Here is a 72089-nt window from a genome sequence, read left to right on the forward strand (position 1 = left end):
ATGCATTTGCATGGTTATAAACTTTGCACCCCGGATAGAAGAAGCGAATGTGCTGACATTCAATAGTTATGTTTGATTTATATTCAGAGTAGTGACAATCCAGTGTGATGTTATTATATTTGGCCCTCCTATGAGTGTATTATATGGACTATCTGCCATCTGTAATACAGCAACACAGCATGCTCTCCCCTCGTTATCTTTCGACAGGCAGAATTTTATACCTTCAAACACACACGCGCACACACACACACACACTCACACACACACACACACACACACACACACACACACACACACACACACACACACACACACACACACACACAATAATGGATCTTGCCCTACCAAGACTAACAGTATTGATGTGTTAACAGGGGAAATGTGAAGCAGGACATATAGACTGCACTCTACTGCGTGTGTATTAGCAGAGACCAATATAAATGAGTATTTTATACAGTTTATTGTAGAACCGTGCATAACAAGTACATTATTGATTTGACTTGCAGATTAGAATTGATTTTTGCATTCATATTTGCACTCAGTCCAGCTTTGCAGCTTTATGATGAGCTGTTTTGAATGTTAATAGATATTGGCAGCATTCAGATGTGTTTTAGTTTAGGTAGCTTGGATATATTTTATCAAGCTCTGCTGTACTCTGGCATGTTTTGATGTGAGAAGATGATTTAGCTCGCTTACTTGTTCACTGTTCTAAGTGGTATTGTCTTGTGTTTTTCTTGATTGCATCAATATTTATGGTATGTCTTCTATGGTTTGCATAAAGGAAGCAAAGACCATTTTCTTTAACATGACTCATGAAGATCGTTCAATGCATCCATCAATCAATGTCTTGGCATCTATTGCTGTGTTCTGCTGCATGCTAATTGGATCTCATCTGATTGTGTCTTCCCCAGAGACCACCCCATCCCCGGCCCCTCCCTCAGCAGAGCCCCAGTATGCCGTGTCTGGCAACGGCTGCTCGCCCCTGCTCTGGTCCTCCCACCTGCTCCTAGGGGCTCTGCTGCTGGTCATCATGTGGTGAGTAGCTACAGTCACAACCATATTAAACTACAGTCACTACCATAAGTTGCTATTATACAACAGATAGATCCGGTCCATTGTCTCTGTTGGTCAGTTTGCATTCCAGCCGTGCCAATATCGATGATATACGCACGGCTAAATGGAATGTTGACACATCTTTTCATATTAATCCGCGTTTGTATATATTACCGTTAACGAAGTTACATTCTTACCGTTGCTTAGCAACCAATAAACAACTGTTCAGAGGAAGAATAGACTTACAATAAAACATAGTTCCATTAAAATACATTAATTAAAAGTTTGTCTTGTCTTTCTTTTGTGAAATATTGATAGATAGGGGGTTTAAAGGCACGACGCCTCCACGATATACCATGGCTTCTCGTTCCATAACGCTTAATTGGTCACCACCATAACGAGTTACAGTCACAACTGTAAAACAAGCTAGGGTCACTACTGTAACAAGCTAGAGTCACCACCATAATAAGCTACACTCACACCCGAAGCGAGATACAGCTTTGGACTGTGCATCAAAGATAACCTCTCATTACAGCAAGTTTTTTTAACCTTTATTCAAAACAAGAAGCCCCACTGAGGTCTAAGATCTATTTTTTCAAGGGAGATTTAGCCAAGAAAGTAGCTCCAGTACAAACACAACAACACATACAGAGCCGGAGGAGGAGGAGAGAGGAGACTCCAGCGTTGGACAAACCGCACGATTCCACAGAGACTGAGCAGAGTTGATTGGCTGATCTATAGGAGACTATATAATCAAAGATCTTGCCTTAAGGCAATTTCATGCTTCTAAAGAAGAAACATATATCTTCTCCCTCATGCATATATACATATACTGTCTTGTTTATTTTCAGTTGAAAAATCTGTCGTTCCGTCTTAAAGCTTGAGTTTCTGCAGGCTTTACCATACTTACCTGACTGGATTTCAGGAGCTGCACATTGAAAGGCTGGATTGGATATCAGGGAACCTTTTTTCACTACTTGCCTCTCTTATCTGGTTCCACCAGATTTGACACTGCTAGTGTTAGACCAGCAGTTTGTGAGATAATTCTTTTTTTTTTATGCCCAGTGCCTCAGTACTGCCAGTCATTTTCATTCAACGGCTCATTGACTCACTCATTTCTAAGGCATTCAGATCATCCCAACATGACCATATTTGTGCATATAACATAACAGCCTTTTCCTTCATTATGAAAAAATGCCTCTGCAGAAACATCATCAAATTGTCCCATTTTAGAAACAGGATGGAATGCAATATCAGATATTGCAATTATGTGTTTGTCAATTACAGGAACATCAACTGTGTATCCCCATCTGTCTCCCTATGGAACATTGAAATGTCAGGTTGTTAACGATGTCTCGCTGCATCATAACACACTGGTGTCTGTCTGGCCTGCTTCATACTGGTGGTAGCATCACCACTTAGTTTGAAACCAGCCAGGAGCGGGTTGCTTAAAAGCTTTCAACATATCACCCCCCACAGAAGCAAGAGAGTAACAGTTGTGAGGCTTTTTTTTTTTCGGTTGATCTTTCTTGCATGAAAGAGCAACATTTACTAAATGAAGCTTTTTGCTGTTCTATGAGTGGTCTGGGCTTGCGTTGTCAAGGAAAATAAAGTACCTTGTTAGCTGCAACGTTTGGAGAAACGTACCCAAATGTGTTAAGAAACATTGTTTCCTATTGTTGTTTCTGCCATTAACCAGTTTGATCTCTCTCTCTTTCTCTTGCAGATGTATATGTTTCATTCCTGTGGAAGAAATTGAGGAGTCTTCTATTTCTATTTTGCACATGTTAATTGATATTGTGCATTGATAATTTAATTCAAGTTTCTCTCAAGTAAAGTAGACAAAAAGAGGAGTCAAAGTTTTAAAAATAAAATTCTTCAAAAGAAAAAAGAAAATATCAACAACTCCCAGCAAGAGGAACTACATGCCTACGCAGAGGCAGGAGATTGACTCCAGGGAAGCTAAAGGATTGGGGACACGAGACTGATAAGACATTTTGCGAGGCAGCACAAGGAAGAATTTCATTTCTCATCTTTTATTTTGTTTAATTGACTTTTCTTTTTTAAGAAACCCCCTTTTTATCCATCCAGTGATTTTTTCAGACACTTGTACAATATCCCCATTGTCATTATTTGCAGTGACATACAGCTAACTCATCATGCCAAAGACTTGTCTTGGAAAAATGTTCCCACAATCCTTTGTTTCCTGCCTGTGCTTGTGCAGAAGGGATGGAACCCAAAACTCTAGGAACCTACACCCGACATCAATACAAAAACCTGAGGACTAACACTTTGGAGAAATCAATTATAGTTCTGACCCATCCTTTTTGGTTTGCTTGTTTGTTTGTTTTTTTACGTTCTGCATTCAGTGATCACAATGAGGGTTGAGCTGTAAAAACACAGTGGATTTGAGAGCAATTCTTTTCCATCATCTTGGTTGGACCTTCTATTGCTGAAATAGAGCTTTGTCAGGCAGTCTCCCATGAATAAGCTCTGTGCTGAAACATGAGTTTGCTTTCCAATTCCATTGCCTTTGAAAATGTGTTTTTGCAGTTTGCGTTTTTAATAGCCAATATCACAAGTTAATATTATGTTATTCAAGGAATATTGTTGTGCTTTATGTATTTGTTTATTATTGAAGAAAAATACACATATAGGATCTTAGTTTTTTTTTTCAGACATTCATAATTGCTTAATTTTCCTTGATCATATTTTGTAAACTATGATATGTATCTTTAACATGAACAAAGTTTATTATTTAATAATGTATGTATTAGCTTTAGATTCTCGTAACCTGTATCTGGGTTCTTTTTATAGATGTATATACAATAAGAGGTTGTTCATTAAATGTGACCATTTCACAATGATTAGGAGCTTTTAGTCATTTATTTCTGTTTGACCCTTTCATTTATTAATTAATTCAGCACATCAGACAATTCCAACAAGTTGATAGTATTAGTTCACATACACTGTATATCACATGCATATCATATCCATCCCAAATGGTGGTCTACAGGTTTGACTGTCTACTATGTTTATAATAACTACCAAGCACCCCTCTAATCCATAATAGCATAATTCACTCAGTGTGTAATTGATTCCTATGCAAATCAGAGACCCCATAAAAACAAAGAAATTAATTCCAAAATCACATGAACTATTATCCTTGCACTCAGATGGACTCAATTCAACTTATTGAGTAACTTGTTACATATATATTTTTTAAATCCGCTATTAAATATATATTAAAGTCCAGTTGTAACACAGTAATGTACAATCACAGTTCAGTAATACTTACTGAAGGCACTGTTTAGATTACCTGGAGGCACACACCCACAACACACACACACACACACACACACACACACACACACACACACACCAAGTCACCCACAGCGCAATGAATCCACAACATTCTGGCTGGTCTCTTGGGTGCGTCACTGCCCACCTCCAAGCTCTCCACACACAGACACAATAATTGGGCAGAACTCACCGATTGGCCAGGAGCAGGCTGCCACATTGGGCCCTGTCCCCTGTGAGTGTGGTGTTTCGCCATGTGGAGGTATAGGCTGCAACGGGTCGTCGGCTCAGCATGGACCGTCTCGTTGGCCTGACATCTCGTACTGAGCCTGTTGTGTTGGTGTTATAGTTGTCTGTCACCGTTCAAGCCTGGGCGGCTGCATGTGTTGTTGAGGTGAAGAACGCATCTCCTGGTTGGATGGTTCTGGCTATAGGGAGTGAAGGGAACTCTGGCTGGTTCCTCCTGGTTGGGCTGGTGAGAGGGACTGCTCTAGCTTTTGGATCCCCTTTTAAATGAGATGCCTCTTGGCCAATGAGTTCTATCACACCAGTATATCCTATTAGTCAATCAGCTATGCATCTATGCTTGCTCACACATAATTAATTGACAAAAGGGGGGGGTTAACACTGCACATAAACAGAATACTCTATGTTCCCCCTATGACAGTCCTCGTAATACTGTATTGTCATTCCGGTATCTACATTGTATCTCACTGTTAACGACAACAGTGCAGGTAACAGGTAACAGTGATGTTTGATATTTGCTATGTTCATATCAAAAGTTCCTCCTCTGTTATTTCCACTCACAAAGATAGTGGAAGGTGTTTCTGGAGTGAAGAGTTGAAATCCATTGTGTAGCCGTCTGCTCTCTCTCTCTCTCTCTCTCTCTCTCTCTCTCTCTCTCTCTCTCTCTCTCTCTCTCTCTCTCTCTCTCTCTCTCTCTAGCAATGCTGTCTTTTCCTCTCCAACTGTCCGTTACAGTATAGCCAGGAGACCTGGCCCTTATTAGACCAGAAAAGCGAAGTCTGTAAAAGATCAATGCTTCAGGACACACAGACACACTCTCAGGACACACAGACACACTCTCAGGTCTCACACAGACACACTCTCAGGTCTCACACAGGACACACAGACACACTCTCAGGTCTCACACAGACACACTCTCAGGTCTCACACAGACACACTCTCAGGTCTCACACAGATCAATGCTTCAGGACACACAGACACACTCTCAGGACACACAGACACACTCTCAGGTCTCACACAGAATCACCTACAGGAGTATTGGAATGGCACATTTACCCAGCAGAGTCACAAGAGGGGAGGAGAGGAGGAGAAGAGGGCAGGAATTGTTAGTTACAGTTCAGATACATTTTCATTTGGCTGAGGTGGCTGATGGATTGGTCTGTCATGATTTTGGATGATGCGGTGTGTCTGCCATTTTGCAAAGGTACATTAGAATGTACGACTTCAGTGCTGTGAGAACCCAATGCTGTCCTGACTGTTAGGCCAATAACACTTTTGGGTAAATCTTGAGCAGTAAGTAAGAAACAGTATATACTGATATAAGATAAGATATATACAGAATTATCTGGCAAGAGGGTTGAAAAGAGGTTCAGTTCTAACGAGGTTGTTGAAGTATAGTGTGTAGGCTATATGCTGTAGCATAGTAGACATGGGAAGAAAACATAAACAGGTCTAAAAGTAAAGCTACAAATAAGATCAATTTTGTGTGTGCACATCTTAAGCACTAATTGAGTAATGTGTCTGACATTATAAAGCTATCTCATCTCTTTTCTATCTCTTGACTATTCTCCTTTCAGGTGTTAGTACATGTTAGTCTTTTCTCAACTATAATAGTGATCTGTAAGCCAGATTTACTAACATGTTAGTCAATACTTATTTGTAATGCACAGTACTATAACACCTTATGTGTGATTAAACCATGGGTGTAGTGTTTTGTGCTGTTGTGCTCCTCTCAAAGAAATGTTGTTATCATATATATATATATATATATATATATATATATCCTTTATTTAACCAGGAAGATTCTCATTGAGATTAAAAATCTCTTTTACAAGAGCGTCCTGGCCAAGACAGACAGCAGCACAATTAACAGGGTTGCATGAAAAAAAACATCTAACTATTTACAATGAAAATAAAGAATAAATTACAGAATCAAAAATATCAAAAAATATTCATCAATGTTCGTCTCAAGTCATCAACATCAGGGATCAAACAGGGGCAATATGAGTCAGCCAAAACAGGCAGATGTGCCTGCCTCCAAGTTTAAATGCATCTAGTGAGACCAGCTCCTGAAGATTCAGGTCATTTTGCAACTGATTCCAAGCAGAGGGAGCAGCATACTTGAACACCCTTTTTTCCAAATCAGACTTTAGGGACAGATAGTAGGAGTATGTCCTGGGAGTGAAGACAGTATCTTCCTATACTTTTCTGAAGGAAGTAGATCCGTAGGTACAGTAAGATGGAAGCAGACCAAGAACAGCCTTATAAATAAAAAAAATAGGCCAATGGTTAAGTCTACAGGTGGACAAGGCAGACCAAGAACAGCCTTATAAATAAAAAATAGGCCAATGGTTAAGTCTACAGGTGGACAAGGCAGACCATCCAACACAAGCATACAAAGAGCAATGGTGAGTAAGGGCTTTAAAATGTGTATAAACCTCAGTGCTCCATGGTAGATAGTATCCAGCGAGTGTACGCATTACGAAGATGCATGCATGTATATAACATCGCCATAGTCCAGCACAGACATAAAGGTGGCAGCAACAAGTCTCCTTTTGGTCGAAGGAAAAGCAAGTCTTGTTTCTAAAATAAAAACCCAATTTTCACACCCAGTTTTTTCACCAATTGCTGAATGTGAGGCTTAAAAGAGAGAGAATCATCAATTCCAATTCCTAGATATTTGTATTAAGATACAGACTCTATCTCAGAGCCCCGACAAGTGGTGATAGACAGAAGGTTTAATGGCTTTGATTTTGTATTTGAAAACATCATATAAGTTTTGTTTTCTCAGCATTCAAAACAAGTTATAAATCAAAGGTATGTTGTACAGTATAAAAGCAAGTTGTAGCTGACAAAGAGCTTGGTTTGGTGTAGACACAGAGCAGTATATCACAGTATCATCGGCATGAAGGTGGAAATGTGCTTATTGTTCTAAGAGCATACCTCCTGCACCCAGTAGCATTGTTTCAGCTATGGCAGAATCATTGACCAAAAATTCAGAACAAAAGACTGAGGGTCTGGAAAATATGGAAAATATTTTCTGTACACGCATTTCCTGCAATCGGCATAGTTTTCAGCAATATTTCTAATCAGTAATTCGCTGGCTCCAGAGCCACAACACTGGAGAAAACCTGTTGTCCTGGGTCTATTTAGTGCCATGTATCAAGGGCACTATTTCACTTTGAGATAGAGTTCAGAGTCTGTGTCTTTGCACAAACAAGATTCACATTGAGCAAGTGTTTCAATGTATCTGTATCTACTCAGTATCTCAGGAATCAACATACCATATGTAGGCCTAACCAAAAACTGGCAGGCCTTATCAAATACACCAAAGGATATTATTTCTTTAAGAAGTGGAACATCCCTTTAGCTGTAGTACCCTGTGTTCATAATTCCTCTTCCGAACGCCCTTCCTCATAGAAAACTGTTGTGTGAACCAGAGCTAAACTGGTCTGGCGTTTTGACACTCTTTGGCAGTCAGGGTTTGAACTCAAAACAGTGGATTCAGAAAAATCAATACGTTGTGGCGTGGCTGTCAGCTCAGGCCCATGCCTAATGACAAGCATGACCTTTCAGCCAAACTAACTGGATGAGTGGCACCTCATAACGGCCGGGAGGATCCATCTCAACGCTCTCTCCACCACAGTGTGAGGAAAAGAGAAGGAATGATAGAAGTGTCATCCAAACATTGAGAATAATCTGATAATAATCTGATTCAAGATGGCGGCAGCGCGTGTATAGCCTTGCGCCTGACTAGAATCCGCAAGTATCACTATCAGGTATTGCACTATATCATTATTTGCACTTCTGGTTTGGATGCTGAACTGCATTTTGTTGTCTGGTACTTGAACTCTGCAATGACAATAAAGTTGAATCAAATCACCAGATCAAAATATAATAATTTGATCTGGTCCATTGTAACATAACCAGCAAGTCAAGTCCCCTCTTCCTCTAGAACAAACACACCCTGGTTTGCTAAATAAATCACAAAATGTCTTGCATGTACTCAATGAAGATGGTTTTCCTAATCCATGTCTTACCAACAAAATAGATATCTAGTATTCTAAATGAGAGAGGTTTTGATTTTTTTCTTTCTTTCTTTAAAAATAAATTCATAATATAAGCATACTCAGGACTAAAGAATGCAAACCCAAATGAGGTGTTGACTAATGGGACATACTGTAGTACAAACAAATACAATAAAAGTTTAACACTCTTCTCTATTGCTGTGACTTGAAATACCTTCAATGTTTCGACAGTAGGTCCTTTTTAATACTTTCAAGGAATAAGAAGGCATCACTGCGAAAGTGACACTTTTGTTTGTGGTACAGACCAGTGAATACTGAGCGATCTGTATTGTTGGGAGTAGAAAGTGAATGTGTAATGGCAAACTTTAAACTTTGTTGCCATTACTGTATTTCCACTGAATAGCATTCTAAAATGGCTTGTGTTTCAGAATCTGATTGAAAAATAGTATTAAACAGCTGGGATGTGAGGCATATGCTGATCTCTGAACCCATGCCAAACTTCATCAGCTCTTACTGTAGTTCTCTCAGAAAAGATTTCACCTGACTGGTTCATATGAAGGGCTTACCCACCTAGAGACAAACAAACCAGTCTATACTACTGTAAATGTATTATATTTCCCATCATTTCAACTCTCATACACCCTTCGGTTTCTTGCCAAACATCTCTAGAGAGCACGTAACACATTAGACAGTGGGTTTTCCACTACTTTCATGTGCAAATATGACACATCGTGCTCAGCAGGCACGGCGAAAAATCAGTTTGTCTAGCTCCAAACTTCTTCAAAGTACAACTCTCGTTGGAAATTGAAAAATTTGTTTTTCCAGTGCAAGGTCAAACCCATCTGAGGTAAATTATGTGTGCAGAATGGTTACTAATCAGGACCAGAGTGTTGCAGAGCCGCCAGAGTCTGGTCTGGGTCTGGCCGGGCCTGTGTTCAGTCCCATGCCTCCTCCTCCTATCTGTCCTTCATCGGTGTCTGTCTTCTGTCTGTTCCACGTCTGTGTGTGTGCATCTGTCTCTGTCCACCTGACATATGATCCCAGACGCCTGCAGACAGCTAGGGGAGCGGTGGTGCTCATCCCTCAGAACTGCTATGTGAGTGTGATAGATTGGTCCATTTCCCTTTCCTTTCCCTTGGTACTGGGGGGGGGGGGGGGGGTGATGAAGGGCAAGGAGGGGAGGAGAGGAGGGGTCACAGGTGGGGTGAGGGGAGAGGAGGGGTGATGGGTGCAAGCGGGGCAGAGAGGCAAAAAGAGGAGGGGAGAGGAGAGGACAGAAAGGGAATGGAAGGGAAGGGAGAGTGATCACTTTCACTCTTGCCCGGGTGACGCACTACGGCGTACGTCTGATCCTAACGGGGCCAACGGCGGTGTGTGAGAGCTAAGGAAGGGTGAGGGGGGCGGGATCAAAAGGTGGAGTTGAGAAATGACAGATACAATGGGGGGCTTTTTGAACGGTGGGGGACGATGAAGCGAGGGTTGGAGAAGTGGTCCCAGGCAATAGAGCGGTGGATGAATTCTGGGGTGGAGGGTAGGGGTCTGTGGAGGGTTTAGGGTGTAATGGAGGGGGGTGTACTGGAGACGGGGAGGGGGGTTGAGGTGAAAGTGCTTCCTCCCTCCATCCGGGAGGGCCCTTAACGTGGACAGATTTACGGCGAGACCCATCTGTCTGAACTGCACTTGGCATCCGTCCGGCCTTGCCAGACCAACCCCACGGCTCGGGGGTGCTTCGGGGGGGGGTGCTGTGATGTCTGTATCTAGGGGATGGGTGTACAGACAGGCTGGGGGAGGCTCTGAATCCCGACACCCGGTCGGCAGGCAAGCAGGGAGGCAGGGGTATCCCGTAACACGGCCGGGGGGCTTCAAAGTGGGCCATCGACTCTTCACCCCCGGGATGACTGACACTTTTATGACTGGGAAAAAGTCCTGCCGTCGAGGGGGAGGATATAGCCCTCATGTCTTGCGTTTAAGGTGTGTCTGATTCACTGCTTCTGTCAAGGCCGAGATACAAATACCAGAGCAGAGCAGGAGATGGTTCCTTAGCCCTTATCTGGTTGGTCTGGGGCAAGAGCTTCCCGAAACCCATGCATTTGGTCCCAAATTACATCTGGGAGACAATTGATGCTGCCATTGATCTGGTGGCTTTCCAGCTGGTGCTGATTATGTGATGTGCGCCCCCTGCTGCTGGGTGTGTCAAACACCTGCGAGCGAAACATCATTGGTTTTCCTGAGAAAAGACAATTGAGAGAGTATGTGCCGTATCAATTGAGTTGAAGTGGAGTGTCCACACTCACCCTGTTAACTTGAACAGATGACACTTTACAGAGGTAACGATCAACAAACCCTTAAATTATCAGATTTCACTATAAGTCACAACAATCAGTGTCTTTAACTAAACACGCAATAGCAGCTTTGATAATGACATGGCACACAAACACACGCACGCACACGCCACGCACGCATGCACGAACGCACATACACGTGCACGCACACACACACAAACACACACAATCAACTCTTACTGTCACTCTTTTAATGTATCAAACTCACTGGCTGTATATTTCTCATCCCAGATGTAATTTTACAGTCAGGCAGTGTGTCATCCTGGTCATTCAGCCTGTCCACTCATACCTGCTATGGCTACTAAATAGTATGGAGGCTCTCTCTCAGAGTCTCATAAAAAAAAGAAAATACAGTGGTAGCATGCTGACACCTGTTGGATGACTAGAAAACGGCACTCTATGGTTATGGACACAATGCTTCAGAGACACACAATAAATGAGTACCGGTATCTCAGTGATATAGTGTTCTGTACTATCAAATTGGTTTACAGTACAGTTGCTTGATGGTTTGCTAATACTTTATTAAAGAGCATGTATGATATGTTTTGTATTCAAAATGAAACAAAACTAAATCAATGGAGAAAAAAAAAAGAATATAAGATAAATACGATTTAAAAAATGAAGAATCCCCAACAATTTCACTCTTTTAATTAAGTTTATCAAGTGTAGTACAAACTGGTACTAACAGTTAGAAAGGGACTGAAGCTAAAAACTATGTAGCATCGGTAGTAGTCAAAAAGACTATGAAATCTAGCCCCAAAATGTACAAATAATTTAAAAAAACAATAACTTTGGACATAAACCCAGTATTTTCATTTACAGTTGCCTCTCCTTTCTCTGACAATGGTACATAGATGGTACCTCAAACCCCACCTCAAAGGAACAAATCATATCAGTTGTATTTTTGTATGAGGAGGTGGAATATAATCAAGGTGAAATCAGCCAGCATAGTGCCTCTTTATAAAACATGTATGTCAGAAGCTAAAATCAGATGCATTTACCAGATATCTCAACAGATCTAATCTCCAGTCCCACAGTTCTATACAAGTGTACTGCAGGGACGTGCGGTCCAGGGAGGCAGAGCCTCAACTGTCATACTCCAATGAAAATCGCTGTTAAAAAGAAATTATTTATATATAGATATATATGTGTGTGTATTACAGTTTTTCTCAATCGCTTTCAAACTAACATTGAAACCTGAGATACAATGACTAAAACCTGAAACTCGTGTACCTTATCTCACACCAATTCTGAGTAAATACAAAAACATTTCCTGTTTATCAATCATTTTGCAGTTCTAAACCACACTTTTTACAGAACACTACACACAATCCTCTACATTTGGCACAATCTTTTCTGCAAAAATACAAACACATTTCCTGCTTTTCACTCATTTTGCAGTTCTAAACCACACTTTTTACAAAACACTAAACACAATTCTTTACATCGGCACAATCTTCATTGCTAAAATCTCTTGTGTTCACATGGAAAACACTACCATTCAGAACCACCAATCATACAATCACACTCCTCATATGGGCAAATACCTATTGATTTTGAATTAGCAATCATAGCTTTAGCGATAAAAGGGCCAAATGTGAGCTCTCCTGTGTTGGAGAACAATGGATGCAAACTTTGCAAAAAGAGGTAGAGCAAGAGGTGTGAGTCAGAGGAGGAGGAGGAGGACGAGCAAGAGCAAGAGGACAAGACAACGACCTAATAGAGAAATTGCCTCTGATGAGATTTGGGCCACTTTGGTTGACCACGTTGATGGTCAACGTGGGTTCCACCCTCGCAAAAAGGACGGCAACGGGGAAGGAACGTCATCGGCCAGTGTGACATTGTTGAGGTTCCTGGCCAGCAAGGGGGGAACATCACCATGTGCTCAGCTATAAATTACTAAGGTGTCCTCCATCACCATTCAACCCTTGGCCCCTACAATAGTGCCCATCTCATCACTTTCCTGGACACACGACACAATATCCTCACCCTAGCCGAGCAGATGGATAGCCAAGAGCAGCCCAGGTATGTAGGCATCTCGGACAACATACAGTACGTTTCCACCGGGCTGCTCTGGTCCGCAACTGGTTCAATCTGCCACCATATTCTCCATTTCTCAACCCTATTGAGGAGTTTTTTTGAGGAGCTGTTAACGGGCCTCATACAGGATCGTTACAATACATTGTATTATTCATCAGCAAGCGTTGTGCAAGTCAGTGCTAAAACGTTGTCATGTGGTTGATGTTGTTACTACAACAGTTAATTTCATCAGAACGCGAGCATTAAATCACAGGCAGTTTGTTTCACTATTGGAGGAGCAAGAGAGCGAACATGGTGATGTCAGGTACCACACAGCTGTCAGATGGCTCAGCCTGGGCAAAGTGCTAAAAAGGTTTTGGGTTCTGAAATCAGAGATAAAGGAGTTTTGTGAGATGAAAGGCAAAACCATCCCAGAGCTGTCTGATGAGGACTGGATGGCAGATTTATCATTTGCTGTTGATGTGACTGCAATGATGAATGAACTGAACACACAACTGCAGGGCAAGGGCCTTTTTGTTCATGAAATGCATAGCATGTGAAAGCCTTCATGACAAAGTTGCAATTCATTTCAAGGCAACTAGGCAGCAACAATCTCGAACACATGAAAACCCTGAAAGAAGTCAAACCATCAGCTGATCACCGGCACAGGTACTCATCAATGTTAGGAGCACTGCATGATGAATTTTCAAGGCGTTTTCAAGATTTCAAAAAGGTTGAGGATGAAATGCAGCTGGTTTCCTCTCCCTTTACCTGCAGTGTTGATAGTGCACCCACTGATGTTCAGCTTGAACTCATTGACCTGCAGTCTGATTCACTACTGAAAGAGCACTTCAAGTCAGCATCACTGCTAGAGTTCTACTCTGCTCTCAAGGAGGAGAACTTTCCAAACATGAGGAGACATGCTCAGAAGATATTGGTTCTCTTTGGATCCACCTACATATGTGAACAGACATTCTCAGTCATGAAGTTTACCAAATCCAGGTACAGATCCTCTCTCACTGATGAACATCTGTCAGCTGTGCTTCGCATCTCCACCTCAGACATTCAACCTGACTTTGATGGACTTGTTAAAGCTCAACAGAGACTGGATTTCTCACACTGAATGAAAAAAAAAGAACTGAAGAACACTAAAATGTGGGAATATAACAAGTGAAATGGGACACTTGATCCTTTTCTTTTTTTCTGCACAGTAAAAAAAAAGAACTGAAGAACACTAAAATGTGGAAATATAACAAGTGAAATGGGACACTTTTTTTGTGCACAGTTCTGAAAACATTAAATGTTTAATATAGGCATGTAAAGTCAAAAAGGCTACAAAACTGGGACACTTTTCTTTACACAGTTACACAGTTCAGTGACATGTGTAAGAGTAAATTATTCAATAATGGCAGCCTGTTTCGTTTCAAGATGTATAAGAAAAGATATTTAATATTCTTCTGCAGAAAGAGGAAGTTTACAGGTCCGTCAGACGAGTCTGAACGTTTCAAAGTTCCTCCCAAAAGAGATGATCATTCATTACAGGACAGTATTTATACAATTCAGGTTTCCACAGGTAAGGGGTCCGCCCTCGGGTGAGGTTTAGACCAATCATGAGCAATGGGTGTGGACTTGTACATTGATGAAGATGATTCTGATGAAGGCTAGGGGGGAAACGGCCCCCACTTTCTCCTAGTTACACAAAGGTGAAAAGGGGACACAATAGCCACAAACTGGTTTAGTCTGGTCTTAGAGTACTGGGTCTGGGGCAACACAAAGGTCCAAAACTGCTCTAGATGGTAGGGCAATCAGGTCTTTGTAATCATGTAAATGTGTCTATTGTCTTAGCCCATGTCAAGCTTCAAGTAGAGAAACTGGTTCTATTGTGTGACAACAGGAAATCATCTTCTACAGTCTGCTGCAGACATTCAACCCAAGATTATGTTTGATTCTTAAATGTAGCTTATTACATATAATAATTTTCTCTCACACATGTCTTGTTTATTTTGGCTACAAAGATGATGTGATGTCTTTAGAAAGCAAAAAAAAAGCCTTGTTTCAATAGTACATGAAACTCAAAATGCCCTTTGTTATTAATGTGACTGAAAATTAGTCAAATGTTTCACATTTTGTTTATCATTTTGGAAATTCTATTTGAATAAATGATATTTTTGAAAGCTAACCTCACCTTTTAATTGCCAAAGAGTAACATACACTCTTACCAGCGGTCAAAACAATGCCATTTACTGCTTTTTATATAGAAATAAAATGCAATTATGCATAATTGAGTTCGGAATTTTGGCCCGGCCCTCCAAAATATTTTCAGTTGCTCATTTGGCCCCCTGGGAAAAATAATTGCCCACCCCTGATCTAGAGCCTCCTCCTCCTCCACTCCTGGAGTCAGAGCCACTTCATCATCTAGAGCCTCCTCCTCCTCCACTCCTGGAGTCAAAGCCACTTCACCTGCTACAGCCTCAAAATCCTCCTCCTCCACTCCTGGAGTCAGAGCCACTTCATCATCTAGAGCCTCCTCCTCCTCCTCCACTCCTGGGGCCTCATTCATAACGGGTGCTTAGATCAAATGTTGATCTTACCCGTGTCGTACGTAGAAAACCACGTCAATGTAGTGATTTATACAATTTCAACGTGAGTCAATTTGATCGTGGAAACGATCGTAGCTCGACGTCGAGTATTCAACTTGCTTACGCACATTACCTACTGGTTATGCAGAGTTATTACAGGCATGTGAGCCGCACTGGAAAAACGTTGCCTACTGTAATTCATGCGAAGTTTAAGTGGCTCGTAATAAAATTAACGATGTTGTTACCAGCCGAGAAAATGGGTTAAATTCAAGATTTAAAGGGAACTAATGTTTATGATTGTATTTCAGTCTTTCTTTATATCCCTCCGGAGCTGTCTATCTCTCTTCAACATGCCTATGCCTTGCCCGGCCACGCGCTAAATGATACTGGATTTCGAGTTGAGTCGGGATAAGGGGGAATGGCACCCCCCCCTGAAATAAAAACAGTCCAAATCATCCCCCTTCTAAAACTGCCATCCCCCCTTTCCATCCCTTATGTCATTTTATCAATGAACGTGGTATTACTGCCCTCTCCCGCTTCCAGACGCACGCCTACCCTATAATATACTATTAACGCCCTGTGATAGCGGCTCAAATAGCGGCTGAATGAAGCCAAGTGCTATAATATAATATAATACAGACAGTATATAATATTGTCAGTATTGTCTGTCTGTATTATATTATATTATAGCACTTGGCTTCATTCAGCCGCTATAATTGAGCCTCTATCACAGGGCGTTAATACAAACCTCATTCACCTGCGTTCAATTCCAAGTATGTTTGGTATTTATAGAAGGAAGCACGTACGCAACTTTAAACCATCTCAGCCCGTTTTGTAAATAATGCTTACGTCCGTTTAGAAAAATGTGCTTACGTGAAAGTCAAAGATGACGTTCAAGTACTTCTTTATGAATGAGGCCCCTGGAGTCAGAGCCACTTCATCAGCCTCCTCCTCCTCCTCCACTCAAAGCTGGTCCCACAGAAGAAACCCTGAAACGGACATCAGGGGCCTCATTCATAAAGAAATACTTGAACGTCATCTTTGACTTTATATATATTATAGGGTAGGCGTGCGTCTGGAAGGGGAGAGGGCAGTAATACCACGTTCATTGATAAAATGACATAAGGGATGGAAAGGGGGGATGGCAGTTTTAGACGGGGGATGATTTGGACTGTTTTTATTTCAGGGGGGATGACATTCCCCCTCATCCCGACTCAACTCGAAATCCAGTATCATTTAGCGCGTGGCCGGGCAAGGCATAGGCATGTTGAAGAGAGATAGACAGCTCCGGAGGGATATAAAGAAAGACTGAAATACAATCATAAACATTAGTTCTCTTTCAATCTTGAATTAAACTCATTGTCTCGGCTGATAACAACATCGTTAATTTTATTACGAGCCACTTGCATGAATTACAGTAGGCAACGTTTTTCCAGTGCAGCTCACATGCCTGTAATAACTCCGCATAACCAGTAGGTAATGTACGTAAGCTAGTTGAATACTCGACGTCGAGCTACGATCGTTTCCACGATCAAATTGACTCACGTTGAAATGTTATAAATCACTACGTTGACGTGGTTTTCTACGTACGACACGGGTAAGATCAACATTTGATCTAAGCACCCGTTATGAATGAGGCCCCAGGTGTAGCCAAGCTTCAGGCATAATCACTTCACTGCCAAAAAGCAGAAAAAGTGAAAAGCACTATAGTAAGTATTACACTTATTATTATTTAATGCTGTTTTGGTATTTTTCAGTGATCGCTCACTTCAAAACAAAAACTGTGTTTGTTTGGTGTTATACTAGACAGCTGCCATCTCAAGGTGGGTCTTACTATTAACCTGACAAAAATGTCAGTATGCATACAGTAGCATTCCATAGTCTTAACATCATATGTTTCTTTTACCTGCACAGAAACTGGCTGATTGCAGACACCAAAGACTAGAGGAACCTCTAGTCTAGAGGAAGACGTGTGGATTAAGTGCAATACAAGACACATTCAGTTCATGTGTTTTTTTGTGTTTTTAGTTCCTTGTTCAAGTTGTAAGCTTGCTCCGTTGGCACAATGTAAATAAAAAACTTGCACTGAAAAGTTATGTAGATGGTTGATTATTTGTATGTCAGAGTCAACCCTTGCAATAAGTATCAGTTTTATTTCATGAATTGAAAACAGCATTGATATCACATAAAATCAAACTGGCAATAGAAAAGCTGTTCTAAAGAATCTTCTTCCCTTAAAACGCTAAAGTTGTAAAATACAAACATATAGTGGAGGTTAAAATGAGAATATGACTTGGCTTGAACACATTTTCAGTCAGGAGATTATTTTTTTTGCTTTAATCCCTGCGAGGGTAGGGCTGGACGGGTCAAAGTGGGCCAGGATGGGGGTTGTGGTGAGCTGGATCTTCAGCGAGTGGAACGCCATTGAGCATGCTGCAGTCCACTTCCATGGCTCCTCTTTCTTGAGCAGTTGGCGAAGGGGAGCTGTGGTCTGAGAGTAGTGGGGTAGGAACCGGAGGTAATAAGCTGTCATGCCCAGGAATGAGGCTACGTGGGAAGCAGAGGTGGGCTCCGGAATCCGGTGTATGGCGTCGACATTGGACAGGAGAGGTGTGATGCCCTTTGCTGTGAGGCGAAACCCCACAAAGTCGATGGCGGTAGCGGCGAAGGAGTATTTCTCTGTGTTCAGGGTCAGATTATTGTCCAGGAGGGCTGCAAACACCCTGTGAAGCCGCTCGTTGTGTGTTGGCACATCTGGGGCATGGACCACGATGTCATCCAAGAACACAGCGACCCCAGGGATACCAGCAAGGATGGTGGTCATGACCTTCTGGAAGCAGCTGGGGGCGGAGCTAAGCCCGAAAGGCATTCGGGTGTACCGGAAGACCCCAGCGTGCGATTCAAAGGTTGTCAAGTCTCTGCTGGCTGGGTGGAGGGGTACCTGGAGATAGCCCTGGCGCAGGTCGAGCTTTGTGAAAACCGTGGAGCCGTAGAAGTGGGTGGTCAGCTCCTCTGAGGTAGGCAAGGGATATTTATCTGGAATCACCGCCTTGTTGACAGACCGCAGGTCCACACAGACTCTCAACCCCCCTGACTTTTTCTTAGCGATGACCAGGTTTGAAATCCAGGGGGCGGCGTTGACCGGCTCGATGATGCCTGCCTGCAGCAGCATGTTGAGTTCCTTTGTGACATCATCCCTCAGAGCGAGAGGGATCCGGCGCAGGGGCTGCATGACTGGTGACACCTCTGTGTTTACCAGGGGTCTGTGTGTGAAGGCTGTGAGGCAGCTCAGTCCATCGAACAGCGCTGGCCATTTCTGCTCCCAGGTGGAGGTGACATGTTGAATGGCTGACCCACTGTCGTCATGCAGTGTGAATCCCAGGCCCGTGAACAGGTCGAGGCCCAGCAGATTGGCACCCTGCTTAGCGATGTGGAATGGGAATGCAGACATGTGCTTAGATCCATGGTGCACTGGTACCTGAAGGATGCCCACAATCTCTATCTTAGAGCTATCATATCCGCACAGAGGAGTGGAGGGCTGCTGCAATGGCAGGTGGGCAAATAATTTGTTGTAGGTGCTGAGATTGAGAAGAGACGCAGCCGCGCCTGTATCCAGTAACAAGGGAAGGCTGACCTCACCCAGCTGCACTGTGCATGTTTTAAAGCTCACATGGTTTGTAGACACAGTTCTAATTTCAGTATGGCCGCTGCGAGTTGAGCGGGGTCTGGACTGTGGGGGATGAGCCGCAGGAGCAGACCTGCACACTTTAGCAAAATGGTTGGGCTTCAAACAGTTCCTGCATGTCTGCCCTCGAGCTGGGCAGTTAGGAGCCCGGGCATTGTGCGAGCTAGCCCCACAGTTATTACAGCTATCAGAGCTATGTGTGTTCCCCTGTCTGCGAGCTTGCTGCACTGGGAACCACGCATCTGTGTCCTCTTGACTGTCCTGGTAGGCAGGCTGAAGCTGTTGCGTGAGTGGGGGCGGAGTCGGAGCGTGAGCTGGCAGTCAGCATGCTAGTACACTGTAACGCTGATTCTACTTGCAAGGCTTTACCTAGAGCATCATCTAGTGTTAGCTCATCTGGCTCCAAAAGTAATTTCTCCCTGATTTTCTCACACAATGTCCCTTCAATAAGCTGATCCCGTACGATTTGATCGTGAATCACCCCGTAGTTGCATTTTCGCGCCAAATCCCTGAGATCGGTCACGTAGCTCAGAACAGACTCACCAGGGCGTTGAAGCCGTTTTCGTAGCTTGTACCGCCGGAGAAGCACCCGTTGTTTGCCGGCAAAGTGATTAGTGAGGAGAGCGACAGCTTCCTCGTAGGTCTCAGCGCAGCCGAGGGCTCGGAATATCCTCTGACCCTCCGTACCGAGACAGTGACGGAGCAGCCCATGGCTTCTAGGTAGACAGTAAAGTCATCCAGCCATCCTACCCACGGAATCGGAGGCTAGCCGGGCAGAGACAAGAAAGGTGCCGGTGGTGGCAAGGTAAATTCAGCCATCTTCGTCGCCAATATTATGTTTGTGTTATGCTAATAAATGTAGATCCACACAGGTATACAAACTGAGCTCCGTTTACTGTCAAGTGCCATTCATTCTGACAACACACACACAGGTCGTAAAGCTCTAACGGACGTACAGAACGTGACGTTGTAAAGTGCAACAAAGTGCTGCAATGACATACTGTGGTACATAACACGCCTCCGCCAACTTTGGACCCGGAAACACGTCACAACTTAACAACCGAATAGCTTGTACACTAGGGCTGTTACGATTATTCGACGTCATCGACGTCATCGATTACGTCAATACGTCGGTTGCCGTAAAATGCGTCGGTTAGTCGTAAAAAACAAAATGGCTGCGACCAGTGCAAACACGGAGGCAGAGCCGGCGGCTAAAAGACTTCGCCCACGATCGTCCAAAGTATGGGAGTACTTTACAAAAAAAGAAACCAATGGCAATGTGGTGGTCTGTAAACTGTGCAAAAATGAATTGGCCTATCACAGCAGTACGACTGCAATGAACGAGCACCTCAAGCGAAAGCATCCTGGAGCGCTTTGTGAAGACAGCCGCAAGCTAGCACCGTAAGTCAGCGTTGTATTTCTGTTCACTTTTCCGGCCGTGTATCAGTGAAAAATGGATAGCTACTAGCTGGCTAGCTACGGTAGCCTTACTAGCCTATTGTTATTGTGGTGCTCGCACCTACTGTACGTTATCTAGCTCGTAGCTCGCATGCTACGTTAGCATCAATGTAGCTAATCATAACATAGCAGCGAGAGTAACGTTAGCTATGTAGCTGGCTAGCTACGGTAGCCTTACTAGCCTATTGTTATTGTGGTGCTCGCACCTACTGTACGTTATCTAGCTCGTAGCTCGCATGCTACGTTAGCATCAATTTAGCTAATCATAACATAGCAGCGAGAGTAAAGTTAGCTAGCCATGTAGCTACTAGCTAGCTATGTGTTGTGGTGATGGACAGACTTCTAAATGGCCATGTTGGCTAAACATAGCAGTGAGGTGGAAATTAAGGGGCCTACACATGATAAGAAATGTGTGCTTTTTTTATTTTCAGGAAGCAAAGCAGTGTGGAAAACTTTTTCCACAAAAAGAGCACAACTCCATGCACACCCCAGATGGCTGCTCAGCTTTCTAACAGCATCTTACAGATGATCGTCAAGGACATGAGACCTGTTGCTATTGTGGAGGGTCAAGGCTTTCGTGAGATGATCAACACATTTGAAGTTAACTTTTATATTTTATAATATTATATTTTATGTTGAGATTGTTATTGTTAAAGATTGTTACTGAGAGTAAACGGTATTCCGGTTAGAATTTCACTTTTTTACAGAATTTACTGCATTCCTTGCACTTTTCCTTTTACTTGAAGTTAACTTTTATATTTTATAATATTATATTTTATGTTGGACTGTAAGAAAGAGAGGATCTTTTTTGTTGTGTGGAATATTGCCCTGCAGTGCAAGAATAATTGAATAAAATACTGAAATGTTGATAAGAGAAGTTTTTGACATTTATTTGGGGAAAATTAAGTGATACATTAATCGAACAGCAAAAAAATAATCGTTAGACTAATCGTTAAATTAGTCGTTAGACTAACCGACTAATCGCCAAAATAATCGTTAGATTAATCGTTAGAAAAATAGTCGTTTGGGACAGCCCTATTGTACACACATCTAAAGCTTGACAGCGAGCTAGATGCACTGACAAAGAAATGACATAGGAAGTCCTTGAAAGTTTGTGAATTTGAGAAAAAAAATCAAAGGCCTTGGTGGGTCATTGAAAATGCTTGAATTCCCCCCTCCTCTATCTCTCCCCCAATTTTTTTTTAAATATTTTTTTAAATGTTTGACGTAATTATAGTAGGTAAGTCACATTGCTTAACTTAACCCAGTAACTTAACACATATTTCACAATATATTGTTTTGCTGTGCTGTGGTAGAGAAGGCGAGACCATCTACTGTTCAAGCCTCTACATTCAAAAGCCTCTCTTTTTAATTGTTGTCTGTGAGCGGATAGTTCCTGTAATATAAATTCTCATCTAGATCTGTCTCAAACTATGCCGTGTTGGGTCCTTGAATTTGAGGGAATTGAGTCTTGAAAGTCCTTGAAAAGTGCTTGAATTTAATGTTTCAGAAGGTGTGGGCATCCTAATACTAAATTCGGCAAAATTTCTGAGTATGCGGCATATTGGCCCCCAAATCATTTTACAACTTGTTTAGCTATTATATTCCAACGTTTCTGTCGAAACCTGCAGTAACTAACGTAGCTAGCGAACGTTAGCCTACAGAGGAATTAAAGATTGGGGGGAAATTTCTTAATGTCAAATATATAACACCTAATTTATGTAAGCCCTTTTAGAGCACAAGGGATTTGCCGTTTCAAAGTCGTCTTAAAACAGCTGAATCTGCAAGGCATCTTTTTCTACAGAAAATAGGGGACTTTCTTTAAAATAGAGCTCCGGTAGTTGACGTCACGCAACCTGGAAATCGGAGTAATGGTCCTTAACGCCACCATTTTGGCAGAGTAGCGCCAGAAAGTGGAAGAGCGTCCAGTCTGCTTCTTCAATTAAAAGTTATTTTGCAGAAAAAGGGCATTTTATTTCAATCACCCACAGCAGCTACAGGAAACATAGCCACCGAGTGAGGCTCCAATATACGGGTGTTTTTCTACTCTGCCAATATGGCGCTGTAAACAAAGTTACGTGACGCCCGGAGCTCTATAGGTGGCATCTCTCAAATCTGCATACACACCTTCCTTGGGAATGTCCCTGGAACATGTCTGCAAGTTATGGGTTTTGAAAAAATTTCTTCAGTGTTTCCAAAATGGGAACATATGCAAATGTATCAGTTACAATAACCTGGTCGCCCTTGCTTGCTAGCTATGCGCCAGTGGACCTCGGGCCTCTCCCGGCCGCCTTGCCTTGGTCTGTTCCGCCGCTGGGGCACCTGCCTGGCTAGCCTGGTGCGGATGATAACCTTCTGCAAAACAAAAACATCTTTGGCTCACTACTTATGGAAATAGTAGCTTTACTCACCTATTATTATTAATATATATTTTTCCAGATTGAAAAAGAGCAAAATGTTGTTTTCTAAATAGGTTTCTGGCATTGTTCAGAGGGCCGGTCCAAATGTGGGGGCGGTATGTATTATACAAATAGACAGAAGAGAGAGAGAGAGAAAAGGAAGAGAGAATAGAGTAAGAGAGAATGAAACAAAGACCAAAAAAGAAAGGAAACGTGAACTTGGTCCATTTGTACTTCCCCTGCCAGGCATGAGTCCTCCACATAACAACATGGCGTCTTCCTTCTCCTCAGTACGACAGCAGAAGCAGCACCATCTCTGATGTCTACAGATCATCCACTCAGCTCTCCCCTCATCACTTTAACCGTTGTCACAGCCTGTAGGAACTTTCTGTTCTTCACAGTATTCATGTATTTCAGGAGTTTCCCCTTCAGATCCACATTCCGTGTGAACGTTTCTTAAAGTCCAATTCCGGTGAGTTTCTTGAAGTGGACTGCCATCTCACGTTCGTCGAACCAAAATGGCCACTCTTCCAGGAGGACTTTTATATTTTTTACCCTGGTTGACTTGTTGACGCTGTGTGTAGAAAGTCGACGTCATTATAAGCTTGACCTCCTCTGGATTAGCAGAAGTTTGCTGAGACATCATCTTCAGTTTTTCTTTCTTTGCCTGCTGGCTCTTGTGACTGTGGTAAACCTGCCTCTCTAGTTATGCGCTGACGCTTTCTTTGTTGTCTGATAGGTGTGTTCTTTAAATATTTGTCTTCACTAACTGTAGCCAGGTGAGGCCTCATAGCTCAGTGGTTAGAGCACTGGTCTTGTAAACCAGGGGTCGTGAGTTCAATTCTCACTGGGGCCTTTCCAAGGACACATTTTTGACCCCACAGGGCAGGAACTTCAACTGCCAGTTAATGCACCCATAGGTGTCCTGGATTGCTGCTCTCTTTTCTGGAGGGATTTCTTCTGAGTCATCAGTGCGATGACTTAGTTTTATTATTTTTGGGGTTGTAGATCGCTTCACATTCTCTATCCTGTTTTGAAACTGCTTGACTAGAGAGTGGTACCCTGGCCCGATCACGTCTTGCAGAGATTGGGGACAATCTTTTTGGCAACTTCAGTTGATCTCCTTTTATTTCCTCCAGAGAGGTGTGTCTCTGACATCATTGCTGTGTTGATCATTTTGGAAGGTTTACAAGTTGAGCAGGCATTACCTGGGGCAGCCGTAGTCCAGCTGGCAACACAGAGACTGGATGAACCAGGACCCCTGCTTCGTATCCCGGTAGGAGACATAATCCTCCACAGTAGATCTGGCCATCAGGAAATCTGCCCATGCAGGGATGTGAACGCTGGATCACCATCCTCCTCTTCCTTCTCCTCCTCTTCTTCCTCTTCCACTTCCTCACAAGTCAGACTCCACCACCGTTGGGTCGGTCTGTGGTGATTTTCGCAATGGCGGCGTTAAACACGGCGATGTTATTCGCCGCCGCCGCCGCCTGCGCACCGAGCTCATCAGAGCTTTCTGATTCTGACACCGGCACCGACCACTCAGCTGGGTGAGGGCGGCGTGATGTCAGGGCCGCGTCCTAACGATTCCCACCGTGGTTGGGCGCTCCGCCACGCCCCCAGCGGGCTCGCCACGCCCCCAGCGGGCTCGACGCACGCGCACGCGCAGAGCACTGGTCTTGTAAACCAGGGGTCGTGAGTTCAATTCTCACTGGGGCCTTTCCAAGGACACATACTTTTTGCCGTCGCCACGCCCCCAGCGGGCTCGATTGCGAAATGGCATACATTTTGCCGACGCCGGACTGCATACATTTTCGCGCACTGCGTGGCTATTTTAAACATTACCGTTTCAATCAACCACGTAATATGTCACTGTCAGATATTTATTCACCAGAACTAGTAAAACAGAGGTAGAGGACAACAGAGGGGCCAGAAAAGTGAGCTGTCAAAAAATATTCCCTGACCTCTCTTAACGAGACGAGCGATAAGTTACATTAAATTACAATATCAGAGCATAAAAACATCACAGGAGAGACATGGCAAATGTGCGTCCATGAGTGTGAGTCCATCCCAGTGTGAGTCCATCCCACCCTCAGAAAGGCTGTAAATTTCAAAATAAAAGTGGGTAACATTAATATCACAAGAAAAGAGGATATTACATACCTGGGCTCCATCTTAGAGGCAAATCTTTCCGGAGATAAAATGGCAGCAAAAGTAATCAAAAAAGTGAACCATAGAACTAGATTCTTGTACAGGATATCCTCACTTGTCAGTAAAAACACACTGAGGACCCTATCAGGAGCTCTCATTCAATGTCACTTCGACTATGCCGTAACATCATGGTACTATAGAACCACAAAGGCCCAAAAAACAAGACTCCAGACAGCCCAAAATAAACTGGTTAGGCTTCTGCTAGGCCTCAACCCTAGGACACATCTAACCGCTGCTCATTTTTTTAGCCTTGATTGGCTACGAGTAGTTGACAGAGTGCAGCAGCTTGCACTGGGCCTGGTCTTCAAGATACGCTACACCACAAAGACACCCAAGTACCTGTCAACATACTTCCAAAAAGTGAACAACGTCCACACATACAATACCAGAGGAAGCTCCATGAACCACGTTCAACCGCGTTGCACCACAAACAAGGGGTTAAACTCGTTTGCAAACTATGCAGTAAAAATGTGGAACGCCCTTCCTATAATCTTAAAGGAGTGCAAAACACTGCCCACCTTCAAAACCACTCTCAAAAAACATTTACAGGAGGCTGCAATCCGTAACTGGACCCTCTAAATCAAAAATCAGATTAAAAGACCCGAACTACCCACTGTACATACTTTGTGTTTTGTCCCCCGCCCCCACCTGTGGTGTATGTCCCCACCTGTCCTACCTGCTGTACATACCTTATGTTTTGTTGTATTGTTCTTCCCATGATGGATGTAAGTTTATCTTGTAGATAGTACTAGTTATTTGTCTGTATTATCTTGTAGATAGTACTAGTGTTTTTGTCTGTCTTACATGTAACGATGAATTGAGAATCAAGGACCCCAATTGAAATAAGCCAGTGGCTTTCTTGGGTTTTTATCCTGTTAGTTGACCTTGTATGTAATATGTACTTTCATGTACCTACTTCTGCAAATCTTCTAATAAAGTTTTCAATCAATCAATCAAAACCAGCTAAGCAGTTTTTGAGTCGATTACCCCTACCAGCTTGTCTCCTATCTGCCATGTCCAAAACCAAGCTCTGCCTCTTGTTTAGTTATTTGTCAGACAATGCCACCACGTGTAAACTTTCCTTTTCACTATTGGTGGTAGAATTCTGGTAGCATTCTGTCACAAATCATTCTTAAGACACTTCTCCACCCACTCCACCCAGCTTGCACTATCTTCTTCACCTCTATTTTACGCTCTCCATTACTTTGGATTGTTGACGCCAAGTATTTCAACTCATCCACATCCTCCTTGTTACCTCACCAATTCACTGATTCCCTCATTCACTGGCTCAAACTTAACATAATGTTGATATGATTCTGTCAACAGCTGCAAGGACAGACACATGCCTGACTTCCCATTGGAAGTCAGGGTAAAGAACACCCACAACCACAACCTGTTTGTGGCCGAGGCCCTTGGGCACAGAGATGTGGGGAAGGCATCAATTGAGAGCCTGACGAGGCTTTTTGAAATCGGCCACTCTCCCACATCAGCACTTTGTGTGTTGAAGCACGACCTGCAAATGCAGTATGGCGTGAGATATGTCCATGCCTCAGCGAACAGAGAGATCTGCCCAGACCTCCAGTTTGTCCAAAGGTGCACCTTTTTTTTAAGATCATATTGTAGTTATTATGTATGTATTGTCAAAAGACCCCTCACATGATTGGGGTTGAGACTGTATAATACTATGTTGATGATGGTTGTGTATGTGTCACACATTTGAACACATATGAGCAGTGGAGTGGGATGTATAGTTTGAAACGGTATACAGCATGCATATTATAACTTTATTGGCTAACATTTTTTTGTTCAGACTCTTCCAAAAGGTGTGCAGGGGAGAGTATGGTGCACAGCAAGGCCCTTCTATGCTGGAAGCTCTGGAACGACAGGTGGTGGAGTACAACACCAAGTGTGGAGAAGTGTGTGCCAGGATGACCACTTCCTCTGCTGGAGCTCCTCTCATCGCGATATAATCGACTCAAAAACTGCTTAGCTGGTGGGATGGACTCACACTCATGGACGCACATTTGCCATGTCTCTCCTGTGATGTTTTTATGCTCTGATATTGTAATTTAATGTAACTTATCGCTCGTCTCGTTAAGAGAGGTCAGGGAATATTTTTTTACAGCTCACTTTTCTGGCCCCTCTGTTGTCCTCTACCTCTGTTTTACTAGTTCTGGTGAATAAACATCTGACAGTGACATATTACGTGGTTGATTGAAACGGTAGGCAAAATGTATGCCATTTCGCAATCGAGCCCGCTGGGGGCGTGGCGACGGCAAAATGTATGCCGTTTCGGAGTCGAGCCCGCTGCGCGTGCGTCGAGCCCGCTGGGGCCGTGGCGAGCCCGCTGGGGGCGTGGCGAGCCCGCTGGGGGCGTGGCGGAGCGCCCAACCACGGTGGGAATCGTTAGGACGCGTCCCTGCCGTGGTCCTACTGCAGCACCCGCTGAATATAAACTATAACAACTATTTCGGTCTCTACAATAATAATATATACAGTAACTTCAGGTTTGGCCAACATGGCTGCCAAGGAAGTGACAGGTTTAGGGTGAGGATAACTCTACAAGGAGACATCTTGGAAGCCACGGCATATTGGCCAATGTTGTTGTTATTGTAGGTTCTTGGCAAAAAATATTTCTTAATATGTCGCAGCAAAATGACTACTAGGACTGTGTAGTTGATTGACTTACTTTAGACACTTATTGTTAGTTGCATTGGATGAAGCGTCTGCTAAATTACTTGAATGTAAACATGTAAATGTAGAAGTTGAATTTATGTGGCTTGGAAAAAATATTTTAAAAGTGACGCAACACCTGGAAATGTAACAATATCAGCATCTAACATACCGTCATAACAGAGAATAAAAAGGAAATAAACAAACAAACAAACTACGCAACTGTTAGTTCTCAGACCAATATTAAATGCAAGCGTAGACTATATAAACACTGAATCATGTAAACCTACATTTAAAAAATGGGGAAATAAATAAGGAAACAATCCTGAAATGCATTATCTTTTATTAAAATCAGCCAAAAACATCCAGTGAAGTTAGGAAAAGTTGTCGACTTCTCTCTTCATTTCCTAACATTTGAAAAAGATGAAGAGAAATTAACACTGGTGGTTCATCATTCATTATACAACAGTTAGTTCCGACCAAGTCATTTCATTGGACAAGAGGCATTCCATGAGTGCCGATATACAGTAGAACAGCACTGGGACTTTTAACTATATGTATCACTCCGCCGCACAGGTTTTCTATTAAATGACCGTTAATACAAGTAGCTAGCCTGTGGATGTTTGTGTTCGGGTTACTAGGCAACAGTACAGTTGAAGTTCAGTCGCAGAACAATTTTTTGTTGGCGGAGCCAAAATAAATGATTAAATAAACAAACAAATCATAATCTGTTGTCGCTTATTACAGTTAACTAATAAATGGCGCTGTAGAACAATATCACACTTGAGGTCGTGCTGTTATACTGAATATCAGCACGGCTGTGATCGTCTTCGGTACCCGGCCTGCGGCCTCGTACCTACGACCGAATGGCATCATCGTAATGCATTAGGAGGAACACTGATTCCATTGCATGCATTACAATAAGCCCGTCCTCCGATTTCTACCTCCACTAGCCTCCCATGCTAGAGACACACACACAACTGACTAGTTGTGGCCACGTACCTGTATGAGCTCTGTCTTATCGTAGGCCTTGCGGTGTCTGTAGATGCTCTGACACAGCAGAGCGTAGAGCTTCTCTAGCTGGTACACCTCATAGCTCTCGGTCTTGGCCACAGCTCTCTTGAGTAAGTCCTAGAATGAATTATCCACAAATGAAATGATTAATTAGATGAACATACAGTATCATCATCATTCAATACTGTTCACTCCTTCAAGTTGCCTGGCAGTGAATGAACGAGTCACGACGTTTGTATATGTTTTTTTTACTTACAGTTATGTAACAGCAGAATAGTTATTACATCAGTAAAAAAACAATGAACTATGGAAACGTTCGGTCCTTATCACTCTGGTTGGGAACTGACACCGTTCAAACACCCCTGAGATTTAGATTCATCACCACATTTTCTGTTCTGAACCGCTTTGTTAAACAGCTGCCCTAACCTACGATCTACGAGACAGGAAGTGAGGGAGTAGCAACACCCTGTCACCTTGAGCTTGTCGTGGTCGACCACCAGCTGGGGGGTCTTCTGGTTGAGGATCTCCAGGGCCTCCACGTCGATCAGCTGCTGCTCCTCCTGCACCAGGGTCCGCGTGGTGCGGGTGAGCCGCCTCTCTGTAGGGGGTGTGTGTGTGTGTGGGAGGGGGGGGGGGGAGGGGGGGGGGGGGGGGGGCAATCAGGGGGAGGAGGGTGATGGAGAGTTAATTTTTTTACATTTTTGGCATTTGGCAGATGCCTTATCCCAAAGCAAATTACAATCGCTACATTTGACTAAGCAAGTGAATCCTCAGTTCACCAGTTGTAGCAGGAAGAGTAATCTAGCTCAGGCCAGGGGCCATTGGCAGTCGTCGTGATAGAAGAAGAAAGAAAGGTTTTTTTGGGGGGGGGGTTTTAGACAATAGAGAAACAGTATAAGGGGGCAGTAGAAATCTTAGGAGACACAGTATAGGGGAAAGCAGGTGTCTCAGGAGGAGCAGTTAAGGTGTAGCCTGAAGAGAGTCTTCAGTCTCTGACGGAAGATGGGTAGTGACTCTGCAGTTCTGACAGCCGTGGGAAACTCATTCCACCAGCGGGGAGCCAGTGTAGTGAAGAGACGTGATCGGGCAGCACGACTGCCGTGTTGGTATAGAGGTGGTGGGGCCAGTCTGCCAGCAGAGGTGGAGGAGCGGAGTGAATGGGCTGAAGTTTGGGGGGTGACCATTGCCTGCAGGTAGGCAGGGGCTGTCCCTTTAGCTGCCTGATAGGCAAGCACCAGGGTCTTGAATCTGATGTGAGCAGCTATCGGGAGCCAGTGCAGGGTGAGAAGGAGAACATTTGGGGAGGTTAAACTCCAGACGGGCAGCAGCATTCTGGATGAGCTGCAGAGGTCTGATGGCGGAGGCGGGGAGCCCAGCCAGGAGTGCGTTGCAGTAGTCAAGGCAGGAGATGACCAGTGACTGGGTCAAGAGTTGCGCTGCTTCTCTGGTGAGGAATGGACGTATCCTTCTGATGTTGTAAAGGAAAGAGTTGACCTGTCTGGTCTGGTCTGGTCTCTCTAGTCTGAACAGACTTACGTGCTGGGCAAGGGGTGTTAGGGGTGGGGTCAGACTTACGTGTGGGGTGGGGTCAGACTTACGTGCGGGGTGTTAGGGGTGTTAGGGGTGGGGTCAGACTTACGTGCGGGGTGTTACGGGTGTTAGGGGTGGGGTCAGACTTACGTGCGGGGTGTTAGGGGTGGGGTCAGACTTACGTGCGAGGCGCGGGGTGTTGGCGGTGAAGGGGGTGCTGGCGTCCTTGCCGGCGGTAAAGCCGCGGGGCTGTGTGGTCTGGGAGACGCCCTCCTCCCTGGTCTGGTAGTAGGAGGGGGCGAACTGGGACGACGTGCACCCTGCAGGAAGAACAACATCGCTGCTTCATTAACAGGTTATAGACACACTGAGAGAGTTCAGGTTGTAGACACACTGAGAGAGTTCAGGTTATAGACACACTGAGAGAGTTCAGGTTATAGAGAGTTCAGGTTATAGACACACTCTGAGAGTTCAGGTTATAGACACAGAGAGAGTTCAGGTTATAGACACACTGAGAGAGTTCAGGTTATAGACACACTCTGAGAGTTCAGGTTATAGACACAGAGAGAGTTCAGGTTATAGACACACTGAGAGAGTTCAGGTTATAGACACACTATGAGAGTGCAGGTTATAGACACACTATGAGAGTTCAGGCTATAGACACACTATGAGAGTTCAGGTTATAGACACACTATGAGAGTTCAGGTTATAGACACACTATGAGAGTTCAGGTTATAGACACACTATGAGAGTTAAGTGACTGTAATAGGTTGAGCAAAATAGAAGATTCCACTGTAGATTGAAGACCCAGCTCTCAGAGCCCACACCTTAACTGTCCCTCCTAAAAACCTCGTCATCCCCACTAGATCCCCCTGTACAGTTTATCTACTGTAAATAAAGAAATGTTTCTTTTCAACGGCCCTTGGTCCTAGCATAGATGACTTTTTCTTATGATGACTGATGGATAGATGATTCACTTACTTAGACAAAATGTATTTGTTGTAAAGCCCGGTACACACAAGATTTTCAAAATCTTAACAGATTTTTATCTGAGACAGACCCCACACATGAAGATAAAAAAATCTTGGATTGAACAGCCTTGATCGTGTGTGGTGTGCACCGATATTCCCATTTCAGCACCCCACATACATAAAGATTATCGTTACGACAGTCTAGAGTCTCGTTCCCCAAGACAGAAATCTCGCGTGATCAAACGTGATCTAACGTGATCTAACGTAGTGCACACCACACACGATCAAGGCTGTTCACCGATATTCCCATTTCAACACCCCACATACATAAAGATTATCGTTATGACAGTCTAGAGTCTCGTTCCCCAAGACAGAAATCTCGCGTGATCCAACGTGATCTAACGTAGTACCCTGACTGACCTGTACGAGGCAGCCATGTGCGACAGGGCAAATAAAGTGCCGAAGAACAAAAATAAGAAGTCAGCTCGCTTCTTGATTGGCTACATTCCATCCACGTCACATTCGGACTCGCGAGCAGGGTTGCCAGATGGGACTGACATTTTCCACCCTAACCACCGTCTAAAACCGCTAATTCCACCCAAAAAAAAACGAGCCCATCTGGCAACCATAGTCGGGAGTTGTCGGGAGTCGGGAGTTGCCCCCACACATAAGGATTTTTGGTCGTAAATATTGAACACGTTTAACATTTACGATTGTCGGCCCCGACCATTTTCCGAGCAGATTGTCGGGAGAAATTGACTCTTAACACACCTCACACCACAGGATAATTCTGTAGGATAATTTCTGTAGGATAATCTTTAGAGCCATCCGATAATCGGGCGTTTGCTGTCTTTGGTCGATAGGGGGAAAATCGGCCAGATTATCTTTATGTGTGTACCCAGCTTAAGTCGCTTTGGATAAAGGCGTCCAAAATGTAAAAACAAAACAATAAATGAATAAAGGAGAAGCAGCGCTCACCTCTGTTGGTGCGAGACTCTCTGATCTTCTCACAGATCCTCTCAAAGTCTTCGTCCAGCTCGTCCCGGATGATGGCGTGCACCGTGTCCTTCAGCGCACACGCCCGGTGGCGGATCTGCCGGTCTGGAACAGAGGGGGGGGGGGGTCGTCAGGGTGAGGGCCAGGGGGCGTGGCCACACGGGAGGCTGCACCAATGAGACTGGAGTATCCAGAACACTGAGAGTGAACCACATTAGCGTCTCCAGATGCTATTATATCTACATACTGTATATCAGGGGAGGCTGGCTGGAGGTAGAAATCGGAGGACGGACTCATTGTAATGCGCGGGATGGAATGAGGGATGGGATCAAACGTGTCTGTGTGTGTCTGATTTCCCCCTTCCACCAGCCTCCCCTGTTGTATAAGTACATAGTATCAAAATGGGTGCGATAATATCGGAGTGCGAAACGTAGAATGATTTGATGTTCTAACAACAGATCAGAAAACAACGAGAACAATCAGAAAGGAGGAGGGACTGTTGTCGTTTTATATCAAATATACTGAGAATTGAAGTCTGTATCTCTCCATTCTGGGAAATCGTAGCTAACAATTCAGTCCGCCTGGGGACAGTGCCAATGACTGGTTGCGCAATAACTCTGTGTCGTACTTACTAAAGTCTAGCGTTTCCTGTCACCACATTTGTTTGCCAAGATTAGTGACCTCATAAAGGGAGTCGACTTTGTATATAAGGGCTGAGCTCAGAGAAGGAGGGGGGTCTCTGGATTTTGCCAACTCTGGCCTGCTGTCGTGTAACTTCATTAATAAAAGGCTTCAAGCTAATTTGATCAATCTCCTTGTGTTCAATATTCAATATCAATAGAGAAGAAACCAGATTAAATCCACTACGGGACCAAAGACCCAGGAGGTGGAGGCCCACCAGAGGGGTCGCTGTCGGGGTTGTACTCTAGGGCGTTCTTCCAGATCAGGTCCACGTCGCTGACAAACTCCCTGGCCGTCAGGTACTTGTGCAGGTCGATCTTGGACAGCACCGTGGCGAGGTCCATGGGGTGCCTGATCACCGTCATGTAGTCCGGCACCTGAAGGGGGCAACACGCAACACACACACCAGTCACTCAATGTTCACTCCTCTCTGGAAGTCTGGTTTAGCCATCAAGCAGCAGTGAGATTTTAGATTAGATTAGATTAAACTATTGTCATTGCAGAGTACAGGTACCAACGAAATGCAGTTCAACCAGTCAATCTATGGTGTATACAGATGTATAAATTAGAGGCTATATCAAAAGATATCTCCTCAAAGTCCACAGGCCTGGTGAACGACCCCCCCCCCCTCGAAGTCCATAGGCTTGGTGAACACCCCCCCCCCACCTCATCGAACTCCACAGGCCTGGTGAAGGCCTTGAAGCGTCTGTCCAGGGCGAGTCGCTCCGTGACGCTCCTGAGGAACACCCTCAGTTTCCTCTGCATGTCCTCCTCCGCTTGCTCCAGGCGGAGGCGCTCCCGCTCTGGCATCTGCCTGGGGGGCGGGGGGGGGGCCAGGGGCAGCACCTCCATGGCATGGATGACTGGAGTAGGGGATGAGGGGGGTATAGGGATGAGTAGAGGGGAGGGGTGGGGGGAGGGGGGGGTATAGGGCGGTTAACACACACAACCAGCAGGTCCGCCATGTTAACCTGCCATGTGGCCAACGTGACTACGGGACAGGAGGTAGTCTTCCCCGGTACTGACGTGCTTTCTTCTTGGAGACCGGCGCCTTGGCCGCCTGGCTCAGGATCAGGTCCTCCAAGAACCTTCTCCTCTCCTGCTGGGTCGGCAGCCTGATAGACTGGACCTCGCCATACTCCTCCCTGAACAGAGCCTGGATCTGAGAGAGGAGGAGGAGGAAGAGGAGGAGGAGGAGGAGGAGGAGGAACAAGGGGATGAGAGAGGAGGTGGAGGAGGAGGAGGAGGAGGAGGAGAGGAAACAAGGGGATGAGAGAGGAGGAGGAGAAACAAGAGGATGAGAGAGGAGGGGGAGGAGGAGAAGGAGGTGGAGGAAGAGAAACAAGGGGATGAGAGGAGGAGAAAACAAGGGGAGGAGAGAGGAGGAGGAGAAACAGGGGGATGAGAGAGGAGGAGAAGAAGGGGGGGTGGAGGGGGTGTGTGAAGGTGGAGGGTGGGGGTGGAGGGGGGGGAAGGGTGTGGAGGTGGGTTGTAGGGTGTGGAGGTGGGGGTACGGTGTGGAGGGGGGGGGGTAGGGTGTGGAGGTGGGTTGTAGGGTGTGGAGGGGGTACCTCTTCAGCCAGGTCCTGGTGCGTGACGTTGCAGGTGGCCAGCAGCAGGACGGGGCAGAAGGAGGGGATGCCCTGCAGCAGGCTGAGGAAGGTGGCCCTGAGAGGGGCGCCCGCCGTGTCCCACCACTGCTGGATGTGGGGGAGGTACAGCACGCTGGGGGAGGTCCGCTTGGCCTCGCAGAACACCTGGGGAGGAGGGCACGCTAGTCAACAACAACTACAACAAAAACAACAACAACAACAACTACAACAGCCTCGCAGAGCACCAGGGGGGGTCATTCCATCAACGTCGAGGCGAAAAGTCCAGGCGTTATATTTGGATAAATCTCGCAAAATGGTTCGCTAGGTTGAGGTGTACCTGCGTGCAGGTGAACAGAGCTAGCTAGGTGAGGCGTACCTGCGTGCAGGTGAACAGAGCTAGCTAGGTGAACAGAGCTAGCTAGGTCAACAGAGCTAGCTAGGTCAACAGAGCTAGCTAGTAGCTAGGTGACAAGTACCAGCGTGCAGGTGAACAGAGATAGCTAGGTGAGAAGTATCAGCGTACAGGTGAACAGGGCTAGCTAGGTGAACAGAGATAGCTAGGTGAACAGAGCAGTCTAGGTGAACAGAGCTAGCTAGGTGAGAAGTACCTGCATGCAGGCGAACAGAGCTAGCTAGGTGAGAAGTACCTGCGTGCAGGTGAACAGAGCTAGCTAGGTGAGAAGTATCAGTGTACAGGTGAACAGAGGTAGCTAGGTGAACAGAGGTAGCTAGGTGAACAGAGGTAGCTAGGTGAACAGAGGTAGCTAGGTGAGGCGTACCTGTGTGCAGGTGAACAGAGCTAGCTAGTAGAAGTACCAGCGTGCAGGTAAACAGAGGTAGCTAGGTGAACAGAGCTAGCTAGGTGGGGCGTCCCTGTGTGCAGGTGAACAGAGCTAGCTAGGTGAACAGAGGTACCTGCGTGCAGGCCTCCTCGGGGGAGGTGGTGCTGACTCCGAACAGCACGGCCATGTCCAGGGTATGGACGCTGAACCTCTCCAGGGAGTGGAGCAGGGCGGGGCCCAGGTGGGAGCTCTGCCCCGCCTCCGGGCGGCCGGCCAGCAGCAGCCTGGGGCGGCAGGCGGTGGGGTGGCTGGCCGCACTCCTGGAGGGGGAGGGAGGGAGGGAGGGAGAGATGGAGAGTGGTTAAATATCTTAAATCAAGGCAATAAATGCTTGTTTGTTTTTTTGTCTGATTGCACTCGTTTTAAGATATATTCATTTTCCTGTTCTGTTAGCAGATAAGAGTAGATTTGATTATTTGGAGTCATATTTCCCCCATTGCATTGCTTTTTTTTCATGTTTTTGAGAGTGCAGTGCTTTTTTGCAGTGATTTTTCAAGGGACTTGATTGGCTCCCTGTTCTCTACCTGGCGAAATGTAGGAAGCTGCCCTTGGTGCTCTGCTCGGTGATGGAGCTATTGCCTGATTGGTCGTCAGCGCTGCACATGAGGTCATCCTCCAGGATGCTGGAGGTCAGATCTGATAGGATACAATGGGAGACCATGACATCATCTCCAATCACATGACCAGTAATAACAATACAGATTTAAAGCTACAGTCTATGTCTAAACTGAAACACAACTGTGTACATTTCAAACCTGCAAACTGCGACACTTTAAATGAATGTGCAATAACACTATGTGCAATATGACAACCCTAGGGTACATAAGGTTCAGAGAATAGGAAATGTTAGAATAGGTATAGCATAGCATAGAGTACAGCACAGTGTTTTATTTGTATAGTATAGTATAGTGGATAGTGTACATAGCCTTTATTTATGTAAACCAGCTCTTTTCCCTTCTTGTTTTTAGTTTTTTTTTTCCTAGCACCAGGGGAGCCCCCCCCTCCCAAATTTCATTGTTTGGTACCTGTACTATATCAATGACAATAAAGACCATTCATTCATACACATGTGATGTGATGTGATAAAATAATTCTTATTTTAAAAAAGAATCTAAGGATTCTTCGGTGATGAAGCCTGAATAAGGAACATTCTAACCCAAACCCTAACCCTAGACCCTGACCCTAACCCTAGCCCCTGCCCTGACCCTAGACCCTGCCCTGACTCCAACCCTGACCCTAGACCCTGCCCTGACCCTAACCCTGACCCTAGACCCTGCCCTGACTCTATCCCTGACCCTAGACCCTGCCCTGACTCCAACCCTGACCCTAGACCCTGCCCTGACTCCAACCCTGACCCTAGACCCTGCCCTGACTCCAACCCTGACCCTAGACCGTGCCCTGACCATGACCCTAAACCTAGACCCCACCCAGGCCCCAGCCCCACCTGTTGGCCTCTTCCTCTTCAGGCCCTGCTGCTCTGCGTGGGGGAACAGCCTCCGCAGGGTGTCCAGCAGGCCGGCGAGGGCGGGGCCTAGCAGCGGCGCCACCACGGGCGTCAGGGCCATGGCCGGGGAGGACACGGCCCTCTGGGAGGCCGGCACCATCCTCCTCATGGCCGCCACGAAGTCCTGGCTGCCGATGCTGATGGAGGCCACATCCAGCAGCAGCTTCTGGGAGGTGGCGTAGATCTGGGGGTAGCGGCGGCGCAGGGCACACAGGACCGCCTCGGCGCACACCGCCTTGATGTCCGCGCCGCAGTAGCCTGGGGGGGGGGGGGGTTACTACGGTTACTACGGTTACTACGTGTACGATCGCCTATGGCAACCGAAGTTTCATATTTGGAGTTTATTCAGTTTGAACTCGTTTAGTGTCCGAGGGTGAATAAAGTGTCGCTCAAACTGTTGACATTCCAGAGTGCCAAGGGTGTCTTTGTTCACCATAAATGTAAGTAAGTAAGTAAAGTTTATTTCTATAGCACCTATCCCAGACCAGGGGTCACAAAGTGCTTTACATATAAAAAAACACAATAAAAGAGAAAACGTTATAGCAGGTTAAAAGAAATAGGTAAACAAGTGAAAATAAGAACAAGAAACAAACAACAAGTGTACAACAAATAATAATAATAGGACACAGAAAGGCAGGCTTTTGGGGTTAGCCAAAAGCCTGTCTATACAGGACAGTTTTCAACAGTTTTTTAAAAGCTTCAACCGAGACCGCTGATCTAATATCCAAGGGAAGAGCATTCCAAAGTTTGGGAGCCACGGTTTGGAATGCTCCATCACCTTTGGTTTTTAATCTGGCACAGGGGACAACCAACAAACCCTGGTCAGAGGACCTGAGAGACCTACTGGGGCTGTAAGGACGCAGTAGGTCACAGATGTATGCTGGTGCCTGACCATGAAGGGCTCTGTAAGTGATGACGAGAACCTTGAATTGAATTTTTAATTTGATGGGGAGCCAGTGTAGGGACGCTAAGATGGGAGTAATATGTGACAGGGCATGGTTAAAAAATCAGCAACTAGGGCAAAATATTTTTTCTGTTTTTTCCAGATTATGAAAGGGTAGATTGTAAGCTTTAAAATTATGTGTCATACATTGAAATCTGAAACAAGTTGAAGAAGTCATGGATATTTGAATGTTGAACCACCGTACTGAGATATCCAAGCCTCAAAGTCTTTTTTTCGTTCTTCACAGAGGTAATGGGTGGGAACAATAGCTGGTTAACTCCACCCTAATCACTCCCTCAAGATAACCACACCCTCAAGACAACCACTCCCCCATTACACTACCTGTCATTATCTACCTGTCATCTGTCAGTGGGGTTGTTGCGGGCTGACACGTTTAAATAGCTAAATAATAATAATAATAATAATAATAATAATAATAATAATTCAAGATTCATGATTTCTTATTGCCATGTGTGCCAAAAGTTTATTACATCCCATTACAAGTACAAGAGAGTAAAATTCATGGAAAAAATTAGGCAAGATACAATTGAGCAATACAATAATAGAATGGTAAAAAAAAACATGTTGTGTCCGTGTGTATGCATTTATCATTATAGTCCATAAAGCATCTAGTGGGACTTCGGTGTAGTTCCTTCCCATCCCATCTGGGCATCAAAGCTGTAATAAAAAAAGAAGACAGTACATTTAAAATGATTGCCCACTGTTACCAACACCACTTATAACGAAATAGCCTACTACTATCTTCATAAAATAGAATTGCTTATATAATGACAATGACACATACCTGACGTGCTGGTGACTCTCATCAAGGTGTCATCTCTCAGAACCTCTCACCTCCTCATTCTGTAACACAAATTTCAGGTCAGAGGTGTGGACACTTCTCTAGTGTAGGTTTTCCATAGACTCAGTGTACTGTACTTGTACTGAAGTAGGCAAGTGAAATCATTTCAATTCACAGTATTATTCTACAGCAAACCTACATATCAATGAATTAATCATTATTTTTGATTCCACACATTATCGTTCATTACAAAAGCATTTACTTTTTCTATAATCTATTATATCTCTAACAAAGCTAGCTAGCTAGCTAGCTAGCACTTGTTTGGCTAGCTGGTACACACAAACACACTAAAATGGTGCATGAAACATATTACACTATGTTGCATGTTTAGTAGGTCTGCAACAAATGTATTTATTCATTATGTTTTATCTTTGACATCCTATTTCTACCTCCCACCACCTCATTAGTTTTGTAGAGGGGTGGCATAATCGTGGTGAGCAGTTTCAGTGGTCTGATAACTGATGCTAACAACGGCGCCATCTACCTTACTCACAAAACAACAAATAACTGTTTGGCTATCCTAAGTAAACAATACAAAATCCTAGTAAACAACACATGTAACTCACTAAAACTTACCCAAGAACACAGCAGAAGGTCTGTCTGCAGACGACTGTCCCAAGAATAGTGAACTGTGGAGATCAATGTCTGACATTCCGTTGTCATCTGTCATCGTCAGATTCGGAGTTCGGAGTTCCCATTATATATAGTCCAATATGAAGGAGTTCATTAATTGCCCATTGTCGATATTTCTGCCTGCTTTTGACATTCTGTTGATAGCATTAGCTTCAGCATCCATCTTGTAAACTTGTAAACAGATCCACAAGCAGATGGCCACTTACATACAGCTGGGGTGGGCGTGGCTACACACACTGCTACACTAATACGAATAATACCCCCCACCCGACTTTGCTAACTAAATGTAGGTATTTAGTGAATGTAAAACTGTTGGATATGATATCGAGTGGGTTCTTCATCGCTTCGTTTGTCGTCCTATGCCAAAAAACGGAAAACACATGTTTTCACAACAAGACTTGTTTGGCTCGATTGCGAGCTTTCACAATGGCCGAGATGGGGATTTTTATTTTATTTTATTTTTCCAGATTTTTTATCCCTTTTTCACCCAATTTGGTATCCAATTGAACCCAACCTAGCATCCAATTATCCCCTGCCTATTGCGTAGGATCCGCCGCACGACCCCGTAGCCGGCAGCCCCAGAGGAGATCGCCAGGCAGACTAGCTGACTGGCTCCTCGAGCCCGACACCGTTATTCCGGCACCCAGGGGGCGGTGTTGCGTGACGGATCCTTGTCCGGAAATAGTCCTATACCGCCCTCGGGAGCGGCCGCTCAATATGCCGCTCCCTGTGTGTGCCCCGGCCATATCCGGGTCTGGCGAGGAGATGGGGACCTTTTAATGAAACCCTGTCACATATGACATGACTTTCTGGACCTAGTCCAAATGTAGAAATGATGATGCTTCATTTTGTAGCCAATCAAAGTGTTGTTGCTAGGTAAACACCACATCAAACAATTGGCAAAAAAAGAAAAAGCTTGGCTGGGAAACAGACAGACAGACAGACAGACACACAGACAGACAGAGAGAGAGAGAGAGAGAGAGAGAGAGAGAGAGAGAGAGAGAGAGAGAGAGAGAGAGACAGACAGACAGAGACAGACAGACAGACAGACAGACAGACAGACAGACAGGCAGGCAGGCAGGCAGGCAGACAGACAGACAGGTTACTCACCGACACACTTATCAGCCAGCTCGTCCAGGAACGGATCGGAGGGCGTCGGGTTCCACTGTCTGGTGTGGATCTTCACGATGTCTCTCCGGGACTGCAGAACGACATAGACAGGAAGGAGAGGGTCAGAGGACAGGAAGGAGAGGGTCAGTGAAAGGTCGAATCCCAAACATTAGAAGTAGGGCTGGGACTTTAACGCGATTAATTTCGATTAATTAATTACAGAAAAAATAATGCATTCTCTTTTTTAACAGTTTTTAAAAAAAGAAATTTTTTTGTTACCATTTTAGATGGCACTTGTGACTCTATGTTAAACTGTTGGTCTGCTTATTATTCTGACCAAGGATATTTGGATGGGTAGGGGAGGGTGGGGAGGGTTAGTGTAACATAAGGTCAGGTACATTGTGTGATCTGTTGGTCTGTGTAGCTAAAATAAACAGGATCTTGCTTTAAACATAATGTAGATGTCTATTCATTGATTCACTGGTATACCAAATCCATTTGAATTGAAAACTGTTGATATGCGATTAAAATGCGATTAATCTTTATTAATTAATTACAAATCCTCGAATTAATTAGATACATTTTTAAAATCGCGTCCCACCTCTAATTAGAAGATTTCCCTTTGATTTGGGAATCGTTCAACCATCAACCGTCATGTCAATGTGGAGAGAGGTGGGTGAGATTTCGAGCATTGCAGAAAGAAAGGGGGTTCTGTGGGGTGGTTCTGAACCAGCGGGCGGTCAGGTCTTTACCTCCAGGTCCGGGAGGCCGAACAGGAACTCCCTGTCGAAGCGGCCGGGCCGTCTGAGAGCTGGGTCGATGGAGTCCAGCCGGTTGGTGGCGCCGATCACCACCACCTCCCCGCGGTTGTCCAGCCCGTCCATCAGCGCCAGCAGGGTGGACACGATGGAGCTGTCGCACCGCCGGGCCGCACGGGGGAAGAACACACAACGTTCTGTCTGTTTCGTGTGTTCACGTGTGTTGGAACTGATACCGTTCCTCATTCCGTGCCATGCATTTACAATGAGCCCTGTCCTCTGAGTTCTACCTCCCCCAGCCTCCCCTGGTGTTCTACCTCCCCTAGTGTTCTACCTCCCCTAACCTCCCCTAGTGTTCTACCTCCCCCAGCCTCCCCTGGTGTTCTACCTCCCCCAGCCTCCCCTGGTGTTCTACCTCCCCTAACCTCCCCATATGTTCTACCTCCCCCAGCCTCCACTGGTGTTCTACCTCCACCAGCCTCCCCTGGTGTTCTACCTCCCCTAACCTCCCCATATGTTCTACCTCCCCCAGCCTCCCCTGGTGTTCTACCTCCCCCAGCCTCCCCTGGTGTTCTACCTCCCCCAGCCTCACCTGTGTATCTGGTCTTGGCGACTGGAGCGGACCGGAGCCAACCCGTCGATTTCATCAAAGAAGATGATGGACGGTCTCATCTGGTAGGCCTGCGGACACACACACACACACACACACACACACACAGACACACAGACACACACACACACACACACACACAGACACACACACACGCACGCACGCACGCACGCACGCACATACACACACACACACACACACAGAAACACGTTGGTGGTATAAAGTCTTTCTGATGTGAACCTTTATTTATACAGGTAAAACAATCTCATTGACACCCCGGGGGTCTCGTTTACAAGAGAGACCTGTTCTGGGTAGACAGAAGCATAACACACAGCTACAGGCAGACAGAACTGTACTGGCTCCCCATCAAAGAACGTATCAAATTCAAAGTACTCCTCCTCACATACAAAGCCCTCCATAGCCTGGCCCCCCCCTTACCTGACTGACCTCCTTCTCCCCCACCACCCTACCTGTACCCTCCGATCCTCATCCACTGTTCCCCTCACTGTCCCACCCTTGAAACTCAAAGGCTTCGGAGACCGTGCTTTTTCACGAGCTGCACTCCGCCTCTGGAACTCTCTCCCTCAACCACTCAAGAGACTCACCCTCACTCTCCACTTTTAAATCCCACCTCAAAACCTACCTGTTCTCCCATGCATACAACCTCCCCTACCCCTGACCATTTCCCCTAACCCTGCCACCCCCCTCCCCCCTGGACATTGCTGTTAATTGTTCCCTGTGCCTGTTCGTTAACTCTGGAAAAGTGCTATATAAATATAATTAATTATTATTATTATTATTATTAGACCTGTTCTGGGTAGACAGCAGCATAACACAGCTCCAGGCAGACAAGGACGTAACAAGAGACACATGGAGGGGAGGTCCAACGTACCTGGTCAAACAGCAGCCTCAGCTGGCGCTCTGACTCGCCCACCCACTTGTTGAGGCAGTCGGCCCCCTTCCTCATGAAGAAGGCCACCTTCCTGTCGCCCTGGCTGCACTCGTTGGCCAGCGCCCGCGCCACCAGGGTCTTCCCCGTCCCCGGGGGTCCGTAGAACAGGCAGCCCCTGGAGGAACGCGACACGGTCACATGACAACGTCACAGAACAAACGTCTAACCTCCGGCTCAGGCTAAGGTCATGTTCTCACATGAAAGTCCGAATCGAGACCCGGAGCAAGTGGATGAGTTCGCAACATTGTTGCATAAATTATTTATCTGATTTGCGTTCTCACAGCCCTTCATGGAAACGAAGTAACATACGCAATCGAAGCAACAGACGTGGTAGTTGATTGGTCAGAAAAAAAAAATATTGCCCGTTCGTCCCGCTCTTATCCAGATCAACACGCATGCGCTGTTGTTTTCCTATGGACAGCCTCGAGCAGCGTTCTCACCAAAAGCAAAGCGAAGCAAAGTGATGGATGCGTCGTTTCTAACCGGAGCGAAACCACCCTTTTCAAGCGGAGCATCCATTGGTTCTTTGCTCCGGGAGTGACTTCGAATGCGCGTTCTCACAGCTCCAAACGACGCAGAGCAAAGCAAATTTGATCCTAAACTCCAAGTGAAGCAAATGTTCTAGTGAGAACACACCCTAAGAAAACTACTTCCACCAAGCAATCAAGGCTTCTGAACAAGCTTGATTGATTGGTATGTTTATTTCAAATATGTGCAAAACAAGATAAAGCAAGAATAATTAATATAACGGAAAACAAAAAACAAAACAAAAGTAATTAAAAAGCATAAAACAAACAAACAAAAAATTGCACTTTGAACTTTTTTTTTTTTTTTTTTTTTTTTTACATATTCGAAAAGGAGTGCGAAGAAGTATAACTTATTGTACAGTACAAGCTTATTGAGGACTAGTGACTGTTTTACCCTCTAAGCACATTAGATTAGATTAGATTCAACTGTATTGTCGTTGTATAAGTACCAGACAACCAAATGCAGTTTCTGGTGGAGATAAATTAAAAATACATATTTTTTTAATTGCCATGCAATCAACTTAACTTGTCAGTCAATTGTTGGAATTTGGTATTGTATGCTCTAGGCAGGGGGGGTCAGCCATAGACAGTGACCCTGGAGCAATGAGGGGTGCAGTGCCTTGCCACTTGACACGTGGCCAGCCGGGGTTCGAACTGCGAGCTGCAGACCTTGCGATCATTAGACACCGGCTCTACCTCCTGAGCCACAGCCCCAATTGACACAGAACAACGTCCCAGAATGGAGTACACCAACATCTAACCTCTGCCACGTTAAAAAAACAACTACTTCCACCAAGCATTGGCTGCCCTTTGCCCCCCCTTGAGGCCCTGTTTAAAAGTAGGGCTTTGGGGAGGGCCAGGAAGATCATGGCTGACCCCGCACACCCAGGACACGGTCTCTTCGCCCCGCTCCCCTCAGGCACGAGGGTGCGGTCCCTAAAAACTGTGAAGGCCCGACATGCACACAGCTTTTTCCCCACAGCCATCCGGCTCCTAAATGCCGCTGCCCCCCCCCCCCCCCCCCCCCCCCCCTGATCTGACCCCTATCTATCTACCCTCCCTCCACCCCCACCCAGAGAGCTTTGGACTGTCTGGATATGAACACTTGAACACTTGATCTCTGCACTTTATATTTATATTAATTATGACTCTTGCACTTTGATGTTGGTTTGCACTGTCTTGTCCTGTCTTGCACCTGTCCTGCTGTAAACCGTGCTCCATTGTCCCAAACCAAATTCCTAACATGTTTACATGTCATAGCAATAAAGTCTTCTGATTCTGATTCTGATTCTGATTCTGATTCTGATTCTGAACAAGCCTTGAGGCCTAGTGACTATTTACCCTTAAGCACATTCCACGCACTCAGGCACTTTATTCTAATACTACCTCTATCTACTGCTACTCAGTGCAATACTCATGTTATTTCTATTATTTGTATTATTTCTATACCTGATTATATTGCTCAATTGTCTCTTGTCTTATAGTTTTTTTTTTTAAACTATTGCCATTCTGTTTTTATCTTGCTACTGCAATGTCGAGAATTTTACTCTCTGATACTTATAATATACGTATAATGGGATGTAACAATAAACTTGATTCTGATTGTGATTCTGACCGGCCTCCCTTGGAATAGACCCCTCGACCCTGTCAAGGCCTGAACTGATCAAACAACCAGGTCAGAGAGGGTTACAAGGAGTCCGTCCTCCGCTTTCTACCTCTACCAGCCTCCCCAGGTTAGGTCTGTAAGCCTCCTACAGCCTCCCCTGGTGTTCTACCTCCACCAGCCTCCCCTGGTGTTCTACCTCCACCAGCCGCCCCAGGTTACGTCTGTCAACCTCCCACAGCCCTCACCTCGGGGGCTGGATCTTGAACTTGTCGAACACTTCTGGGTAGAGCAGCGGGAACACCACCATCTCCTTCAGGGCCGAGATGTGGCTGGTGAGGCCGCCCACGCTGTCGAACCGCACCTGGGAAGAGAGGAGGAGGAGGAGGAGGAGGAGGAGGAGAGGGAGATGAAGGAGGAGGAGGAGGGGATGGAGGGGGTGGAGGAGGAAGAGGAGGAGGAGAAGGAGGAGGGGATGGAGGAGGAGGAGGAGGAGGGGATGGAGGAGAAAGAGGGGATGGAGGAGAAAGAGAGGATGGAGGAGGAGGAGGGGATGGAGGAGAAAGAGGGGATGGAGGAGGAGGAAGAGGGGATGGAGGAGGAGGAAGAGGGGAAGGGGATGATGGAGGAGGAGGAGGGGAAGGAGAAGGAAGAGGAGGAGGAGGGGATGGAGGAGAAAGAGCGGATGGAGGAGGAAGAAGAAAAACCTGATCCAACTCTTTACTCTCTTTGAGAGCGTAGTAGCATTTTACGTTCACCAGATTAAAAGGGCTGAATTTATCGGTGATATTTTCAGTTGAACATTCAACTGAACAAAAGAAGTCACTCCTACATTTCATCTTTCATCAGCTGCGATGTTTCTATGTCTGTGTTCCAGACTTACCGACTGGTCGATCAGCATGGGGTCCACATCCGCCAGGCTGGACCCAATCCTGACGTTCCAAACCATTTAGAAAGAAAAAAACAAGAAAACATTCACACGTTCAGACACAGGTCTGGGGGGGAGGGGGTGGTGGGGTCATTGAGCAGGAAATGTGTTACTAGTCCCCAGTAACCATGGTGACAGCTGACGCCAGCTAAGTTCACAAGTAACAGTGAACTGATTTTGATCTAAAAACGAATGACCATATAATAATAATAATAATAATAATAATAATAATAATAATAATAATAACAATAGGCAAGGCATGGTCATTGTAAATTGTACAAGAGAAAAGATCCAACAATCTAAAGAAAATGTCTCTTCAAGATATTAGGTCAACAACAAATACATTTTGACCTGAAATGAAAGTGTACAAAGTAAAATAAGATGTTTTATACATTTGGACTGGACTGCCAGTGTGGTGAGTGACATCTGTCTACGTTCACTGAGGTTGAGGGAGGGTTGGAGTGCGGGGGGAGGGTGGAGGGGGGCGCAGTGTGTGGGGGGGGGGGGGACAAGCAGACCTGCCACTTCTGCGACTGGTGGTGTATGCACTCCTGGGGACTGAGGCGCTGATGCGGTAGCTCCCTCTAGTGGACGTCTTGGACGTCGTGTTGAAAAATCCCAACGGCTTCCTGGGTTCTGCAGATACAACAGTGAGACAGGAGGAGTCTGAGGAAGGACAGATCTGGGCCAGGGGAGGCTGGCAGAGGTAGAAATAGGAGGACGGGCTCATTGTAACCCAAGGAACGGACTGAGGAATAGTTTCAAACTGTTGAGCCCGTCCTCCGATTTCTACCTCCGCCAGCCTCCAGCGATCTGAACTGTCAGTCAAAATACCTGAGAGAACTCATGTGAGCACCTGAGCCTGTGTCCATAGCAACCAGTTCTGCTTAGTCAGGTCACATGATCATGATAGATAGCCATTTTTTTCTGAGTGGGCCAGTCCCACTCAGAAACCTATTTTATTGGATAGAGATAGTGAAGATAGACAGGAAATCAAGGAGAAGAGGGCATGTCAGCAGGGCATGGGCCGGATCAAACCCAGGCCATGGTGCTGGACCACTGGACCACCCCAGGCCATGGTGCCAGACCACTGGACCACCCCAGGCTATGGTGCTAGACCACTGGACCACCGCAGGCCATGGTGCTAGACCACTGGACCACCCCAGGTCATGGTGCTAAACCACTGGACCACCCCAGGCCATGGTGCTAGACCACTGGACCACCCCAGGCCATGGTGCTAGACCACTGGACCACCCCAGGCCATGGTGCTAGACCACTAGACCACCCCAGACTGCTAGACAGCCATTTTAACTCACTAACTGCAAAAGAATTCCGGGAAACACTCCCCACCCAAGTGTTCTATGTGGTGTCTACCTAGCAACAACATTTTGATTGGCTACAAAAATGAAGCCTTGTAATTTATGCATTTTGTGGTGAATAAAGGGTGCGTTCGTAAAATACGCTCTGGAAATCTGTTCAGCACTCATGGAATGCCTCTTGTCCAATTAAATTACTTGGTCGCTCTATGACGTTGAACCCAGTGTGCGCTCCTCCGGCCCTCTCAGAGCGAATTTACAAACGCATCCAAAGTCACTCTTGGCACTGTAGAATGTTAGACAATTTGTAATAATCTCAAAGGGGACCAACCATCATGGGGCGCGTGGTAGCGGACAACAGCGTTTTTCTGTCTGGCTTCAAGACACCTACTGTTAGCACGGCCATCATCATCATCGTCATCGTCATTTTCGTCATAGTCTTCATCTTCGTCATCCTCATCGTCATCAATGCCCTCTTGAAATAACCAACGGAGCAACAGTTCATAACAACACAACATGACATGGTGAGTTATATGTTGTCGTTGAACAAAATGTAGAGATAGACACCTTTGTTGTCTTGACTGGCATCTTTTTGGGTGGTTTTTGGTCGATCTGAGATCGTTATCTTCTGGGCTTTAGAACAGATTCTCTGTCATTCAAACAAAAACAACAACAAGGTCATTGTAATGTGTGAGACGGAATGAGGAACGGTTTCAAACACACCAAGAGGATAAACCTCCAATAAATAATAATAATAATAATAATGATAATAATAATAATAATAATAATAATAATAACAATAATAATGTTTTATTTGCCATGCAATCAACTGTTGGAATTTGGCATGTTTGGCTCTAGGCACAGGGTCAGCCATAGTCGGCGCCCCTAGAGCAATTAGAGGTTAAGTGCCTTGCTCAAGGGCACATGTTGCTCCCTCCTGAGGCGGGGGGGGGTCGAGCCGGCGATCTTACAAATTGCTAGCCGGCCTCTCTAACCACTAGGCTACCGTCACCCCGAATTAAGCGTTACACCAAGAAGATGAACCTCCAAACCTCCTCCTCCTCTGCGTCAACTAGGAGGGGAAGACTCAACTCCATCTTCAGCGGAATGGCGTTGGCAGTGCTGTGGCAAACACAGGAAGTGACATCATGAACATCCGTTAGCATGATTTCACTGAAGATTTCGGTCGCTCTCAGAGGAGGCAGAAGACCGGAGGATCATCAGGCTCATCCTCGTCCTCCGATGTATACATCCCACCAGCCTCCCCTAGATGTCTACATCCCACCAGCCTCCCCTAGATGTCTACATCCCACCAGCCTCCCCTAGATGTCTACATCCCACCAGCCTCCCCTAGATGTCTACATCCCACCAGCCTCCCCTAGATGTCTACATCCCACCAGCCCTCCCCTAGATGTCTACATCCCACCAGCCCTCCCCTAGATGTCTACATCCCACCAGCCTCCCCTAGATGTCTACATCCCACCAGCCTCCCCTAGATGTCTACATCCCACCAGCCTCCCCTGGATGTCTGTGTTGGTAGCCTAGTTTGGCTCAGGTGGTGCTGCCTGTCCTTAATTTTTCATTGTTTTCATGAGCCTTTATTTATACAGGTAAAACCATCTCATTGAGACCCCGGGGTCTCGTTTACAAGAGAGACCTGTTCAGGGCAGACAGCAGCATAACACAAAGTTACAGGCAGACAGGACGTACAAGAGACTAACTAAAACTCAAAACATTCAAATGGTCAATACAGAAGTGCAAAAGTTGAAAGACAAAATAAAATCTGATTATGTACACGTGCAAACCCCCACAGACTCTCTCTCTCCAGTCTTCCTACAAGTAGTTTAAAATCCCCAAGGGGGAATCAAACTGGACAGCTTCAGTTCCTGCTGTAGCATATTCCAGGTTGTGTGGGGGGGGGGGGGGCGGAGTCCTTACTTGGTGGCGTGGCAGTTGTGCATCTGCTGGGGTCTGGTGGTTCTGGTGCTGCGTCGTACGACCCCCTGAGACCCGCTGGCTCGCGGGTTGAGGAACCCGTCAACTGGACCCGAGCACGTAGTTAGAACACACAACAACAACAACAACAACAACAACAACAACAACATACAGAACACACACAGAACACACAGAAAACACACAGAACACACACAGAACACACAACAAGTCATAATCCATCAGCAACTCAGCCTTATTAATAATAATTATAATAATAATAATAACTTTAACGTTTATATAGCGCCTTTCAGGGGACCCAAGGTCGCTTTACAAGACAATTACAAAAAACTGTCAGACAAACAAAAACAACATTTAAACTAGAGGCCGAAGGCCTTGGCAAACAGGTGGGACTTGAGGGCTGTCTTATTGGTCTATGCATCAGGAGGATGTTATGTCCTATCTGTTATGTCTGCACATCGGGTTAACAGTGATCTGCACAATGGGTTAACAGTGACACATTAGTATTCGATTGTTCTGTATTGTGGTGTTATGTCTGAGTGATGATATCTGTATATCTGTGATGGATTGCTCTGTTCTTTCAGTCATTGTTCAATAAAGCTACATTGAAGTTTATGCTAAGAGTGTGTTGTGCGTTCATGATAACAAACAGAGTCCTTTAAAGTAGGCTAGATGCCAGAATTGTTGTCTTTATTGTTGTGGCTCAGATGGTAGAGCATGGTGCTAACAATGTTTAGGTTGTGCGTTCGATTCCCGCAGGGGCCATGTATACTGAAATGTATGCATTCATTTCAATGTAAGTCTCCCTGGATAAAAGCGTCAGCTAAATGGCATGGCATTTTAGTTTGATAATGGCATGACTCTCGTGTCTCATGTGACTAAATCTGAAAGTTATTTATGTTATCTTACATTTCGGGAGGGTATGGGACATGATTAAGATGTATACAATAATGCTAACCAGTTTGGTCACCTTCATTGGCCCCATTGGCCTGAAACCTTGGCGATTTCCTGCAAAAGAAATACAAGTAGTAGAAGTAATGTCAACAGAAAACAATACAAGTCATTTGTAGGCCAACAAAGTTATCAGCCTCATATACTGTTGGGAATTTGTATTACAATAACTAGAAGTGATAAATCATGTACTATGTGCTCATTTAAATAATATGTGAATGCGGTCAGTTGAGAACAATAGGAAGGTCACGCAAAGCCAAAAGAGAGGTTCTGTTTTTGAGCGACAAGAAGAAATACAAGCTCCTGACTAAAAGAACGTTTTATGATTCAAACTGCCTGTAAATTACTTATTTTTACCTATGTGCTAACAACCATTTTACACCTGCTGTTATAATATTCTATTTTTCTGTACTTTCATAACTAATGATTAATGATAAGTCTATTCTTCTAACTTGTAAATTGAATCCTAATATTACTGTGTAACTTCAATAAGTTGTGTTTTCACAAGACATTCTGATAACAAGACATTCTGATAAGGACACTGACACAATGCTCTGCTCATACAAAGTACGATATCACCATGGGAACGAGACGCTAGCAGGACACTCAAGCTGATAACATACATACACTCTCGCACCCACACAAGAGAAGAATTGAAGGCCAACGCTAACGAGAAGACTTTCTGCAGCTGCAACGGATTTGTGCTGACACTTGGAAAACTACCAGATAGAGGGGGGGGGGCATCACCCAGCCCAAAATGTTTGATGAATTGTATAAAGGACTATGTACGGAGGTGAGAGGGACTCTTGTTTTAGTGGAGCCACTGCAGTTAACTTGTTGACGGCTAGCTGAGATAGGCCTGCAGAGGTGAAGCTAGATAAGACACTTTTCCATGGAAATGAACTATTATTGCTTGCTGATGTGCTTGAATAAATATTATCTTAATGAACAGTTCAGTAGTGGTGCCTAATATTTGATTGGATCATATCATCTTAAGAAGTGATATCAAGGACGTCTCGTTGAGATTAAACGAACTCGCTTGTAAGTGACGACTCAATTAAATCGATTCTGGAGAAGTTGATCGCCTTACAATACCAAATGACAAAAATCTCAAAGTCTCATAATTTCATTGATAATATTAGCTACCTTGTGTTCTTTCTGAGCGGTCTCTCTGGGGTTTGGCCACTGTTAAAGGTTGTCATTCGGTCTTGTTGTCCCCCAACCCTCCCAGAAAAATAGCCCTGAGAAATAAAACACAATTCTCGAATAAATACAACCTGGAGGGCATTCATGAATAAAATGCATCTGTTGAAGTGAAGACTCAGTTGTCCTTAGACTAGGAGTAAACAGAATAGCCAAATACCGGTCGATTATTTATATCTTCACTGTGATTTAACTCACGGTCAGCGTGTTGACGGTGCGGACCGGTGTGTCGCCCTGAAGCCGGGTCAGGCGGGCGGACCTTCTGGGTGGTGGGGTCTGTGGAGAGGTAAAGCTGTTTCCGGGGGGTCTGGGTGGGGTCTGGGGGGTCTGTGCGGAGGTAAAGTTCCCTCCGGGCTGTGTTGATCTCAGTGGGGTTGATGGATCTGCGTCGGGACCTCTGGGTAACATCACCATCCTGACTGTACGCGGTGAATGACCGTTGAATAACAACTGATAATATTCTCTATCTACCTATGAGTGTTGGATGGATGGATCCTCGTTTATACAGCTGGCAACCTCAAGAAAACTGGGCCTCACTGGTGTGTTTCGTCAGTATTAAATAAAGGTTAGATAAAATCAAAATAAACGAGATCTCGTGCTATGTATAAATTCAAATGAAAACACCGAATTCTGGCGCGTCCTACGTCATGAGAAGTATTTTGTGGGTGTGGTGGTAGCCTAATAATAATAATAATAATAATAATAATAATAATAATAATAATAGCAACTGGTGGTGGTGGTGGGGTTTTGTTTTATTTTATTGATCCCGTTTATACGAGGTAGACCATCTGGATGTCCGCCTCGTATGTCAGTGATAACATGTTCATGATCAATCATGTTTTCTTGACACATGTGTAGGCTTACCTAAATCAGGAAACGTCGTAAGTACCGTGTAGACTATGGTAGGATATACCATGAGATGTCATCATTTCATTGAAAGAGATTAGGTTATTGAAAGAGAGTTCATGGGACTTCTCTTAAGGATAATAGAAACAATAGCTGCCATGTTGTCACTGCCAGGTTTTCAAGCCGTGCATCAGAATCTCACGATGTCGTCCAACGTGAGAACTATAGCCTACAGGTGTACGGCCCCACCTGGTCTGACCTGACTAACTGACTCTCTAACCTTACTTAACCTAACCCTAAATTCTGACTAAATACATTAGATTCAACCTTTGTTATTGCGTACAACGAAATGTATTTTTTTGCTCTAGGCACAGGGTCAGCTATAGTCAGCTCCCCTGGAGGAAATTAGGGGTTAAGTGCCTTGCTCAAGGGCACAATGACAGTGGTAGGCACCTTAGATACCTTAGGCAACCCTCCAGTCGCCAGCTCAAATCCGACTCCCTCCTGAGGCGAGGATTGTGGTCTCTCCTCCCCTGTCAAACTTCACATTGTTGTCCTCTATCGCTCCCCCCAGGTCCGCTTGGTCACTTCCTAGATGGATGTCCTTCTCAGCTCCTTCCCTGATGATGGCACTCCGCTCGTACTACTGGGTGACTTCAACATCCAGTCAGAGGAGCTGCTTCTCTCATCTGGAGTACTTGACCTTCTCCTCTCCTTCGACCTTACTCTGACCCGCTCTCCTCCGGCTCATAAGGCAGGCAATCAGCTCGAACTTGTCTTCACCAGATCCTCCCATACCTCCAACCTTACTGTTACCCCTCTTCCAGTTTCTGATCATCACTTTGTATCCTTCTCCCTCCCCCTCAAAAGCACCTCTTCCCTGTCAGCCCCTAACCACTTTAGACCCTCTCGTCACAACATATGTACGTACCCTGTCCACCCTCTCTTCCTCTGTCTTATTCTCCCTACCCTCTGTTGAATCCTTCTCCCTTCTATCCACTGACTCAGCATCCTCCACCCTCCTGTCCACTCTCGCCTCATCCTTCAATGCCCAAAATTCGGACTAAATAGCTCATTCAGTTGTTCATCCATTTTCAGTATGCAAGCTTAACCTTTTCAAAATGGGATAAAAGTGACGACAAGAGAGTTCATATCGCAGGCGGGAGTCGACATAAATTATAATAAACCCTATTCACATACCCTCACACACAACAAGTTACAACGTTGATAGCTGTTAACAGACAGAAGGAGGAGGAAGAAGCAGAAACAGTGGTGGAAAGGCACAGGTCCAGGTTGCCATGGAGAGGAGGCCTGAAGCCCCAGTGCCTGCACATCTGGTCAGGGGGAACTCTGTAAGGACCCTGACGACAGCACAAGATGGACGCCCCCCCCCCCCCCCACCACGAACCCTCTTACTCCCCAGATAATAGCTGACCAGACCGTGACCTGTAATACACTGTGTGTGTTAACTGTAATATGCTGTGTCTGTGTGTGTTAACTGTAATACACTGTGTGTTAAAAAAATATATATATATATATATATATATATATATATATATATATATAACTACGTAGGGCGCCCGTGAAATAATGTGTAAAATGAATTAGGCTACTGTAAGTAACGGGTAAAGACGTCTGCTAAATTGTTATTTATTTATTTGACCTTTATTTAACCAGATAAAATCAGTTGAGAACAAATTCTCATTTTCAATGATGATCCGGCCAAGAGGCCGCGGCAAGAATAAAATAAATGGCATGTAACATGACTGTATTATTAGAGCATTATTCTCTATATCTCTCTCTGATGTTTACGAATAAACATCGTTGCACCACATTCAAAGGAACACATACTGTATATATTTCAGAAAATGTTTTTATTGGCACTGTAAAAAAATCGTATCCATCATAATTACACCACAAACAATAGATAATGCAGCACAGCATGTATGGCACTCACAGAGAGATCATATACACACGGTGTTGATTCTCTGTGCTGTACCTACAGGCGAGTTATTTCTCATTCTCTTTGTGTTCCATGTTGTACTTGTAGGAGTAGGAGTGTCACATATTTACGATCATATGGGTCCATATCAACATTTTGAGTTTTATGACCTTCTTTAAATAAGCACACAGGAAACTCACCTTCATCCACCAAAAGCTCTGTGTCGCCTTGTGATGAAATGCCACCAGTTGCACATGGCCCCAGGATGGAGGCGATGAGCTGGTCCCTTGTAGACAGCTCCGGTGCGCCTGGTCCTCCTCCTGTTGCCAGCACGCTGGCTTTGTGGTCCGCGATTCGTTTCTTGGCCTGAAGCTTCATGTCAGCCCACTTTTTCCGCAACTCCGCCAGTGTTCTCCCGCCTTCTCCAACTTCATTCACACTGACACTGGCAGTGACACACTGCCAGGCAACAGCTTTAGATTTTGTAGTGATGCCACTATTGAGGCTGCCGAACAGCGTCTGATATCGGGCATCGATCTCTGATAATAGACAATCAATCTCTTCCTCACTATAATTTTTCTTTTTGGTTCTTTCTGCCATCTTGCTCGTCAAAGGTTCTGCTCAACACCTCAATCAAGCCTATTTATAGCACTTGACTTAATTGAGCCGCTATAATTGAGCCGCTATCACAGGGCGTTAATACAAACCTCATCCACCTGCGTTCAATTCCAAGTATATTTGGTATTTATAGAATGAAGCACGTACGCAATTTTAAACCATCTCAGCCCGTTTTATAAATAATGCTTACGTCCGTTTAGAAAAATGTGCTTACGTGAAAGCCAAAGATGACGTTCAAGTACTTTTTTTTATAAATGAGGCCCCTGGATCAAATTTTTATTTTTGATCTTACCCGTGTCGTACGTAGAAAACCATGTCAACGTAGTGATTTATACAATTTCAACGTGAGTCAATTTGACCGTGGAAACGATCGTAGCTCTACGTCGAGTATTGACCTTGCGTACGCACATTACTGGTTATGCAGAGTTATTACAGGCATGTGAGCCGCACTGCCTAGTGTAATTCATGCAAGTGGCTCGTAATAAAATTAACGATGTTGTTATCAGCCGAGAAAATTCGTTTAATTCAAGATTTAAAAGGAACTGATGTTTATGATTGTATTTCAGTCTTCCTTTATATCCCTCCGGAGCTGTCTATCTCCCCTTCAACATGCCTAGTGCGTTCCACAACGGACCTTGCCCGGCCACTCGCTAAATTATACTGGATTTTTTCCGGTGTCTGGGAGTTCGCAAAGGGAGTGAGCAGCCATATAAGAATAAGACCACCTGATAAGAATAAGACCATTATATTATTACAGTATAAGCAGCACTCGAGTTGAGGGATGGCATCCCCCCAGAAATAAAAACAGTCAAAATCGTCCCCCTCTTTCGTCCCCTTCTTTCCATACTTTATGTCATTTTATCAATGAACGTGCTATTACTGCTATTTCAAGGTGCGAGGGGGCACGCACACATGCAATGACATTTTTACCAAGTTACTGACTGAAGTCACTGACGCTGAGGGGATGCTAAAATTGTCCTCATATGATAAAATCCACCACCTCCCCTGATTTTCTTTTACAACTTGAGTACTGAGTATTTAAGCATGTGCCTGGTTAGTTGTCATGATCAAACGTTACAAATGCAACTTACCGGGAAGCCACCCTTCTCTGCCCTCTCCCGCTTCCAGACGAACGCCTACCCTATATTATAGCACTTGTCTTAATTCAGACGCTATAATTGAGCCGCTATCACAGGGCGTTAATACAAGCCTCATTCACCTGCGTTCTAGAGAAATGTGCTTACGTGAAAGTCAAAGATGACGTTCAAGTACTTTTTAAAAAATGAGGCCCCTGGAAGCAGTGGGTACAGTTGTCAAAAACAAAACAATAGGCAATTCACTCCACGGTCTCCATTCATGATCTCCCCAGAAGACTCCATTACTGAATACAAGGCATGTTCAAGCATGTTTGAAGTTTGGTACAGAACATTTGGAGAAGCCTGTAGATTATTAGGAGAATCTGGTAAACCTGGTCAGACGAGACAAACATTTAACTTTTCGGCAACAATATGTCGCGCCATGTTTGGAAGAGAAATGGCTCTGCATGTGATCCTCAAAATACCATACATACAGTAATGTTCGGAGATGAAAGCATCATGGTATGGAACATGTGAATGGAGCCTTGTACCGGGAAATTCTTGAGAAGTATCTGTTGCCATCCACCAGGATGATGAGGATGAGATGCCGGTCGATAATCCAGCAGGACAACAATCCAAAACATACTGCAAAGGAGACTTCTCAATTGGTACAAGAGTGTTGGACTGGTCTAGTCAATCACCATACTTCCAATAGTCTGGGTAATATGTGAACAAATCGTTCACTTTTTCATAAAAGCACAAAACCTGGTACACTTGTACAGTTTGGGGTCCTGAACATTTTCAGATGTGGAGCCCTCGCAAAAACTCCTCCTTTCCACCATAGCCAAATTATGTATTTTGCTTCATAACCAAACATGATAACACTGAACAGGTGATGTGTACCCATATATTTTTAAGGTCAAGGATTACAATGATACCATATACAACAACATAAAGTGTTCAGGTGAATAGTTAGTGGTGACCTCAGACCTCATAATGTGCCAGGGATCACAGAAGCAAACACACTGGGAAAAGGGAACAAGTTTAAGGAAGTTTAATAAAAACAAAGGTGCCACCACACACTACCCTGACACCTATTCTTCACTGTCTCCACAGTCTCCTCCACACTGACACAGAGCAGTGCACTTTAAGGAGGCTTTTGTGCACTTGCAATGCCCCCGGCAGCCTTTCTTGCAGCCACAACTCAAAAGTTCCAGGATGGACTGGCTTGCCTGTGGAAGAGTTGACCACAAAGGTTTCCAGTCACTTGGATCCATCCAACCCCAGTCTGTTGGTGATGGCATCTTAGGTGCAACCACAAGAGCTTGTCCCCAACAGTGTCCCCCTTGGTACACTGCTCTTTTTTTTTAGGGGGGGGGGGGATTTGCTCCATTCCCCTTCCTTTCTTGGTGAATAACTCAAGACGGGCTTCATCGATGTTGAGTTGGCTGCTGTTGCGACTGTAGAGGAGAATTGTGAAGCGCTCCACAGTAGACATAACTTCCTCCGGTATGCTGTTTGGAGCCTGTGACAGAGCCATGAAGGCCTCTGTTGCCATGTCATAGGCATTCCAGGTGTCCCATGCTGCCTTCTTGCCCCTGGTTGCAAATGCAGACACTGTGTCACAGCCAGTAAAAGCATGGAACACAGGAACAAATAAAGTTTGATTAGATTTTATTAAATGACTTGAATAAGTAATAAGTAATAATAATGACATTCAATCACATTATTACTACCTTTGCTCATACTGTATATTGCACATTGCACATGTCGCCTGATATAGCTTTGTTTTATACTTCTGCACATTAGATACTGTACTAGCTACCTAACTGTATATAGCTCATAACTATATATAGCCCATAACTGTATATACCTCTAAACTAAACAATAATAATAATAATAATACATTTATTTTATAAGGCGCCTTTCATGGCACTCAAGGTCGCCGTACAACACAGTTACAAAAATACAGTCAAACAGTTAAAAAATTACAATCAAACAATTACAAATTACAATATAAAAAGCAGCAGCAGGGCATTCAATAGTCGGGAGGGTGGCTCAGAGATAAGCCTGCCTGAAGAGGTGTGTTTTGATGTGTGTTTTGAATGGGTTTATGGTGTCAATGTTCCTAATGTCGGGGGGGAGGGAGTTCCAGAGGCGAGGGGCAGAGCGGCTGAAAGCTCTTGCCCCCATGGTGGACAGACGGGCAGGGGGGACAGTGAGGTTGATGGCGGAGGCTGACCTGAGGGACCGGGTGGGAATGTTGAGGTGGAGGAGGTCGGACAGGTAAGGGGGGGCGAGGTTGTGGATGGCTTTGAATGTGTGGAGGAGGATTTTGTAGTCAATGCATAGTTTAATGGGAAGCCAATGGAGTTGTTGTAGAGCGGGGGTGATGTGACTGATGACAGGGGTTCTGGTGATTATACGGGCAGCAGCATTCTGGACCAGTTGGATAATTATGCACAATAAATACAATGCACATACTGTATTTTGCATAGTCACCTATCACTACCATTCTTGTTCTATTTATGTTGTGCCCTGATATCACTATTTGCACTTTTGGTTGGATACTAAACTGCATTTCGTTGTATAGTACTTGTACTGCGATGACAATAAAGTTTAATCTAATCTAATCTAAGTGCCCCTTGAAAATGACTACCTTTTCCAAGCAAAGAACAGTGACACACATTCGATTTTCTACCCTTCACCCAGGAGGCATTTAAAAGCATTGGATTGGTGCTAGCATGGCTGGAAAGAGTTTCCACCATATTTATTGCATCAGTCCATTCGTTTAATTCATGAGGGGAATTGCATGGATCTGAAAAGGAAAATCTGAATGCAACTACTGTAATGAAAGATCTCTTCCAGCAGAGGTCAGCATCACAGAATTCTGGCACTGGATGCGTACAGCCCGCATGAGTGATGATTGGTGTTTCACAATCGTTGCATCTTCACATAAAGACTTCACTATTAATTTCTGCCATTGCTGCATCATCATGGAACATGATATTTATATTGAAAAAAATTAGCATGAATGCAAATGTTTTGTGATATCCAGTGTGGTATCAATATTCAAAGCTGTGAGTTAGGGGAGCAAATCAGCGGCTACATTGATTTGCATGCCGGTGAATTATTTCCTTATCTGAGAGTGACGCATTCAACATGTTGAATGGCGTTTATGGATTTGGAGAGTAACTATTAGTACCATAGTAAATATTTTTCCTCTTCTGCCAGGAATCCTCAGAAATCCAAACATAGCCTATGTTTTCAATGTTTAATGGAAAAACACTTATGTGAGAATCAATGTGTGAGCTAATATTCTACTTTGAAAGTAGTAAACACTAGGCCCACAATCCTGACTTCACTGATCTTTAGGCCTGAGGCATCTTCAACTGAATCTAAGCAACGGCACATATTTGTGGCTCTCTTGAAATGGTCTCTCCAACATCTGGAGTAAGAATTTGGTTAACATGTGGGATTAGTGCCAGAGGATTTGTTTTTAATATGGCAAATACACGGATGCAATACATGGACTTTACAGGAAGAATAAATACAAACAAATAACTTAAATACATGTCTGTCTAGTTAGTACTTTCTTGTTTAAAACATTAGAGATGCAGCTGAGCTACTTCTACGACAGGCAAATTAACATTGTTGTGTAACCCAGATTGACTAGATGTTCATGGAAACCTTTTTTTTGTAAATAAAGGTTTTGAGATACAGTACTGAAGTACTTTATGAGTATATTGAGTCTACAGATCATGCTCTCTGTCCCAGGCTATCCTATGGCTACTCCCCTGACTAACACATTTGAGAAGAGCTGTCAGGACTAGCAGAGTATTAGGCAAATACACGTGTTTGCACACGGTCTCTGAGTCCAGGGAAAATCTGGACATCATCTCCAAGAAAGCCGACTCAGCAGAGCAGAGAAAAGCCCTATAACTCTCAAGCAGAGCATAGGCCTGGTCTACTTCAAAAAGCAAGTGTCAAATCATTCTAAAAAAACATGACCTCTATTGACTGACCTTTTCATACACTATGCAATGTTCCCCTGTGGTGTGTGTATGGTTAATCCATTGTTAACCACAAGTTAATGATAGAGGCCTTGCTCAAATCTCACTGCCTCCTTTTGGGCCCCACAATCCTGGTTCTGGCCCGGGTGACCATGATAAGCTCCATAGCATGTAGCATGTGAGTTCAGAAATACAAGCTGGGATTTGTTCATAAATCTAAAATTGAGCATAATATGTGGCATAATAAAGGGGCAATCTTGGATTCAAATAACAGCAACACATTTGAAATCCTTAATTATTAAAAACATTTTTACAGAATAGAATGGTCATTTGTGAAATTCATATGGAACACACTCAAAGCACAGACTCACCAAAAATGCTAGAGCAATAGCCCCGATAGTTTTAACCATGTTTAGTGTTGGTTTATAATGACATTGTTTACAAACAATAGAGCAAAACAAGAATATATACTATAAGCTATTGTGTATATTATACACACTCACTGAACACGTTATTAGGAACACTATACTTATAATACGTATACTGAGTAGGGCCTTTCAAGCTGTGAATCTCCATTCTACCACATCCCAAAGGTGTTCTATTGGATTCAGATCCAGTGACTGGGAAGACCACTGAAGAACACTGAACTCATTGTCATGTTCATGAAACCAGTTAGATTAGCTAGATTTGCTATTAGAAGATGGGTACATTGTGGCAATGAAGGGATGCACTGCACATGGTCAGCTACACTACTCAAATAGGCTGTGGTATTCAAGTGATTATTGACCAGTATTAACGGGCCCCAAGTGTGCCAAGAAAAACATTCCCCACACCATTACACCACCTGAATGAATGAGAAGGTTTACAAGTGTTGCTAATAAAGTGTTCAGTGTGTGTGTGTGTGTGTGTGTGTGTGTGTGTGTGTGTGTGTGTGTGTGTGTGTGTGTGTGTGTGTGTGCGTGTGTGTGTGTGTGCGTGTGCGTGTGTGTGTGTGTGTGTATTACTATTTATCAATGGCTATATTATTAACTTAAAAGTGAAAACACGTACTGAATTATAAAACAAGTGACCCATATCTTGCAAAGTCACATTAGTGCTAAATCTGATCAGGGATGGGCTTTACTACCCTGACTACCTCCCCTAATCCCCTTACAGGAAACACACAGTCGCACTGGTCCTTTACTGACGCGACGGGCGGCCAATGGGAACCTGCTCTGGAGCACCGCTGGCCCCCGTCCCAACACAACCGCTTGCTCGCTTCAGACTTCTACCTCTCGGCGCCTCTCAAGTGCTAAAACTCGACTAAGTCGAAGCCATGGAACGCGACTACACGAAAATGCCCGTGTAACTTTTGAAGATATTGAAGGTAGGCCTATGTATAATGATATGAGATGTGTGTGTCCATTATAATAGAAGTTTAGAATTGGAAGAGAACTCGATGCTTCAGGTTGTGTAGCCTATAATAGACAGTGGAAAAGTTTCGTTTCTAAGCGCAGTACTCGTACGAGAGTACCTCTATGTTTGAACTCGGCTACATGTTGACAGGGAATTAATTCGGGATAAGTATATGAAGCCTGTTGCTATTGGGATTAATGTTGTGATAGTTTGTGAGAAGAATGAAAGCATACCAGGTAGCCTATACGCTGTGTCATGTTTATTTTAGAAAAAAGGTTTAAATTAATTAGTTAATTCTACTTTGTATTAGTTTTAGTTGCAGTTAGTTGTAAATACAATGGTTACTCCAGTAACTCAATTAAATAGTAAAATTGGTAACATTAAAGGTAGACAGCATTTCGTAACTCATTTTAGACCTATTTTGTAAATATGACAACATTACAGTACCATAGCACATGAAAACACTGCAGACTTGGAGTAAATTCATATTTGTTGTATCTGCAGTCTTTATGCATTTACTTTATCTGTCCCATATAGTACTGGTTTTCCAACCTCTACATTGAGACCTTGACAGCAGTCACTCTCTTTCAACTGCTTTTTGTACTTAATCAAAAACATTGTCCCTTAATTTCAAGTTGAGCCACAACAAATCCCTTCTCTATCTCACACACACACACACACACACACACACACACACACACACACACACACACACACACACACACACACACACACACACACACACACACACACACACACACACACACAGGGCTTGCTTGTTTGGGTAACCTAACCAATGTGGTTTGAGGGATTGAGATCAAATTTGCCTGCTTTGTTTACGTTTCTGCTGTGCTATATTTGTTTTCTAACCTGGCCTGTATCTACGGGTATGAGAAAACAATGAGCAAAGCCCCCCAAACAAATCAAATCCATTTCAGATATGCTTAGTTTGTCTGCCTTTGTTTGAAATATTGAAATTTGGATCATGTCTCTTAGACTATCCTGGACTATTCCTAGGATAGTAACTTCCCGCAGCACAATAAGTGTCCTAAAACCAATGCATTTACACAGTGGTTATACAGTATGGACATACTGTAGAATGAAATCCCTGAAATATTGCATGCAGCAAGAAGATCTCAATCTCTAAACCTTTCCTTGAGTCCAGAGTGAAGATGAGACACAAGTCTGGCACCACTAGACGAGCATGCAGCACACAAGTTTAACAGTTTTACGATGTGCAGATATTACATGAACCTGGTTCAACATAGTTTTCTATGTAGTTATCTAAAGCCTTTTGACAATACAACACTATTTATGTTAGGAATACATTTTTGTTGGACAAGCACAAGGCAGAGTTAGAGGAACCCCGGTACTGTATCTTACTAGGCTATATTTTCATTTAGTAGATTCATTTGAGCATTTCCAAATAAAACGCTGCAAATGATGTCATCCCATTTTGTCTCAAACATATTGTGTTCTATCTACCATCACCGTTTAGAGAGGAGAATAGATAATGCGTGAACCTTCTGTGGGTACCATGACCACCATACTGTACTGTGTACAGGAGCACGGCTGCAGATGTGCATTCCTGCTGTCTGAAGTGCCGTCCAGACTCTAAATAAAGGGTTGGAATGCAAACACAGGACCAGGATGCCTTCAGTGTCTCCTAAAAAGAAATATGCTCATAGAGGCACATATCTGACATGGCATTGATGATGTTTTAATGGCTACTTTGAGCTTAGACTTCAAGTCAGAAATGGGAGTCTAGTTCTAGCTGGTGGTGAGCATTGTTAGAGACCATGGCTACTCTCCTGTGCTTTTCTCCCAAGTTCTAGCATGAATTGCTTTCAGTTTACGGTCCTGCCAACTCTAATTTCCCCACATGGATTGCACACATTCATTTCCAGCTCACATTTCAAAATGCATAGAGAGCTTGTGTGTAATCAATTTAAAATTAAACTGGCCTGTTGATGTATTCTGTGTGCTCTCTGTGTGTGTGTTTGTGTGTTTGAGAAGGTCCTTCTCAGAGAGCCTGCTTGGATTGCTGCTGATTAGCCAGCCAAGTCTGTGAGGCCTGCAGAGCTCCAAGCAGCCTTCACATTACATTTACATGAGGCCCGAGATGGGGTTTTAAAAATGGACGTCGAGGCAGCTGCCGAAAAATACAATTAGGCCTACTTCACGGTTTTCTCCCGTTTTTAGAATAAATGGCGAGAGGGGAAATGTCTGAAGTGTTTAATGACTGGCTGACTCACAGTGTGTCCTCTGAAAAGTGTTTATTTTTGACGGAGGATAGCCGGGGGGGGGGGGGGGGGAAGGGGGGTTGGTAATGAGAGAATAAGAACTAGGATGTGACTGTCTGTAGTAGAAGTAGAATAACCTCTCCTGTGACTCACAGTTCGAGGGGTCACATTCATGTTCGTTCATGACCTGGAAAGTTTGACCGTACGTACTTCAACTTTGGTGGAAGGAAGAATAGGAGGTCAAAGGGAATAGAAATGTTTTGGCACCCTGTAGGTTTCATTGACATGATTTATTTGGGGGTATCGGTGTCATCACAGTGGTCATAGGAGGAATTTGAGAATAACAAGTTGTTTAATTTTTTGGCTTCTAAATGAATCAAGTCAAAGGTTTGATGAAATTATCTGTATCAGGAATGGAAAAACGGTATGACGTAAGTAGGCTAGTTGCTGTCAAATGGGTGTTATTTTTTGGTCTTTTGATGGGTCATGAATATTTGATAGTGAAGTCATGACAGCTTGTACTGTAGTCTGCAAGTGAGATGTCATGTCATATTACTCACACTTTAAGAGCGTGCAACCCCCATGCTTCAACTATGATGTCAGTATTGTAGAATTTTGGACTGTCGGAGTGAATGAAAAGATAAGTATCAACCTGCTCTAAGGTTTAACACCCTCTCTCTGTCTGTGAGCCAAATATGTTTCTTGTCTTCATGGAAAATTAACTGTAAATTCTATCTTTCCTAAAAAAAGACATGGATTGTCTCATAGTCTGCGATCATGGCTGATTTGGCAGAAAGGTGATTGACTGATATGAATGCTTGAGAAACTGACAAGAATCGAAGCGAAGAAAAACATCTATGCAAGATGTTTTTCTTCATTTTTTTTTTAGAAGTCAGTTGGATCTGTATGAGGAACTCTGCAGGTGAGCAGGGTGCACACATTTGAGCATCCATCCTTTCTTTTGTGTAGCCTATAACTTTGTTCACAACGAGTCATGATAAAAAAGGCTAGGCTGTCACTGTGAATCCTTTTGAAGAACTTTTTTTGGTTTCAACAAAAATGGGATTAAAAACAATTGCTTAAAATAAAGGTTTCTACATGGAACCAACAGGGGATCTTCAAAATGTTCTTCCATACAGACAGCAGAAGAACCTGCTTAGAACCCTTGTTTTTCATGTATATGGTCAGCCTATACACAGAGCACCATAAACTGCAGCCAGCTGTGGCATTGAGGTAGAATGTTTGCTCAGGGAGGGTAGGCTTAGGCCTAACACAGGTGTGTGTGGTACCGCTGTCGCTCTGTGTGTGCCCATGGTTTCATCTGATAAGAGTGTCTAGCCTGATATGAGCTCAGGTTTGGTCACCACCCTGCAACCTCAGCTCTGCGGCTCCATTTTAAGTTGTTGGCTCCCGTATAGTAACTTGCATAGGTGCATTTAGTGGATCTCTAAAGTAGGGTTGCAAGATATAGCCTATCGTTTTCACCATGATCATTGTGATGTGCGATAGTCACATCGCAGCATTTTCAATGTCAAGTAAGGCAAATTAACTCAAACATGTCATGCTACAAATGTTGTGATGCTTGGTACTAAAGGAAAAAAATTACTAATCTATGAGAAGTCTGATATAACATAATTTACTCAGATTTAATGGTTCTCGGATACACAGCGTTTGTTTGCAGGCAGGCTCTACACAGCGAACCACCATTCACTGATCATCTTGATCAGTTCATCAAACAACCAAAGCAAGCCCCGCCCCCACTAGTCGTAAACCACAACCTGAAAATTAGCAAGGAAAAGGAAGATTTGATTCTAAAAAGAAAAGCAAGTCAGTTGGATGGAATTATTTAGACTACAGATGATGTTGACCAAAATCAGGTACTTTGTCGACAGTACCTTACAATTGTTGCCACAGCATGAGGCAACACAACGAATTTATTTGACCATTTGGTGTTCTGCCTCCCCAAATTCTCCCATGTTACCCCTCTCCTTTGCACCCTTCACTGGCTCCCAGTAGCAGCTCGCATCCGATTCAAGACCCTGGTGCTCGCCTACCGGGCAGCAAAGGGAACTCCCCCTCCTACATGCACGCAATGGTCAGCCCCCAAACACCTGCCTGTTCACTCCACTCTTCCACCTCTGCTGGCCGCCTGGCATCACCGCCTCTACGGGGATGCAGCAGTCCCGCCCCAGTCACGACTCACCATCCTGACACCCCGCAGGTGGAACCAGCTTCTCACTGCTGTTAGGACTCCAGATTCATCTTTTGCCGTAGACTGAAGACCCTTTCTTCAGGCTTCACCTTAATTGTCCCTTTTTCTTTATTATTATGATTATTTTCTATGCACTGGCACTCCCCTACAAAATCACCACAATCATTCTACAATTATTAATTAATTAATTATTTCCAAATAGAGCTTTTCAAGTCATCTGGTGAAAATTCCTATATATATCGCAATATATATTGCATAAGAATTTGCAATGTCAGTTTTTTCCAATATCTTGCAGCCCTGCTCTGAAGTATGTAGCCTCGACGCTGCTGATGGTGTTTCTTCGAAAAACAGACCGAGCCTTTTCCCTTTTGCTCAATGTCTCTTCCCTTGGCTGACAACCATATGCTACAAACACTTCGACCTTGATACTGAGGTGCACAGTGCTTGTAGTGTCTGGGTCAGCAGCTGTTGGCTAGTGAGGCAGCCATATTTCTGGTCTGTGAAGTTACCGAAGACTGGCGCCTTTGAGGTACGCATAATATTGCTTGACCATGTCCAATTTAGCTCAGATAATGAGAGAATGCACAATGGAATCTGTTGTTGTTGTCTTTTTTTTCCTTTTTTTTTTTTCTTTTTTTTTCTGTCCAGACTTCCAACTTAATCCTAATCCTCTCACTGATGATTTCTAATCCCTCAAACTCAGTTGAACTCTTTCTAATCCCCTCATGGATCTGTCAGTCTTTAACTTGTTTTCATGGCCCTGAAACCTCTCTGTAATATTATTTTCCCTCTGTATGGATTCCCTCAAAAAAGTAGTAATTTAAGTAAAAATTATTTTGAGTGAATTCACACTGCCAAGTCCAATAAAAGGCTGAAAACAATTTACAAGCCAGCAAAGTTGGCCTTGCTCTATTGACTTAATACTCTTATACCAGTCTACATTTATAGTCAAGATTTTTCCAAACATTAGCTGCCCTGAATTAGCTCAAATAGGCCTTAAGGATGACAGTAACTCGCTGCTATTGTTCCAATTCCACATGGTGAAACTGTCCAGATGCCACTCTGAAACTCCATGCTTGAGTTACGTTACACTTGGCAGATCAGCTACTGTGTCACAGTATGAACAAAAATGTAATAACTGCAAAAATAAAGGCTCACTCTGCCAGTTGTTTTTCCTGAGGGGTGGCCATGGGTGATACTGTATGGCTTGTGGATCTATGAAGAATTCTGCAGCTGCAGCTCCGTTCAGTGTTCCCCTTTGATCCCACCGACACTCTTTATCTCTCCCTTGGATCGGCCTTGTACTCTCTCTCTCAAAACACAACAACCCGTCTCTCTGGGATCGCACAGAGTGGTGTTGGGACTGGGGGACTACATTGCTAATGAGCACCAGTTAAAGTTCTGGGACTCAGAGGGGTACACACACTAAACACTAACCCTTAGAGAGCTGTTGTGTTATTGTGATGGAAAAGCGGTGTCTGTCTGCCTTGTGTTTGTGGCTGAAGAATAAGATGTACGACTGCTGACTGACTGTAGGTTGGAACAGGAGTAATGGAGAATGTATGGTGTTCCCAGCAGTGTGAGTCACCCCAAGAGTGAAGTGTGTGTGTGTGTGTGTGTGCGTGTGTGCGTGTGTCTGTGTGTGTGTGTGTGTCTCCAATGTTTTTTTTCTTCCTGGAGAGTACCACCAGTACACAGCAAAGTATCTGCTCGGTGATACATTAGTCCGTTCGCTATGTGCAGTTCACCCTCTGACTCATTTGGCTCTGAAATAGATAGCAATAACTACATAGAACATGAGAACACAATCCAAACCCCGGTCCCGGTGAATCAACACACACACGGAAAGAAGTAGAACGCGTCTTCTCTAATATGCTTGTCAGGAACAACCGAGTACTCCACACATGTGAAAACCGCACACTTGGAAAGACAATGGCCGACCTTTGACTTCAACCTAATTTTTTTCAATATTCATAGTGCCATAGTGGTGGTACAACGTTCAGTCCTTGTTATCTATCTAAAAGTGTGGTCTTTAACATGTGTTTTGGATATACAGTACACAGAGGATAATTTCCCAGCAAAGCTCCCCAGGCTTGTAACAGAACGTTGAAAGGAAGTACCGCTATTTGACGCTAAACTCCTCTGTCTCGTTTTTGGAACTGACATGCTGTCATTGTGCGGACTAAACGCTCTGTTCACAATGTGGTAGTGTTAAAAAGCCCAGCTTTGCCCTGGTTCCTGCTCTGTAATTACTCTCAGCGGTAGCGTGGCGCCAGCCGAGCACTCGCCGCTAATGCAGACAGAGACAAAGCCCGGCAGGGCTGAGTGAACCTGGGCAGAGATACGGCAGGGACGTCAGAACCACTGGACGTTAGCCTGGGTAGCATTAGCACCACAGTCACTACACTCTACTCTGCCAGTAGTAGGCTGGCTATGATGGAGGGTTGCTTGTGCACGGCGAGTCATTAGATCACAGGGAGCAGATGTTTTCTAGGTCAACAGAGGGTTTGAGGCTCCTCAATAGTGAGTCACCAGGCAGGTATACAGCTGCCTCCTGCCTGCCTGCAGTACATTTCTCAATTACTGAGGTTAGGTACCGGAGGCAAGGGTCTGTTCCGAAACAATCCCTAGTCCTGGGGCTTGTTCTGTTTGCGCCCCAGATCTGAAGATATCTAAGTCGCTTTGGAATAGGGCGTCTGTTAAATGCCAAAAATGTGATGTTAATGTAAATGTAATGTTAATGTAAATGTAATACTCCTTGAGCTAATGCCCAGGCTTTAGTTTAGCGAGTTTGTGCATGTCTTCCACACATGTTTGAACTCTGGACGTTCACAGTTGCAAGGTTGATGAAATTCCACAAAAACTATCAAAGGGCAAGGTTGGTATCCTTGGTTGGAAAGTGAGGTCGCAACAGTGTTAGTTTTCTTTAGCATTGTTAAGCGTTGAGGGAAGAGTTTGACCAAGAGGAGAAATGGGAGTGTGGAGAATTTCTCAATTTCCAGCAGCAAGTCACTGCCATGCAAGATTGTAATCAGGTAACTTTGCCAATACTGTTACTGAGGTACAAGAGAATCAATCAATACCAGAGTACTTTCAGTGTCTCTGTTTAATCCTGAAGTTAAGTGATTACACACAGGGTCCCTTCAAGCCAGACTTGCTTTGGTGATCAGACACACACACACACACACACACACACACACACACACACACACACACTCACACTATACCCTCAAGCAAGACTTGCTTTAGTGATTACACACACACACACACACACACACACACACGCACGCACACACACACTGTACCTTCAAGCCAGACTGGCCGAGGATGCGATTATCCTGGGAGGACTGCCAAACAGAGTGAATAGCTGGCATCTGGTAGCCATCTTGTGCTGGCTGCTGCTGCCTGAAGGAAATTCCAAGCTCTCTGGATCGGAGGCCATGATACTGGAGCTCCAGCACAGCATAATACAGCCCAAATCTCTAACAGCACAACTCAGCAGTTGTTTAATGACAGGTCCATTGTCTGTACAAAGGGATGTACAGACAAGATGATTTATGTGACGGGATTTGGAACACCTTTGTTAAGCTTTTGGGAAGATGTCAGCACCTTAACTACATTCATGGCACTAGTTAAATGCTTTCTCTCTATCTCCACACATCTATCTGCCTGGTTGGGTAAATTAATATTGGGTCATTTAATGGTTGGGTAAATTAATTACAGAAATGGGTTAGGGTTAGGGTTATTGGTCTTGTCATGATGACTACATGCGGAAGTATCTTGTTCCATGTTATGGTTAATTGAGATTAGGCATTAAGGAAGACAATACAGATTGTTGATAATTTGTCAAAAGCAATAATTTTTTCACGGGTCGCCTCTATTTTAAACCTGTAATGATTGTGAAGCCTATCCAACTATCCCCATATTGTCCCTTGAGCACTTAGTTAGTAGTGCTAACGGGCCCAAGTGTACTCTCCCAGACAGACCTTTGCCTAAGTGCTGTGTTGCTCCTTTTTAACTCCGTCTCAGTGCTCCACATGTGGCAGTCATTACCTCTCTATGTAAAATGTAAAAAAAAAAAAGACTTGCACCAGACTGGTTGACTCTTTATATACTGTCCCAGAAATCGAATGAGTATATCATGGAACAATCTAATGTGTCTGAGAAGTGCACTGTATCTGTACTAGCTGCAAACATGCTTCTAAACACTTAGCCTAGGGGATGGTTGTAAAGTGCGCTGGATAATTTCAGTGTAGCTCTCGTCCCCTTGGTGACGGAATTCCTGTGTTTGGTTGGATTCCTGTTCTAAGCGAACTGGCAGAGCTGTGACTGCTGTCACACAAGCAGTGGCCCTTTCTTCACTGTGCGTCAATGGATTAGGCAAATCCTCTCATAATAAATACAATAGTCTCTATTTTGCAAATGTTCAGCCACTCTCTGCTACACCTTTCATTGACCTACAAGTCTAGTCACTGGTACACCACTACTCACCCTTGACCATACACACAGACATGTGAAGTTGAAAACTCTCGCTGTTTCTCAATCTGTTTCTCTCTCTCCCTCTCTCCTTCTCTCCCTGTACCACCCCCACCACCACCACCATTTCTTTCTTTTTTCACATCAGTATGTGAACAGCCTGTGCCCTTCTGGTTCAGGTATGCTAAGCCGGCCTGGATAATTTAAGAGACCCTCCTCTTTCTCAGAAAACAAAGGTCCGGTTAAAAAAATGAAAGCACTCCAGGTTCTCACAGATGTACTCGGTTAAGTGGGAACTGTATAGAGACAGATGACCAGTTTCTCCTCAAGCAGCAAGAACTGTACAGCTGACTGGTATCTCCAAGAGCACAAGGAGTTATCAGGACCTAATAACACCCTTCTTTCTACTGGGACTATATTCATGATAAAGCACAACCTCTCATACCTTATTGCCTAATTTGGCATCATACAGCATTTTGATGAGTTTGTAAACACAACGCCATGTAATTTCATGGCAGCCATGTCTCTATAGATGTATGGTTTGGGTATCTCTTCCTAACTGCTACTCTATCACATCGGGCAAGAAGCTCCATCGGAAGCGCATGATGGCTTCTTTGCCTTTTTACAACCAATAGACTGTAGCCTACACTGGACATTGTGGCGCCCCATTAATCAATGCATTGTTATCTACAGTATAAAAGGTCAGAGAGACTGAATGTTCCTGCCCTCGTTATGGGAGACCAGTGTAAATAGTCCCTTTTGTTCTCTCACCAACACAGCGGCCATCGTGGTTTTCCCACTCTTGTTGTTTTAACACATCCAACCCTCCAGTGATGACCTTTGTAAATGTTTGCTCCCAGGGGTGTACATATCAGTGGACTTGTCTGTTTCAGTGTAGCTGGGGGTAATGATAACATCATTGACAACATTTATAAGCTTAGGCCTATTTGTTATCCCGTTGGTACTTGGTTATCTTTACTTTCAGGACCTCCAATAAGGTTTGTTTGTTTGTTTGTTTAGGATTTATTTCAGAACACCAAACACTGTGGTATGTCTGATCGGAGGATTAAAAGAATTCAGTGGTGCATTCTTTTTCCAACCTCTGCCCTGATACGCTCCTGCCCTGTATTTAAAAGCCATGGGTGGTGAAACAAAGTGCTAACTGACTGTCTGTCTGTCTCTGCTTGTTCTTGTCCCCTGTTCCCTCTTAAAAACTGAATGTGTATCTGCTTGTCTGGTGTGAGTCATCGTCCCAGAGGATGCTAGAACTTGTGCGGCACTGAAAGGGTTCTTACAACTTGGACAAAAGGACTCTTAAGAGACTCAAAACACAGACTGTTCTCTCATACGGCTTACTGGCTTTAGAGGAGACGTGAATGTGGACTTCTGACACTGGAGATAGCTTTAGAGGTGTTGACTGATTTTGAGATCAATATAACTGATGGCACTAGTTTTATGGGCATCTCTCTTGAGTTGCCTGCCATGATACTGTCCAATGACCACATGGTGCTTCTCAAAAGTAGTATTGATCTGTTTCTTTAGAAAAAGAACAGCACAGAGCATATGGCGTTTCAGCATTCCTCTCCCTTGTCAGTCTCTGGCCCTGCAAGACTGTTTGTCCTGTCGTGAGCCAGCTAGTCCCCCGCCCACCACGCACCCACCCACCAAGTACCCTTGACCTCCCCCGACCCTCTCCCCTCTCCCAGCCCCTCCCTTTTCCAGTGTGCCGCTGTGTTTCCTCTTTCTAATGATAAGAGTTGTTTTTAGGAAGATGTGCGTGAGTGTGTGTACAGGCC

General features: G+C 44.4%; 3 protein-coding genes across 4 annotated transcripts in view; 2 read left to right on the forward strand and 1 right to left on the reverse strand.

Moving 5' to 3' along the window:
* Positions 1–3911, forward strand: part of cntfr (ciliary neurotrophic factor receptor) — a 138136-nt gene extending 134225 nt beyond the window's left edge. For both annotated transcript variants that reach the window (XM_080530264.1, XM_080530265.1), the window contains exons 8-9: positions 912–1035; positions 2780–3911. In XM_080530264.1, the coding sequence (XP_080386390.1) occupies positions 912–1035; position 2780 (125 nt within the window). In that variant the 3' untranslated portion in view covers positions 2781–3911. The remainder of the gene's footprint in view (positions 1–911; positions 1036–2779) is intronic.
* Positions 3912–28367: 24456 nt separating this feature from the next.
* Positions 28368–46070, reverse strand: LOC308156070 (ATPase family AAA domain-containing protein 2-like; the record flags this gene model as incomplete). Its single annotated transcript, XM_080529431.1, has 18 exons — positions 28368–28400; positions 28996–29124; positions 29481–29605; positions 30720–30857; positions 32487–32609; positions 33403–33562; positions 33852–34048; positions 34212–34347; positions 34757–34942; positions 35693–35879; positions 36144–36255; positions 37064–37381; positions 40672–40762; positions 41424–41583; positions 42022–42110; positions 42932–43106; positions 45370–45485; positions 46005–46070. 18 exons carry the CDS (start codon positions 46068–46070, stop codon positions 28368–28370), a joined length of 2541 nt encoding a protein of 846 aa, XP_080385557.1.
* Positions 46071–61297: 15227 nt separating this feature from the next.
* Positions 61298–72089, forward strand: part of il11ra (interleukin 11 receptor subunit alpha) — a 32541-nt gene continuing 21749 nt past the window's right edge. Inside the window, exon 1 of the mRNA XM_080529433.1 lies at positions 61298–61333. The gene's annotated coding sequence lies outside the window, so the exon portion shown is untranslated. The remainder of the gene's footprint in view (positions 61334–72089) is intronic.

The sequence above is a fragment of the Nansenia antarctica genome (genome assembly GCF_963989245.1).
Source record: "Nansenia antarctica genome assembly, chromosome: 4".
Lineage (NCBI taxonomy): Eukaryota > Metazoa > Chordata > Actinopteri > Argentiniformes > Microstomatidae > Nansenia > Nansenia antarctica.